The sequence below is a fragment of the Salvelinus alpinus genome, chromosome 1, assembly GCF_045679555.1.
Source record: "Salvelinus alpinus chromosome 1, SLU_Salpinus.1, whole genome shotgun sequence".
NCBI classification, from domain to species: Eukaryota; Metazoa; Chordata; class Actinopteri; order Salmoniformes; family Salmonidae; genus Salvelinus; species Salvelinus alpinus.
This window is the reverse complement of record NC_092086.1, coordinates 67,129,302-67,200,667: the sequence shown is the minus strand read 5'-3', so window position 1 is coordinate 67,200,667 and position 71,366 is coordinate 67,129,302. Positions and strand designations below refer to the sequence as shown.

Genomic DNA, 71,366 nt, shown 5'->3' with positions numbered 1-71,366 from the left:
TGTTATTTTTTATTAAATGTGTATGTATGTTTCGCATTTTATTTCGTTAATATTAAATAGCCTATATATTAACAAAATAAAATGGCAAATAGCCTATGTTGCAAATTATTTGTTTTCTTTTATTTTCAGTGAATAGTTATGTGTCTTTATCATCACGGTGAAACTGCTTTGGGTGCGACAATGCGCTGTTTAGTGAACACACTGTATTTATTTTTTGGGGGACTTAAAGCTCAAAGTTTGTGGACCAGAAATGGATAGAAGAAGAATATTAATATAACTCTGTTGCACTCGACTATGTTCTTGCCTATTAGTTGAACTGTACTGTATTGTACTCTTCCCCTGCAATTCTCTGAAAAAAATGTCAATTTCAAGGTGACGCAACGCCTGGTTATACTGCGTTTCTGTCTAAATGTATAGTGTCTAGAGCCATGGCATCATAATGATGATAATAAGAGGTGGATTAATTCGGGTGGGACTGTGTAGGACCTCACTGAAGGCCCAGGCGCCAGGCCCACGGCACGCTACTGCATCCACAGGTACACCTCCAATTGACTTAAATGATGTCAATTAGCCAATCAGAATCTTCTAAAGTCATGACATAATTTTCTGGAATTTTCCAAGCTGTTTAAAGTCACAGTCAACTTAGTGTATGTAAACTTCTGGCCCACTGGAATTGTGATACAGTGAATTATAAATGAAATAATCTGTCTGTAAACAATTATTGGAAAAATTACTTATGTCATGCACAAAGTAGATGTCCTAACCGACTTGCCAAAACTATAGTTTGTTAACAAGACATTTGTGGAGTGGTTGAAAAACGAGTTTTAATGACTCCAACCTAAGTGTATGTAAACTTCCGACTTCAACTGTACCTTATCTCCTGTCCATGCAATATGTGGGCAAAACCAGTAGACAGATGAGAACACATATTATAGAACTATAAGGAGAAATGACCCTTAAAATCCATATTGCACATCATTTCTGAGAGGCCGGTCACCCAGTCTTATCCATGTTCTTCTGGGCTATACAGCAGATAAAACGTTCACATAGGGGTGGTAATCTTGAACTTAGTCTTCTCCAGACAGAATCCAGGTGGATGTTCTATTTCAAAACTCTTCACCCATCAGGCATTCCATCTAGTGGTATCTCAATCCTGTGTTATTTATTCTGAGGAAATGTTCACATGGTGTATGTAAAAGTAATAATTGATATTTCTCTATCCACTTTTGTATATTTTGTATATTATCTAGACCATGCATTCTATTCTACTAGGCACTGATTCCTAGATTTTCTGATGTGTTTTATTGCTTGATCATGGGACATGCAATTATCCTTGAAATAGAAGCAAGGAGTGTGTGTGCCGACATTCATACTGATAATGGCCTGAGGCCAAAACGTTTGTGTTTTGTTTTCACATTTAATTTATGTTTGGAGCACCATGATGTTTTAATAAACATTTATATTTTGCATTCAAGCCTTATTCTGGGATTTATTCATTTTTTTCGACAGTGTGTCGGTCTCCATCTCTTCCAGTGTTCTTATGTAGACTCCTACGCACCTGGAAAAGACACTATTCAGTAGTAACAACCTTAAAAGAGCGCTGAAGGCCTCTTCATTTTTGGACTCACTAAACACAAATGGGTTGTGCTCCTGGCTATCAATAAATTAAAAAACAAGAAAATCGTACCGTCTGGTTTGTTTAATATAAGGAATTTGAAATGATTTACTTTTAGTTTGTTTTAATAGTTAAGTATATTTTAGCAATTACATTTACTTTTGATACTTAAAAGGAAAAACCCACCCAAATCCCTAATTTCTTTAATTGACCTTGTTAAATAACACTAATATGTGAGAACAATATTTTTTGTGAACAAATGTTTTATTTTGGTGTTATAATAAAGTTGGTAGCAATATGGAAAATCATTGTAGATTTCTGTTGCAGATCGAGTCGACTACAAAATCCACAATGCAATGCTCTCTCTATGGGGTGGCTAGCTGGCTAGCAAACAAGCTACACATAATAATATCAAATACACTATCAACATGTAAAGTAGATAGTTAGCTGTAAAATCACCTAAACAAACTGCACTATCAATTTAGGAGTTTACAATCTTACCATGTTCAACCTGCAGATCGATGTGCCACAGAGTGGAGTCTTCTTCTTTGGTATAATGGCATTCGCAACTATTATAAGTACATTCCGCCACCTACTGTACAGGTGGATAATAAGGATCTAAAAAGGAACATTTTCGAGGTAAACAATAAATAAAATACAAATTCCATACAAACTAAATGTTAATTAAACTAAATCTGCCTACTTTTCTGTTTTAATCAGCTCAGAAGGATCCTGTGATGGTGGGACATTTCCTGGCGACAGTAGTCCTTGCAGTCCTCTGCCGTTAAGTCTTGGAGGCCCAAAAACTTCTCGGCTGCAGATATAATGATGCCCGACTTCTTGGACACTTGTGCAGTACAATTAATAACTGTGGCTATAAATAGTACAATATCCACCTTCACAATAAGTGTATCCAGATCACTTGATTGACGTATAACATTGGGAAAGTTGTACAACCTAGTCAGTTGTACACCTGAATGCATCTTCTGCATTTAACCCAACCCCTCTGAATCAGAGAGGTGCAGGGGGGCTGCCATAATCAACATCCACATCTTCACTGCCCAAAGAACAGTGGGTTAAACTGCCTTGCTCAGAACAACAGATTTTTACCTTGTCATCTCAGGGATTTGATCCAGCAACCTTTCGGTTACTGGCCCAATGCTCTAACCACTAGGCTACCTGCCACTGCACTGGCAACTGGTTGTGGTGCATCCACCACCATATCTTCTTCAGAACTGTGGCCTCTTGCCCCTTCAATGCTCTTCACCTCCTCCACATAGGAGATTTGCTGTACAGCCCTGATCCTTGACACTTCAACCTCTTTCACCCTAACAGGTGGAAATATGATCTCCACCACAGTTGCAACATTTTACATTCACAGACTCTTCAATAACATATTCCTTCTATCTGCAAACACTTGACACATGGCCAAACTTTTTACACTTCTTGCATTGCATCGGGGTTTGCCCTCCAGGACACCTCCAGCACCTGATGTCACAGGAAGGCCAAAAAGGTCATCAAGGACAACAACCACCCGAGCCACTGCCTGTTCACCCCGCTACCATCCAGAAGGTGAGGTCAGAACAGGTGCATCAAAGCTGGGACCTAGAGACTGAAAAAACACTTTTATGTCAAGGCCATCAGACTGTTAAACAAACATCACTAGCACAGAGAGGCTTCTGCCTATATACAGACTTGAAATCATTGGCCACTTTAATAAATGGAACACTAGTCACTTTAATAATACCATTTTAATAATGTTTACATATCTTGCATTACTCATCTCATATGTATATACTGTATTCTATACTATATTCTATACTATCTATTGCATCTTGCCTATGCCGCTCAGCCATCACTCACCCATATATTCATATGTACATATTCTTATTCCAACCCTTTATGAAATGTGTGTATCAGGTAGTTGGGGAATTGTTAGATTACTTGTTAGATTTTACTGCACTGTCGGAACTAGAAGCACAAGCATTTTGCTACACTCGAATTAACATCTGCTAACCATGTGTATGTGACCAATAAAATTTGATTTGCTGTCACAGACTCATCTTTATCCTGACCCTCGGTGCAAGCCTCGGGCTCCGAGAACTTCACCACACCTACCACCTCAAATACTTTGACCTCATTCACATCCATTTCTCTTCAGCTCACTCTGCTTATACTTTCTACCATTATTTTTTTAACAAACCATCTCCCTTTTTCCCGCCATTTTAAACTGACTCAAGCTCACCCTCTTCCCCCCTCTCTCTGTTAGACCTCCTCTGCCTCTCTTTTCCCCTCCATTCCTCCTCCATATACGACTCCTTATGATAATACTGCACTTCTCCTGACATACATCTTGTTATTGTTCTTGCCTTCTCAAAGGACGCCATTTAACCGGCTGTCACAATATCGTACAATCAGCACGAACCCTTCGGGATGTAGCGCTCAACAGTGCATCACACTTATAAAGCAGCTGCTTCGTCTTCATCATAAGCTTCTGCGACGCTTTTCCATTTCAAACAAGCGCGCTCTTCCAACCACAATCCACTGTCTCGCTTCACGCGGCTGTCGCCCTAGGGCACGTTTCTCGACATATACACTGGCTTTGAGAAGGGATTGAGTGACGATTTGCTTAGCAACCGCATCATAACTACGTGATCGCAATTGGTCGACAGTCTGCTGGGTGGGGTGTGTTATGTTCTTTCATTAATTTAATTCCTATCTCCTTTCTATACCTTTCTATAATATCTCTGGCAACGAAACCGTGCAATGCACCCTGGACCAGTGATACCAGTGATGCCAATTTATCAATTTTGTTACTAGATTTAGAAACTTTTCAGACTGCCCTGGCATTTTTTTTCAGACAGCACCTAGCAACAAATGTATCTACTTTTAGAAATGTATTTAGAACTTTTAGCAACTTTTGAAAGGTGACTTAAAAATGCACGCATTTTCCCTCTAAATGACACAAAAACGATTTTCTCTGTCACACACTCAGTTACAACACACGTGCCTGGCTGCAAAAGTGCATTGTGCGTGACGTCAGCAGCAGGCGCTCAGCTCGTGCACAGGCAGCAGCAGGCCAGCAGCAATTTCAGTAAATTGCAAATCATTGTTGGCTGACTGCAGAAGCAGTAGTGCGGGTTCGAAGAGCCAAACCCAATGAATATAGTTGGTCACGAATGTTTGATCTTGAACAGAACTTACAACATCAATCAACACGTCTCATTCAAAATTGTACAGCCAGAAGTACAGAAAAGAGTGCGAGTCTGTACCTGAACAAATGTCAAATCACATTTGTTGCGGAGATGGCCAGTCAATTTGAGCAACGTTATTGTGTATTCTACGTAATGACGCAGTTTTACGTTATCACGCAAAAACATCACAACGTCATTTAGCAACAAATCAACCTGCCACTAGCAGCTTACCCTGACAATTTGTTGGCAACACTGCCCTGGACCAAACAGGCAGACATATAGGAAAAATGTGCTAGACCCTACATAAAAAATATATACTCTCGATGTAGGAATACCGCAAAAATATGATCAATGTCTCATTCAAGAGAAGAAATCCTAGTGAGTTATGACATCGGCCTGTATTGAAATATGACATGTATGATAGACGTTTTCGCGATCTAAAAGTCGTATACCAATTAACTTCCAGTGTAGTGACAGCGACTTTATCGCAGGACCACCTCATACCAGCCGGATTTCTGCCCGCTTGAACGTCAATAACTCAGATACACTTGAAAAAATGAATGACCAAGGGAAACGATAAAACATCACTCAGAGATGCACAAAAACAAATAATATTCAAAATTGGTGAATCTTTTCTAACTATATTTAAAACAAATAATTTTTGACTTTTACTCAAGTACTATTTTACTGGGTGACGTTCACTTTTACTTGAGTCATTTTCTATTAAGGTATCTTTACTTTTACTCAAGTATGACAATTGAGTACTTTTTCCACCACTGGCCACAAGGCAGGGGATTCCTATGGGTACAGCGTAACGCAGTTCCCTGGTGGACTGAAGAGTGTAGAGAACCAGTAGGAACAGGGCTTCCAGAATGTTGAAAAGGTCCCATAATGACCAGTACCTGATTCAGTATAAACAAGCACAAGCAGTAGTAAGAACGATCATTAGAACAGCTAAGAGGGAGTATTGGCGCCGGTGCTGTGCAAACATAGGCAGGACCGCTTCTGTGGGAGAGGTATGGGGGAGGATTAAGAGGATGAGTGGTGTCTGCTGAAATTGGGATCTCCCTGTGCTGAAAAGTGGGGAGATTGTTGCAGTGAGAGATATGGAGAAGGCAGAGATGTTAGCCCAGGTATTTGTGAAGGTCCACAGCTCAAATATTTTGATAGAAAAGGGGCAGTGTGGGAGAGAGCGGGTCAGAGTAGAACATCCGGGAGTCCTGGATGAAAGAGCGATGGTGGGGGATGCATTGAATGCCCCTTTTACGTTGGCTGAGATGAAGAGCGCATTAGCTAAAGCTGAGGTAACATCTCCTGGGAAGGATGAGATGTGTTACATCATGATGGCTCATCTCAGTGACACTGCAATAGGGAAAGTATTGGGCCGTTACAATAATCTCATGTATGTAAATTTATGGAAAGGATGATAACAGAAGACTGAAGTACTTTCTGGAGAGTAGAGGAATAATGTCACCAGATCAAAGTGGGTTCAGGAAAGGCAAGGGAACGATGGATCCTATACTGTGCCTTGAGTCAGTCATACAGAAGACACAGGAGTTGGTAGCCGTGTTCTTTGATGTGGAAGAGGCTTATGATATGATGTGAAAAGAAGGCCTACTTATCAAGTTGGATAACATGGGGGTTGGAGGAAGGGGTTTTAACTGGATAAAGGATTACAATTTTGGGCAATCAATACAAGTGAGGGTGGGGAGCTATGATGTAGATAATGGTGCCCCCTGCAGGGAAGTGTCATTAGTCCTTTGTTGTTCTCCATTATAATTGATGATTTATTCTTCCAGGTGAGACCTGATATTGGGAGGTCATTGTTTGTGGATGATGGGGCACTGTGGAAGAGACAGATAAATATTACCCATAAAGCCAGAGTTCATGAAGCGATTAGTGAAGTTGAGCAGTGGTCCGTCAGGTGGGGCTTCAAGTTGTCAATTGAGAAAACATAGACTGTGTTTTTTTCTAGAAGGAAGGTTGGGGAGGAAGTCTTTTTGAAGTTGTATGGAAGGAATCTGGAGAGAGTGGGAGGGTTTAGGTTCCTGGGGGTCTGGTTTGACACTCGAATGACATGGGCGGAGCATATTAACAGAGTAGTTGTCAAAGGAAAGAAAATATTGAATGTGATGTGTTGCTTGCCGATAGAATGGTGTTGAAAATGATATGCGGTGCATTCAGAAAATATTCATTACTTTTTCCACATTTTGTTACGTTACGGCGTTATTTCTAAAAATGTATTAAATTGTATTCAGACCCTTTACTAAATACTTTGTTGAACCATCTTTGGCAGTGATTACAGCCTCGAGTCTTCTTGGGTATGACGCTATAAGCTTGGCACACCTGTATTTGGGGATTTTCTCCCATTCTTTTCTACAGATCCTTTCAAGCTCTGTCAGATTGGATGGGGAGCGTCGCTGCACAGCTATTTTCAGGTCTCTCCAATTGTCCCCAAGCTACTCCTGCGTTGTCTTGGCTGTGTGCTTAGGGTCATTGTCCTCTTGAAAGGTGAACCTTCGCCCCAGTCTGAGGTCCTGAGCTCTCTGGAGCAGGTTTTCATCAAGGATCTCTCTGTACTTTGCTCCGTTCATCTTTTCCCCGATCCTGACTAGTCTCCCAGTCCCTGACACGGAATAACACCCCCACAGCATGATGCTACCACCACCATGCTTCACCATAGGGATGGTGCCAGGTTTACTCCAGACGTGACACAATCTTGGTTTCATCAGACACAGAGAATCTTGTTTCTCATGGTCTGAGAGTTCTTTAGGTGCATTTTGGCAACCTGCAAGCAGGCTGCCGTGTGCCTTTTACTGAGGAGTGGCTTCCGTCTGGCCACTCTACCATAAAGGCCAGATTGGTGGAATGCTGCAGAGATGGTTGTCCTTCTGGAAGGTTTTCCCATCTCCACAGAGGAATTCTGGAGCTCTGTCAGAGTGACCATCGGGTTCTTGGTCACCTCCTTGACCAAGGCCCTTTTCCCCCAATTGCTCAGTCTAGGTGGTTCCAAGGTTCTTCCATTTAAGAATGATTGAGACCACTGTGTTCTTGGGGACCTTCAATACTGCAGAAATGTTTTGGTACCCTTCCCCAGATCTGTGCCTCGACCCAATCCTGTCTTGAAGCTCTACAAACAATTCCTTCGACCTCATGACTTGGTTTTTGCTCTGACATACACTGTCAACTGTGGGAACTTATATAGACAGGTGTGTGCCATTCCAAATCACGTCTAATATTTCGAATTTACCACACGTGGACTCCAATGAAGTTGTGGAAACATCTCAAGGATGATCAATGGAAACAGGATGCACCTGAGCTCATAGCAAAGGGTCTGAATACTTACATAAATAAGATATTTCTGTTTTTTATGTTTTATAAATTTGCTAAAATATCTAAGAACCTGTTTTCGCTTTGTCATTATGTGGATAGACTGAGGATTTTTTTTCACCCATTTTACAATACGGCTGTAACGTAACAAAATATGGAAAAAGTCAAAGGGTCTGAATACTTTCCGAATGCACGGTATATAGCGCTGTTAAGGTCATCACTAGATTATGGAAGTAATCAGCAGCTCAGACATCTTTAAAAAATATGTAATCCAGGCCCAATCCCTAAGAATATGTTGTGGAGCACTCAGGACCTTCCCGGTGGTAGTGATGCAGGTCGTTTTGGGAGAGATGCCGTTAAAGTTACGAACAGATGGCCGTGACATATTGAGTAATTCTACAAGGACATAAGGTTACACATCCTACAGAAAAGGTACTCCTAGAGTACAGGGAAGATGAACGAAATCTGAATACAAGCTTTGGGTGGATAGGCAGTGGCATGGCCAGAGAGATGGGGTTGTTTGGGAGGGAGTTTAGCCCCTCTGGGGTTCTTCCTGCTATCCCACCTTGGTTTCTTTCTCAGCCACTGACAGATCTAGGGTTGCTTGAGAGGGTAAGATATGTTGAGGAAGGAGTAGATTCAGTTGTAAGTGAATATTTACAAACACAATACTATGCTTTCTTGAATATATTCACATATGGATCTAAGGACCCTAAAACAGGGAGGACAGGTGCAGCTTTTAGTGTTCCTGAGTTTAAGGTGGCAGTGACCAAAAGAGAAACAGATCATGTATCTGTTTACTCAATGGAGTTGTTGGCAATACTATTGGCTGCACAATGGGTGGAGGAGGTGAGGCCAGACAGAGTAGTCATCTGCTCTGACTCCTGTGCAGCACTGATGAGCTTAAATGCATTTGTGTCTCAGAGCAGACAGGATGTATTGTATGAGTTTTTGCAGTGCTTGTAGCCGTGGCCAAAAGTTTTGAGAATGACACAAATATGAATTTCCACAAAGTTTGCTGCTTCAGTGTCTTTAAATATTTTTGTCAGATGTTACTATGGAATACTGAAGTATAATTACAAGCATTTCATAAGTGTCAAGGGCTTTTATTGACAATTGCATGAAGTTGATGCAAAGAGTCAATATTTGCAGTGTTGACACTTCTTTTTCAAGACCTCTGCAATCCGCCCTGACATGCTGTCAATTAACTTCTGGGCCACATCCTGACTGATGGCAGCCCATTCTTGCATAATCAATGCTTGGGTTTTGTCAGATTTGTAGGTTTTTGTTTGTCCACCCGCCTCTTGAGGATTGACCACAAGTTCTCAATGGGATTAAGGTCTGGGGAGTTTCCTGGCCATGGACCCAAAATATCAATGTTTTGTTCCCCTAGCCACTTAGTTAGCACTTTTGCCTTATGGCAAGGTGCTCCATCATGCTGGAAAAGGCATTGTTCATCACCAAACTGTTCCTGGATGGTTGGGAGAAGTTGCTCTCGGAGGATGTGTTGGTACCATTCTTTATTCATGGCTGTGTTCTTAGGCAAAATTGTGAGTGAGCCCACTCCCTTGCCTAAGAAGCAACCCCACACATGAATGGTCTCAGAATGCTTTACTGTTGGCATGACACAGGACTGATGGTAGCGCTCACCTTGTCTTCTCCGGACAAGCTTTTTTCCGGATGCCACAAACAATCGGAAAGGGGATTCATCAGAGAAAATGACTTTACCCCAGTCCTCAGCAGTCCAATCCCTGTACCTTAGAATATCAGTCTGTCCCTGATGTTTTTCCTGGAGAGAAGTGGCTTCTTTGCTGCCCTTCTTGACACCAGGCCATCCTCCAAAAGTCTTTGCCTAACTGTGCGTGCAGATGGATTCACACCTGCCTGCTGCCATTCCTGAGCAAGCTCTGTACTGGTGGTGCCCCGATCCCGCAGCTGAATCAAATTTAGGAGACAGTCCTAGCGCTTGCTGGACTTTCTCGGATGCCCTGAAGCCTTCCTCACAACAATTGTACCGCTCTCCTTGAAGTTCTTGATGATCCGATAAATGGTTGATTTAGGTGCAATCTTACTGGCAGCAATATCCTTGCCTGTGAAGACCTTTTTGTGCAAAGCAATGATGACGGCACATGTTTCCTTGCAGGTAACCATGTTTGACAGAGGAAGAACAATGATTCCAAGCACCACCCTCCTTTTGAAGCTTCCAGTCTGTTATTCGAACTCAATCAGCATGACAGAGTGATCTCCAGCCTTGTCCTCGTCAACATTCACACCTGTGTTTACAAGATAATCACTGACATGATATCAGCTGGTCCTTTTGTTGCAGGGCTGAAATGCAGTGGAAATGTTTTTTGAGGATTCAGTTCATTTGCATGGGAAAGAGGGACTTTGCAATTAATTGCAATTCATCTGATCACTCTTCATAACTTTCTGGAGTATATGCAAATTGCCATCATACAAACTGAGGCAGCAGACTTTGTGAAAATTAATATTTGTGTCATTCTCAAAACTTTTGGCCAAGACTGTAGGGTGAAACAGAAGGGGATATTTCTGATGTTCCTCTGGGTATCAGCTCATATGGGAGTAGAGGGGAATGAGGATGTGGATGTCATCGCCAAGCAGGCTCTTAGACATCCTAATGTTGAGATGGAATTGTCAATCAGTAAAGCAGAAGCGAAGGGGTTAATACGAAAAGTGGTTAAAAACAAATGGCAAGAGTTGTGGAACAGGGAGAGAAAGGGAAGACACCTGTATAAGATCCTGGAAAAGGTGGGGGCAGGGAGGTCCTCAGGCCAAGAGAAGGGAGGAAAGTGTAGTCGCAAGGCTGAGACTGGGACACACAAGGCTCAATAGTACATTGAAATTGGTGGGGAAACATCCGACTGGGAGGTGTGATCATTTTCAGGAGGAGATGGAGACAGTGGAACATGTTCTACCGGAGCACCAAGTCTAGGTCCAAAAGGCTTCTTAACAGCTTCTTCCCTCAAGCCATAAGACTCATGAACAGCTAATCAAAGGGCTACCCAGACCCCTCTTCTACACTGCTGCTACTCTCTGTTTATTATCTATGCATAGTCACTTTAACTCTACCTACGTGTACATATTACCTCAATTACCTCGACTAACCGGTGCCCCCGCACATTGACTCTGCACCAGTACCCCCTATATATAGCTATTATATCACTATTATATCGCTATTGTTATTTTACTGCTGCTGTTTAATTATTTTTTTATTTAATTTTCTATTTTTTACTTATCTATTTTTTACTTAACGATTATTTTTTCTTAAAACTGCATTGTAAGCTTGTAAGCATTTCACTGTAAGATCTACACCTGCTGTATTCGGCGCATGTGAGAAATACAATTTGATTTGTTTCAGTGCCAGAAATATGTGAGGGAAAGGGAGCGATTGCTATTAGATTTGAGGAGTAATGGGTTTGAAGAGCCAGGTATGATTTAAACTTTCTATGTCTCTGGTCCACACTCCAGTCCAGTTGGAGGCGGTAATGCACCTTAAAGTTGATTGCCAACCGCCATATAAAGTTGATAGAATAAGAAGGTCCTGGTTCAGAATGAAATCTTTCAAATAGAAAGGTCCAGAGCCAAATATCTCTTGACAGAAAGGTCTAGAGCCATCGAGAACTATTCAACTCTCGCGATATTGCATTAAGATTCCGCGTGAACTCGCAAAACCACCTTGCATCTACCGGTGTGCACCACTACCACCAGAGTACTCCGTATTGTGCTGTGGATTATGAATTCAATTTGAATTTACACTTTTGATTTAACATTATCCACTGACTTTTATACGTCTTTCAAAATAATTCAAACACGTTTCTGTTTAAAAAAAGAGTTATCTACGTCTCCATTTCATACAGTAGTAGAATACAGGCAAGGTAGCGTGGAAGATGTCAGTGGTGGGAATTGATGTGGGCTTTCAAAGCTGCTATGTTGCTGTAGCTCGAGCCGGAGGAATTGAAACCGTGGCTAACGAATATAGCGACCGAAGTACACCGTAAGTAGAACATTTTAAAACTCGTTTCACTAGTCTAGATTTGCCATCCACTTGAAACAAATACATTTGGTTTGTGAGTGGCCAGTTTCTGCGGCCTTGACAACTAACGTTAGCTAGCCAGTTGGCTAACAGTTGTGTGTGTGCAGGGTAACGTTACTAGCTACTGCACGTGAATTCCGCTGGATAGCGTTATTCGTCCCGTTTTGTCGACAATTGTAATTATCGTTATTATCAGATGGACTTATTTCACATGTGTATTTAACTAGATAATGGTTGCTTACTAGCAGTAACTTATCATAAGGAGGGTGCCTACTACCATAGCTAACTAGCCAGTTAGCTAGCTCACCGCTTACTGCGTTTAGTTAACACAGCCCATTTCTACAAATTCTCGAACGAAAATCTGATTTTTAAATGTAACCTTAATACTAACCGTAACCACACTGCTAACCTTATGCCTAACATTAAATTAAGACCAAAAACAAATGTTTGTTTTCAAGAATGTTTACGATATAGCCATTTTTACTTTGTAGCTGGGGTAACTAGATTTAAACTGCTTACTGTATGTAGTAGCTTGCTTGCTATGTATGATGACATCCGTCAATCGCCGGTAGGAATATTCTAGCAATTTTGCAGAGCGCAAAGCTATGTCGTAAAGTATAATGAGATGTAATGATCCCAAATGTAGTAAAAAATATATTCTTATCCTTTCCCTATTCGTTTATGGCACCACTGGCAACAGTTTTAATTTACAGCTAGTGTCAGATTTACAGTGTTTTAGCTACATTAAATCATATTAAAATCTGTTCATATATACCCCCCAGAAAGAATAACCTTTTTTATTTATTTTTTTATGACAAGTGAGCACTTAGATGTGTTAATTTTCATAAATTCATATAATGTTTGGGAATGATATATAGTAAGGCATTTGTGAAAATTCTATGGCAATGTAGCGAGAAAGCGGCCATGCGTTTTGGACAACTAATAAACACTGCACCAAATAAAACCACAAAAAAACATGTTTTGTCCAGGACCAGAATCTATGCAGACCAGTGTACCATAGCCTATTAGAGCTGCAGTAGGCCTATATGCAAATAATCCATTTGCCACACCAGCCTGCCATCATTCACTTTGGACTGGACTGTGTGTTTAGTAACAGTGCGACTATAGATCATTAGAACGCATTTGCCACAAAATACACCTGAATGGATTCCTGCAAATATGTAAATACCATGGGGGGGGGGTCCTACATTTGAGTACTTCAGTCCTATTGATCAAACAAACATGAAAAGGTAGGGTCAGTTGCCTATGCACGTAAACAAGATCAACAACTAATCCTAATCAAAGCGAGATTATCTCAAATATAATGAGGGAACATTCGATAAACACTCTCAAACTTTTTCCGCTAGTTGGACCTCAACATTGTCCTGATAAATAATGGGGAATAGTAGCCTGCTCGTCCTTCTGCAGCTTACCTGGCCATGCATGCTTGTCCCAACCCACATTTTGACTACTGAATGGGAACTTGCCTGTCTGCCCACCCATTTAATCGATGCCAAATACATTTGATTGTCAACTAAGAGATGCTAACTGTAGATAAGTTGTTCAGCATAGCTAGGCAAAGGAATTTACATATCTTGCTAGCTAACCAAATGACACCTGTATCCCTAGCTGTTGCAACCAAAAAAACGAAATGAGGGGGAAAAGTCCCTCCCTCACCCACTACTCCAATGACATGACATCCTCCCATCAGCTAGCTACCTAACATTACACTCTGTGTTTTTAGGTTGTTAAATAAATAGCTAGCTACATTTACATTTAAGTCATTTAGCAGACGCTCTTATCCAGAGCGACTTACAAATTGGTGCATTCACCTTATGATATCCAGTGGAACAACCACTTTACAACAGTGCATCTAACTCTTTTAAGGGGGGGGGGGGGGGTTAGAAGGATTACTTTATCCTATCCTAGGTATTCCTTAAAGAGGTGGGGTTTCAGGTGTCTCCGGAAGGTGGTGATTGACTCCGCCGACCTGGCGTCGTGAGGGAATCTGTTCCACCATTGGGGTGCCAGAGCAGCGAACAGCCTTGACTGGGCTGAGCGGAAACTGTACTTCCTCAGAGGTAGGGAGGCGAGCAGGCCAGAGGTGGATGAACGCAGTGCCCTTGTTTGGGTGTAGGGCCTGATCAGAGCCTGAAGGTACGGAGGTGCCGTTCCCCTCACAGCTCCGTAGGCAAGCACCATGGTCTTGTAGCGGATGCGAGCTTCAACTGGAAGCCAGTGGAGAGAGCGGAGGAGCGGGGTGACGTGAGAGAACTTGGGAAAGTTGAACACCAGACGGGCTGCGGCGTTCTGGATGAGTTGTAGGGGTTTAATGGCACAGACAGGGAGCCCAGCCAACAGCGAGTTGCAGTAATCCAGACGGGAGATGACAAGTGCCTGGATTAGGACCTGCGCCGCTTCCTGCGTGAGGCAGGGTCGTACTCGTACTCTCGTACTCTACATAAATAGATACGTTAACCCAGGGGTGTCAAACTCAATCAGTGCACAGGCTTTATTGGGGGGGGAAACAGCAAATTTGCAAACCAGACACATCCTATATTTGTTTATACAAAAAAAATTGCAACTGCGACCCAAACTGGCCATTGTTTTATTAGAAAAAATATGGCTCATCATAATGTTAATTTATGTACATAGGATGCTGTATATTGCATTTTAACATTTTAACTAGTGATGCACCAATATTACATGTTTGGCCGATACCGATATCCAATATTTTCTTTGCCCCCCAAAAAACGTCACCGATAACCTATTTATTAAAAAATGTTGCATTCTTTTAAGCATGCTAGCACAGTTAAATATTTAACACACACACGAACGCAGCGGTCTTAGGCACTGCATCTCAGTGCAAGAGGCGTTACTGCAGTCCCTGGTTCGAATCCAGGCTGTATCTTATCCGACCGTGAATGGGAGTCCCGTAGAGCGGCGCATAATTGGCTCAGCGTTGTCCGGGCCGTCATTGTAAATAAGAATTTGTTCTTAACTGACTTGCCTATTTAAAGGTTACTCACACACCACACTGACCAAAAAGTTATTTTGTTGGCAGTTAAGTATGTCCCCATTACCAGCAAAACATAATCAAAACCTATTTCTTTCACTTACTTGCTGTGCTGTTTTGTTGTTCATTTGTTCAGTCGTTTCATTCTCAACCAGGATTTCTATGGAATGCCGTTTGGGTCTTTACATGTTTATTTTTTATTTATTTCACCATAATTTAACCAGGTAGGCTAGTTGAGAATGAGTTCTCATTTGCAACTGCGACCTGGCCAAGATAAAGCAAAGCAGTTCAACACATACAACACAGAGTTACACATGGAATAAACAAACATACAGTCAATAATACAGTAGAAAAAGTCTATATACAGTATGTTCAACTGAGGTAGGATAAGGGAGGAAAGGCAATAAATAGGCCATGGTGGTGAAGTAATTACAATATAGCAATTAAACACTGGAATGGTAGATGTGCAGAAGATGAATGTGCAGGTAGAGATACTGGGGTGCAAAGGAGCAAGATAAATAAATAAATACAGTATGGGGATGAGGGAGTTGGATGGGCTATTTACAGATGGGCTATGTACAGGTGCAGTGATCTGTAAGCTGCTCTTTAAGCACAGGCTGTCAGCTAGTGAGGGAGATATGAGTCTCCAGCTTTAGAGATTTTTGCAGTTCGTTTCAGTCATTGGCAGCAGAGAACTGGAAGGAGAGGCGGCCAAAGGAAGAATTGGCTTTTAGGGTGACTAGTGAGATATACCTGCTGGAGCGCGTGCTACGGGTGGGTGCTGCTATGGTGACCAGTGAGCTGAGATAAGGCGGGGCTTTACCTAGCAGAGACTTGTAGATGACCTGGAGCCAGTGGGTTTGGCAACGAGTATGAAGCGAGGGCCAGCCAATGAGAGCATACAGGTCGCAGTGGTGGGTAGTATATGGGGCTTTGGTGACTAAACGGACGGCACTGTGGTAGACTGTCTCCAATTTGTTGAGTAGAATGTTGGAGGCTATTTTGTAAGTGACATCGCTGAAGTTGAGGATTGGTAGGATGGTCAGTTTTACGAGGGTATGTTTGGCAGCATGAGGGAAGGATGCTTTGTTGCGAAATAGGAAGCCGATTCTAGATTTCAATTTGGATTGGAGATGCTTAATGTGAGTCTGGAAGGAGAGTTTACAGTCTAACCAGACACCTAGGTATTTGTAGTTGTCCACATATTCTAGATCAGAACCGTCCAGAGTACTGATGCTGGACGGGGGGGCAGGTGCGGGCAGCGATCGGTTGAAGAGCATGCATATATTTTTACTTGCATTTAAGAGCAGTTGGAGGCCAGGGAAAGAGAGTTGTATGGCATTGAAGCTCGTCTGGAGGTTAGTTAGCGCAGTGTCCAAAGAAGGGCCAGAAGTATACAGAATGGTGTCGTCTGCGTAGAGGTGGATCAGAGAATCACCAGCAGCAAGAGCTGCATTGATGTATACAGAGATGTATACAGAGAAGAGAGACTGCCAGAGGTCCGGACAACATGCCCTCCAATTTGACACACTGAACTTTATCAGAGAAGTAGTTGGTGATCTAGGCGAGGCAGTCATTTGAGAAACCAAGGTTGTTGAGTCTGCCGATAAGAATGTGGTGATTGACAGAGTCGAAAGCCTTGGCCAGGTCGATGAATACGGCTGCACAGTATTGTCTCTTATCGATGGCGGTTATGGTATCGTTTAAGACCTTGAGCATGGCTAAGGTGCACCCATGACCAGCTCTGAAACCAGATTGCATAGCGGAGAAGGTACGGTGGGATTCGAAGTGGTCGGTAATCTGTTTGTTAACTTGGCTTTCAAAGACCTTAGAAAGGCAGGGTAGGATAGATTTAGGTCTGTAGCAGTTTGGGTCTAGAGTGTCTCCCCCTTTGAAGAGGGGGATGACCGCGGCAGCTTTCCAATCTATGGAAATCTCAGACGATACGAGAGGTTGAACAGGCTAGTAATAGGAGTTGCAACAATTTCGGCAGATCATTTTAGAAATCGATTGTCCAGATTGTCTAGCCCGGCTGATTTGTATGGGTCCAGATTTTGTAGCTCTTACAGAACATCAGCTATCTGGATTTGGGTGAGTGAGAAGTGGGGGAGGCTTGGGCGAGTTGTTTTGGAGGATGGAGGGCTGTTGCTCAAGGTAGGGGTAGCCAGGTGGAAAGCATGGCCAGCCGTAGAAAAATGCTTATTGAAATTCTCAATTATTGTGGATTTATCGGTGGTGACAGTGTTTCCTAGCCTCAGTGCAGTGGGCAGCTGGGAGGAGGTGTTCTTATTCTCCATGGACTTTACAATTTCCCAGAAATGTTTTGAGTTTGTGCTACAGGATGCAAATTTCTGCTTGAAAAAGCTAGCCTTAGCTTTCCTAACTGCCTGTGTATATTGGTTCTTAATTTCCCTGTAAAGTTGCATATCACGGGGGCTGTTCGATGCTTATGCAGAATGCCACAGGAAGTTTTTTTGTTGGTCAAGGTCAGTTAGGTCTGGAGAGAACCAAGGGCTATATCTGTTCCTGGTTCAATTTTTTTTGAATGGGGCATGCTAATTTAAGATGGTGAGGAAAGCACTTTTTAAAGAATAACCAGGCATCCTCTACTGAAAGGATGAGGTCAATATCCTTACAGGATACCCGGGCCATGTCAATTAGAAAGGCCTGCTCGCTGAAGTGTTTTAGGGAGCGTTTGATAGTGATGAGGGGTGGTCGTTTGCCCGCAGACCCATTACGGGTGCAGGCAATGAGACAGTGCTTGCTGAGATCTTTGTTGACAACAGCAAAGGTGTATTTGGAGGGCAGGTTGTTTAGGATGATATCTATGAAGGTGCCCATGTTTACGTATTTGGGGTTGTACCTGGTAGGTTCATTGATAATTTGTGTGAGATTGAGAGCATCAAGCTAAGATTGTAGGATGGCCGGGGTGTTCAGCATGTCCCGGTTTAGGTCACCTAGCAGCACGAGCTCTGAAGATAGATGGGGGGGAAATCAATTAGGAGGCTTCAGGGAGGAGGCTTCTAATGTTAACATGCATGAAACAAAGGCTTTTACGGTTAGAGATGTCAACAAATGAGAGCACCTGGGGAGTAGGAGTGGCGCTAGGCACTGCAGGGCCTGGATTCACCTCTACATCACCAGAGGAGGAGTAGAATAAGGGTACGGCTAAAGGCTACCAGAACTGGTCGTCTAGTACGTTCGGGACAGAGAGTAAAAGGAGCAGGTTTCTGGGTGCCAAAGAATAGATTCAAGGCATAATGTACAGACAAAGGTAATGGTAGTTTGTGAGTACATTGGAGGTGAACCAAGGCATTGAGTAATGATGAGAGAGATTGTCTCTAGAGATGTTTAAACCAGGTGGTGTCACCGTATATGTGGGAGGTGGAACTAAATGGTTGGTTAAGAAATATTGAGCAGGGCTAGAGGCTCTACAGCAGGGGTGTCAAACTCATTTCGCATCGTGGGCCACATACGGACTAGGGAGATGTCAAGTGGGCCGGACCATTAAAATTATACCATACTCTGCTATAAATAACCAAAATATCATGTCTTTCCTTTGTTTTGGTGTAAAGAAGCACAAGAACATTAGGAAAATATTGAAATTTAATGAACTATCCTTTTACAAAACATTTCATGAAACACCTCATATTTCCTTAGACAAATGTGCAATTTACTTTTATCATTCACAAATATGCATTGCAACTGATCCCACTGATTGTACAAAGGCACAAAACTTTAATTGGTACTGAAAAATATAGTAATGCACTTTAAGATTAAATGAGACTTTTAAAGAAAGGAATTTTTAAACCACTTACACATACGCATATAAAATCTAAATGTAATCCCTGCGTACACCTTACAAACTAAGGAGAGTGATTTTAAATGTGTAATGAAGAAAGTGTTCGCCTGTCCTGTAGATCTGTAAACTTCATACATGAAACATACATACACATACAATACATACTGAAAATTTATGGAGTTGTATGAACAGTAGAATTCCATCACACAACTTTTGTTTTGAAGCTGCTGACTAACATTAAAGTGCACATTTTTTAAATCACCACAGTAAGGATTCATCTTCACAGAGCTGTATTCTTTCAATGCAAACAGTATCTAAGGCAGCATTTTAAAGGTGTTAGTCTAGTCTGGACTTGTATTTTTCTTTGAAAATTCTACACTCCTTATCTACTTTTCTCCGTTTGGATAACGACATTTTGGCTAATGAGGGTGTAGCGGAGAGGTAGAGACCAAGGTATTAACAACGTCGTAACAAGCAGCAGATGGCGCATTGATACCGTCTGCTGTTTTCAGTCTGTCTCAGTGATGCGGCTTGTCTTCTACTCTGATGGAAAGAGTGCGCCCCTTAGCGGATAATCCATGAATTGCAGCGAATTAAAAATATTAATTCCATGTCTTTTATGCATTTTTTCCACTTTCAAATTATCCTGCGGGCCTGATCGAACCTCCTTGGGGGCCGGTTCCGGCCCGCGGGCCGTATGTTTGACACCCCTGCTCTACAGTGAAATAGAACAATCACTAACCAGGACAAGGCATATTGATATTATGGAGAGGCATGCGTAGCCGTGTGATCATATGTGTCCAGTGAGTGGTTGGGCTGGCTGGAGACACAGCAATTCAGACAGCTAGCAGAAGGGTCTTAGAGGGACGTCTCGACGGAGGAAAGTCTGTTTTAGCCTCCGCGTGCGGTGATGTTGATAGACCAGTCATGATGGAATTAGTAGGGTTCCGAGTAGCAGAGGGGTCCAAGTCCAATTGGCAAAATAGGTATAGTGGCCCAAGAAATTGGCCGCTGGATCTATTCAGCTAGCGGGCCACAGCTAGCGGCTAGCAGATGGGCATTCAGGGGACGTCGCGATGTAGGGGCCGGTTGAGTACCCCCTCGAGCAGATTACGTCGTGGTCCAGTCATGTAGGATCGGCGTGGTTCGGTTTCCCGTACCGGCAGTAGAAGGGGTCCGGGTATTGTAGCCCAGGAGTGGCTGATGGGCGTCTTCAGCTAGCTGGGAGAATGGGCCTAGCATGGGCTAGCTCCAGGCTAATTGGTGCTTGCTTCAGGACAGACGTTAGCCAGGAGTAGTCACTCGGATAGCAGCTAGCTAGCTGCGATGATCCAGGTGAAAAGGTTCAAAGCTTGCGGTAGGAACCTGGGGATGTAGAGAGAAATAGGTCCGGTATGCTCTGGTTTGAGTCGCGTTGTACAAACTGGCGAGAGCTTTCCGAGCTAAAGGTTAGCTGATGACCGCTAGCAGGGGTTAGTTGACTACTAGCTAGTAGCTAGTGAGCTGGCTAGCTTCTGTTGGGCGATTCCGGTTCCGAGGTAAATAAAAATACTTTAGAAAAAACAGATCCACACTACATTGGGTGAGGCGGGTTGCAGGAGAGTATTTTGAAGTTGAGGTTTAGAAAAATATAAAAAAGTAATGCGAAGAAAAATATATAAAAAGATATATACATGGGGCAGACGAAGGACAAAGACATCTGATTGCTACGCCATCTTGGATAAGACATGTGAAAAAAGATACACGTCAAATAACACAACATAATCTGTTTCAGTAGCTATAGTTAGCTAGCTAACCTATATAGCTAGGTGTCATCATCTAAAATAACCCTAATTTATAAGACAGTTCTTATTTGATGAATGGTGGTCAGACCCATCTATGTGAAGCTAGCCACAATTAGAATTAGCCACAATAGGGGACTTTGCGGTTAGCCTTCAAAATAAAAGTATGGCATAATTGTACTATTTGTATTCATTTGCATCACTGTCAATTACATATTTTTATTTAAAAGGCAACCCGCAAATTCCACTATTGTGCTTAGTCTTTATTGTGGCTAGCTTCACAACACATAACCCGGTCTGGTCGAGCCTTACTAGCCAGAAGCTACCTGGCTGCTTATAACGTTAACCCTGTTGCCCAAAGCTAAGTAGCTGGCTAGCTATTTATTTTCATGAACTGAAGTTCAACTTCAATAGGTGACCAACAAGTGGCAAGCTAGCTAATACTTACAAGGATTCCTAAATCATTGCTAAGAATTATGAAAATGACTGCAGTTTCTACTGCTCATTGTTTTCAGGCTGGTTGTTTTGGTGCAAGCTAGGTACCAAGCTAAAGCTAGCTACCCCAGAAGTTGAACAACTGATGCTTTATTACGAACGCGGTATTGTAAACACATTGTTCGTGGCCTGTGTTTGCGGACTTTTTTGTTCAGCTTTGACAGTGCTACTGTATCTTTTTTGACTCGCGAAGACCCAAACGGCGTTCCATAGTAAGTATGTTGTGAAGCTAATAGCAGTGACGCTATTAGTGTGTAACTCCGGTAGGGCAACATCTGAAAAATAGCGCACTTGGTAGTGTGTACCGGTGCTCAACCAGTAGGCGAAAGCCAACATCACCGACGACAGAGAACGGTTGATTGTCAAGGGCGATGAATTCCATTATCTTGGCTTTAATGGATTTCGCCTTTGCGTTGGATCGCTGAAATTTTGTTACTCTTTCAAATGACTGCCCGACTTGTTGACTGCTCGATTCCCACAGCAGACATTGTGGGCCAGGTTAGGAATGCTGTGGTGCGCAAAATATTACGGGGCGTTATTGCATCATGTACCTACGTTATATAGGTATGCACGGTATCTTTGACATTGATTTTTAACATCGGCGTTAAACTAGACCGGGCCGATACCGATGTTGGCATTTTTGGCTAATATCGTCCGATTCCGATATGTGCATCCCTAATTTTAACAAAAGATACATTTGTCCAGCCTTTGCTGCTATGCTTTCTGATGTGCATAATATACTGCGACCCTAATCAAAAAGTATTTAACTCCAAGAAACAAAAACGTAGCTATAGGTTGTTGTAACATTTAAACTTAACATGTTTTTTATTTTTTTACACCAGGGTGGTTGAATTCAGCATTTCTGTATGGTGCACTCAATGTCTTGTAGTTGAGTAGGCAGCATAGGCTACTGCTCAAATGTTGTTGTAATAGGCCTACATGTTTCTTCTTTGCATGGTGTTTTATTGCAGGATTTGTTTTTTGGTTATTCATTGTCAAGCTTTAAAAACTGACGCCAGACTCCAATATTTTAGTAGCCTCACTAGGACTGTGGCATGTCTGTACACTTTCCCTCTGCGCGCTGTAAACAGGACACACGAAAGCAGCACAATTGAAGTTGAATTCAGATGCAAGCGCAATAGGCTGTAATTTCATAAAGTATACTGAACCAAAATATAAACACACAATTTTTTGTTGCTGAGTTAATTCATAACAGGAAATCAGTCAATTTAAATATATTCATTAGGCCATAATTTATGAATTTTAACATACCTTTTTTTTAATTAAATGTAGGACCGTGGATAAGAACCAGTCAGTATCTGGTGTGACCACCAGTTATTTACCTCATACAGCGTGACACATCTCATTCACATAGAGTGGATCAGGCTGTTGATTGTGGCCTGTGGAATGTCGTCCCACTCGTCTTCAATGGCTGTCCAAAGTTGCAGGATATTCAAATAAAAGAAAATATTTGTCACATGCGCTGAATACAACAGGTGTAGTAGACCTTACAGTGAAATGCTTACTTTGAGATATTGATGGGAACTGGAACACGCTGTTGTACACATTGATCCAGAGCATCCCAAAAAGTATCAATGGGTGACATGTCTGAGTATGCAGGCCATGGAAAAACGGGGACATTTTCAGCTTCCAGGAATTGTACAGATCCTTGCGACATGGAGCCGTGTATTACCATGCTGAAACGTGATAGCGGTGGATGAATGACACGACAATGGGCCTCAGGATCTCATGGTATCTCTGTGCATTCAGGTTGCCATTGATAAAATGCTATTGTGTTCATTGTCTGTAGCTTATGCCTGCCCATACCATAGCCCCACCACCATTATGGGGCACTCGGTTCAGCAAACTGCTCGCCCACACGACACCATATGTGTGGTCTGCGGTTGTGAGGCCAGTTGGACGTACTGCCAAATTCTCTAAAATGACTTTGGGTGTGGTTTATGGTAGAAAAATTAACATTAAATTCTCTGGCAACAGCTCTGGTTGACATTTCTGGGTGTAGTGACATTGGCATGCAATTGGGTTGTCTACATTTTGGTGCATTAACCTCTCACTGACATCACCAACAACTGCACATGTTTGTTGACAGTAATTTTAGTGTGAGCTTTTGCCATTGACATCTGTGTTTAGCAGTGATGACAGAAGAGTTTGGACCAAAGGGCCCTTTGGAATGTAGCCTTCATTTTGGCATTGCACGTTTTACTGTTTGTTGTGGCAGTTAAGCATGTAGGGTAAACAATTTGAGCCCCATGCACACAGGGAAGGATCTGTTATCAATAACATCTTCACTTTTTTTCAGAGCATGTGTGTCCTTCGGACCACGTAATCGTTCAGTAGGCGCGGCAGCCAAAGGCCAGGTAAGCTTAAACCTTATAGCTAATACAATTAATTTGTTAAAATAAAGTAGAATGTTATTTGATCTTTTTTTTATTTTTTTTTGAAAGGTTGTAACAAATTGTAAGAACACTGTTCAAGGGTTCAAGCGATTCCATGGTAGGGCATTCTCAGACCCCTACGTACAGTCATCAAAATCTAGCCTGGTTTACGACCTGGCCCAGTTGCCTTCTGGGTCGACCGGGATCAAGGTAAATGATCAAAAGTGAAGTATACTTTCTGATTTAGCACTTGATCCATCATGGTGGTAGAGGCTGAACGGTTGAGATATTCAATATTCAAGACGTTTATACTTCATTACTATACTTTTTACTAGGTGATGTACATGGAGGAGGAGAAAGTCTTCAGCATTGAACAAGTCACTGCCATGCTGCTGACCAAACTGAAGGAGACTGCTGAGACCGCAATGAAGAAACCTGTGGCTGATTGTGTCATCTCTGTAAGCAGTTTTACATCTACTTAGACAAGGCCCAGAGATGTAAAGATACAGAGCAGTATTTTTTGGTTAACAAAATGTAATTCCTACAGCGACGCCTATGCCCTATTGTAACTCCATATCTTTTCTAAAGAGTAAATGTTTTATTTTACAGTATAAACAGTCAAGGATGATGTTTTTGAGAAGGGTCATAATTCGTCCTAAATGTGCTCCAGGTCCCCAGCTTCTACACTGACGCAGAGAGGAGGTCCGTTATAGATGCTGCTCAGATTGCAGGACTCAACTGCCTACGACTTATGAATGAGACCACTGCAGGTAATGCCATTACCATGCCAACACTGAGCAATGTTAACTCATGTAATCTTGGTCTGAACACATTTTTCTGTCTCTTTGATTCTTCCAGTTACACTGGCATATGGGATCTATAAACAAGATCTCCCTGCCCCTGAGGAAAAGCCAAGAAATGTGGTGTTTGTAGATTTGGGCCATTCTGGTTATCAGGTCTCTATCTGTGCCTTCAACAAAGGAAAGCTCAAAGTATGTTGTTTATATGTACAAAGATGTGTAAAACTTTTTTTTCGTAGAATAAGGCAAGGAATTAATGTTCTTTCTCTTTCAGATGCTAGCTTCTGCGTCTGACGCAGCATTGGGTGGCAAAGACTTTGACGAGGTGTTGGTGAACCATTTCTGTGAGGAGTTTGGCAAGAAGTACAAGCTGGATGTGAAAACCAAGCCCAGAGCCCTGGTTCGTCTCTACCAGGAGTGTGAGAAGCTCAAGAAGCTGATGAGCGCCAATTCCTCTGATCTGCCACTCAACATCGAGTGCTTCATGAATGACATTGACGTAACTGGAAAACTTAACAGGTTGGTGAAGCAAAAAACAAGTCCTCTCACCCATCACAGTACCTCCTATATTACATTTAGGTCCATCCGCAGTGGAAAAGCCATGTGTCAGGAAGTGTTTTCATTCGGTGCCTGTGTATCATCATGATGCAAGCAGCTGCATGTGTGTACGGTATCTATTAATATCCCATGACCACTGTTGTTCCAGAGGCCACTTTGAGGAGATGTGTGCAGGGCTTCTGGCCAAAGTGGAGGCTCCCCTGCGCAGCGTCATGGAACAAGCCAGTGAGTAACAGTAGTAGTACTAATAGTAGCAGGAGTATTCCTCAGCACAGCCTGTTCATGTTCTTGCTAACACCTGGGTGGGCTGTTTAATTTGACTGGTGGTGTGTTCCATGCATTGTTCAGAGCTGAAGAAGGAAGACCTCTACGCTGTGGAAATCGTGGGCGGTGCCTCCAGGATCCCAGCCGTCAAAGAAAGAGTTTGCAAATTCTTTGGAAAAGAACTGAGCATGACTTTAAATGCAGACGAGGCTGTTGCAAGAGGATGTGCACTGCAGGTATCATGTCATGACTCACTGTCCCCAATGACCTTTTCAGCAAATGGGCATGCTGTTTTTAGCCTCTCATGGAACTGGTTGCTATCACTGTAGTTGTCAACCTGATTAGCACAAACTATTTGCAGTAAATAACCTTACTGTTGACATGCCATGAACTACTGTATACAGTTGTTAACCAGTTAGTAATGTAACCCCCCTGAAATGTGTTATAATGCATGTGATTGATCTCCCCAGTGTGCTATCCTGTCCCCTGCCTTCAAAGTCAGAGAGTTTTCCATCACTGATGTTGTGCCCTATCCCATCTCCTTGAAGTGGAACTCTGCTGCAGAGGAGGGGTTAAGGTGTGAACTCTCTTCTTTACATTTGACATAGGCTTATTTGACACTGATTGCACTGAACTCAGACCAGCAGTGACTCACATAATCTTCTTGTCTCCTCCAATGTCAGTGATTGCGAGGTATTCCCAAAGAACCATGCAGCACCCTTCTCCAAAGTGTTGACGTTCTACCGGAGAGAGCCCTTCTCCTTGGAGGCCTACTACAACAACCCTAAAGAGCTGCCGTACCCAGACCCCACAATAGGTACCCAAACAAACAGGCCTGAAACTCTAGACCCGTCTAATAAGCAATAGGCTTGCACATATTCAGTTAATTATTTACTTTGAATGGTTGTCTCTAAGGCCATGTTAATCAGTGTCTAATAATCCACTTGTGAACTCCTTAGGTCAGTTCATGGTCCAGAAAGTGGTTCCCCAGGCGAATGGTGAAAGCTCAAAGGTTAAGGTGAAAGTTAGGGTGAATGTCCACGGTGTCTTCAGCGTGTCCAGTGCTTCTCTAGTGGAGGTCCTGAAACCTACTGAGGGAGAGGAGCCCATGGAGACAGACCTTGCGGGGAAGGAAGACGAGGTTTGTGTGCTTTGTTTTGGCGCCGCTTTCACAAGCCTATAATCTACCCACAACCAGTTCATTGGAAAATTATCAGCCTAGACATATTTCGTAAAATGGCAGGTAATTCCGCTGTCATGTCTGAACAAGTTAGATCTGTTCCAGGACAGATGTGTCCATTTTCTATTCCCTGTTTTTTTTCTTTCACAATGATGACTTTCTCCAATGTGTGATCTGGCCATCTGTGCACTGGGATGCCAAGCTAACTCTTGGTGGTGTTAACTCCACATGAATGGCTATTTGAATGTTTCTCATCTCATCAGAGTAAGATGCAGACTGACCAAGATGACCAGAAAGCCCAAGGTGATGGACAGAAAGACAATGCTGACAAGAAGTCTGAGACTGAGGAAATGGAGGTAGCTAACGGACTGCGTATTTTCTTTGCTATACAGTGCGAAAACATGTTTTTCTACCACTGACATTCTGAGGGGATGCTTTTTGTCTAGATGTATTAATAATTTTAATTTTAAATGTAACCTTTATTTAACTAGGAAAGACAGTTAAGAACAAATTGTTATTTACAATGACTGCCTACACAGCCAAACCTGGACGACGCTGGGCCAATTGTGCGCTGCCCTATGGGACTCCTAATCACGGCCGGTTGTGATAGTCTGGATTCGAACCAGGGTGTCTGTAGTGACACCTCTAGCACTGCGATGCAGTGCCTTAGACCGCTGCGTCACTCGGGAGCCCATGATATAGCCTTATTTATGGGACCAGTGCACATTTATCTAAAAGGTGTATTTTTTAAATTTATTTTTTAATCTTAGACATCAGAGGATGGAAAAGAGAAGAATCAAGCTTCATCAGCAAAGAAACCGAAAGTGAAAACGAAGACTGTCGAGCTCCCAATAGAAAACAGCCTGCGCTGGCAACTAACCAATGACACGGTCAATCTGTTTGTGGAGAATGAGGTAATATTGTAGGATATCATGGCAACTTGTCCCATCATGAATTAATTTTAATTAGCTGAAAACCTGTATTGACATGAAAGGTATGTAGTTGTCTCAGCAATTGTTTTACAAGCATAACCTTGACACTTTATTGTAAATCGTAAGGTTAGTGTACAGTATTTTTGTGTGACTCAAACTGAAGGTTAATGACTTGCTTGAGCATGTTAATCTTTATCTACAGCAAGGCTGTGATGGAAAGTAAAAATATATATATAAAACATTTATTTGATGTGTCCATCTCAGGGTAAGATGATTATGCAGGACAAGCTGGAGAAGGAGCGGAACGATGCCAAGAACAACGTAGAAGAGTACGTCTATGATATGAGAGACAAACTGCATGGATTGTTGGAGAAGTTTGTCAGTGAATCTGTGAGTATATTGCCTCTATATAACCTTACACGCATTGAACACAAATGGAGTTATTCAAGTAAATTTATTCCAAATGCAGGACAGAGACACCTTTTCGTTAAGACTTGAGGACACCGAGAACTGGTTGTATGAAGACGGCGAGGACCAACAGAAACAAGTGTACATCGACAAACTGGCTGAATTAAAGGTAACATTGTCGGTCAATTCATGTCTCTGGTTCTAGCACAGGATAGATTGTGTCAGGTGACTGAACTGAATGTCCCTTCTTCAGAAACTTGGGCAGCCCATCCGGGAAAGATACAATGAGGCTGAGGAAAGGCCAAAAGCATTCGATGAACTTGGAAAGCATATCCAACAGTTCATGAAGATTGTAGAAGCTTACAAAACAAAGGTAATTTATAAGATTATTATTGCATAGTTGTGCACATAGTTTTATCAACCTTGAGCTACTGGACATCTAATATCTCAATGTCTCCCAGCACTGAAATGTTCCTTATGCCTGTCTTGACACCCAGGAGGAGCAGTATGAGCATTTGGATGAGTTGGAGATGTTGAAGGTGGATAAGCAGGTGAACGACGCCATGATCTGGATGAACAGCAAAATGAACGCGCAGAGCAAACACAATCTTTCCCAGGAGCCTGCCGTCAAAGTCAGAGAGATTCAGGCAAAAACAAAGGTAAGTGCTAATAATCGGTTTGCATAGTCTCTCCAATAACTATGTTTTGCCTGGTCAGGTCACATGGTCAAGGAAAACTCCTGGTCCTAATATGACATATGTTCATCCAAATGTGAAAATGTCACAGATGTCTAACTATGATATCCTCTCTCCATCTTTTGTAGGAGCTTGACTCGGCTTGCAACCCAATCGTGTCAAAACCCAAACCTAAAGTGGAGGTCCCCAAGGATGAGAAGGCAGAGCAGAATGGGCCAGTAAATGGACAGGAGGGCACAGAGGCCCAACCAGGCAGCCCAGAGAAGGGTGCAGCAGGGGGCACGGCGGCTCCTGAATCTGCAGATGGCAACAAACTGCCTGAGATGGACATTGACTAACTGCTGCAGCTGCCTCTCTAACCCCTCTGACATCTTGCTGATGATGGCCTCTCTTTTGATTACACAATTGGACTATTCTTTTAAATACTCTCAAGCTGCCTTCTTGGCATGTAACACTTTACCTGTTGATATACAATGATAGCGTATTGATCAGGCTGTTTGACATAAAATACTGTAAGGCTGCAGGATGGAAACTTGTTTTCTGTGTTTCGCTTCAATGGCCATTTTGTAAGGAATGTTCAGCCCACTTCCACTGAGAATGTCATATTAAGAGGTGGTACGCAGAGGAAAGTAGTAAAGACGTTTGGTGAAATTGTTAACTATTATTGATTGGGGGTAGAGGTTCAAGCTTAGCATCATCATTATTCCCCATTGGATATGACTTACTGTGCATTTGTTTCACTTAAATCTTGCAGCTGTTGGATAAATGTATAGGACACCCTGCTGGGGAGAGATTGGATGGAATAAAGGTTAATGTATTCAGAGATGGGTATTATAGAGGCACCAATTATCTGTCCACTATATTCAATTAGATTTGAGTTACTGTCATGCAGTATTTTAATGTAAGGCTGTCTCTTAAAAGCAATGGTCTGTGAGTTGTTCTCTGGTATAGACTTGTTTTTCTATTCTACAACAGTGTGAATGAATGGGGAAGACCAGTTTGGTGCAGTTACCACTAACCAAAAGCAAAATAAATACATGTTGGTGTCTGAGAATTATGTGAAAGATCGCTGAAAGGTTATTTGAAAATGCAATGCGGAACATGGTGATTTTGACCTTGAATTCCACAAGAGGAAAAAACTCATTACAATTTTCTGGTCTACTGTCATTCAAAGGTGGTATAACAACAAAACATGTTTAGATGTTCTACTTTCATAATCTCATATGAAACATTAAATCATTTTAAGGTCTGTGGAGGTTTTGAAGAACAATGGGGCCTATGCATTATTTTTCGACCCCCCTCCATACACAACCACCAGGGGTGTACTGCCCAAGGTGTGCAGAGAGAGTGAGACTTCACTGGAGGCTGGTTTGGCCTGAACCCCAAGCTTCTCAAAGGCACTTCCTCCCCGCTGGCTGGGTTTCTCTCTTTCTGTTCCAACCACCATGACCTACACAGCAACATCACCAGTGGTATTCTGATTTTGCTTTGGTTAAGGCTGCACTCTACAGCTCTCACAATATTCTGGGTTTCTGAGACTAGTCAAATCAACGTTTATTGGTTGGGTACAGATTTTCTGATCACAGGTGCAGTGAAATGCTTGTGTTTTAGCTCCAATAGTGCAGTATTTCACACAGCACGAATTCAGTCTGACTGCTTACTGTCTTGAAGTTTCCCTAATATATTGAATAACCATCCTAAAATGGCCAGTCAAAAAAAGCATCACTACATCAAGTCAAGATAATTCCACTCATTTCCCAAAACTCTTTCCCCACAGGAGGATCTGAAAATCTCCCCCAGCAGAGACTTGCAGAAAGATGATCCATTAATGAATGTTGTTGAAAGTGTTGCTGTAATGCACTGCCTCTTTCCGTAGGTCCACACTTTTCTGGTGAGCTTGCTTATAATTGCTCCGGCTCTGCGGGTGGGAGGAAGGCTGTTATCTATTATTGGTGCTTTCACGACAACTGTAGAACTTGGAAAAAAACAAGGTCAAATCATGTCAGTGATCTTCAGATCAGAAAGTCGGAGCTCTAGAAAGCTGCCCAAATTTCCAAGTTGGATGACCGTTCAAAACGATTTTTCCCCTTTTTCCAGTTGTCTAGAATGTACTGAATTCGGAAGTCGGAGATTTCCTAGTTCCCAGTTGTTTTGAATGCGGCATATAGCAAGATATATTTCATTAAAGGACATATGAATCCCCCTTGGAAATTAATGGAGAAAGTGTTTACGCCTCACACAGACTGTCGACCAATCGCGTTCACGTTGGCATGCAGCTGCTAAAGTAATCGTTACGCAATCTCTTAAAAGTCAGAAGTATGAGTCAAGAAACCTGTCTATTTTCCTCGAAAGTACCTAATGTCACGATTCCAAAACTAGACGTTATTACAGAGAAGGTATCTCGGAATATATTTGTAATATTGTACTTGTTGACGAAGTTGTTTTTTGAGCTAGCGCCCAATGTATGGAGTCAATTTCACGCCATATGTATTCAATTCAAAATAAAATAAATCGTGAACATGAAAAATAAAGTTGAGAATGTAAACATATTTTCGAGGACGGGTGAAATAATGGATGTTGAAATCAAAATAGAAATGTAAACTAACATAAGACAAAACTCTATTAAATGATTTAAAGTCGTTGCCAGCCTGTAGTTAGCCACTGCCAGCCGTAGGGTTGTCCATATGTTTTTATTAAACCAAGTCACGTCGAAATAAGCCATTATGAATTTAGACCCATCACTAATGTATCCAGTTAGCTAGCTATGTAACGTTACATGTATCCACGATGACGACACTCTTAAATCATGAGATTGAAATCACATTTCGCCCTTTACGGACAGCTACTTCGTTTACAGAAAGCATACGAGTAGCGTAACCAAAAGGTAGTACATGCAGGCGAGAGTGTAGGCATTATTGGAACGTTTTTATTGATAATATCTGTTGGGAAAAAGTTTGGATGTTGCCACACACATACCTACTTGTTAACAAAATTAAGGAAGTTTACTTTAAAATTATTCATAAATATTATCCTGCCAACCACTATATGAAGAAGTTTAAGGAAAACATCAACTACAATTCTTTGGGCCAAATTTCATATTCACAAATGTAAATTTACAAACAAAACACCACATTTTCTGACCTTACAAAAATAAATTGAACAGTTTTTTAAGACAATTAAATATTCTACTAACAAAAACGCTGTTAGAATTATAAGTATATGTATGTCCCTTAAGGTCCTTGTGTAATGTGATATTGTACCCCCTAGCCCAATTGTCCTTCGTATATTATTTATATATACTTGTGTTCCCACATGTACTTCCTGTATTGATTTGTTGTAAAAAAAAAAATTGTTAAAAAAAAAAAATATATATATATATACACTGCTCAAAAAAATAAAGGGAACACTTAAACAACACAATGTAACTCCAAGTCAATCACACTTCTGTGAAATCAAACTGTCCACTTAGGAAGCAACACTGATGGACAATACATTTCCCATGCTGTTGTGCAAATGGAATAGACAAAAGGTGGAAACTATAGGCAATTAGCAAGACACCCCCAATAAAGGAGTGATTCTGCAGGTGGTGACCACAGACCACTTCTCAGTTCCTATGCTTCCTGGCTGATGTTTTGGTCACTTTTGAATGCTGGCGGTGCTTTCACTCTAGTGGTAGCATGAGACGGAGTCTACAACCCACACAAGTGGCTCAGGTAGTGCAGCTCGTCCAGGATGGCACATCAATGCGAGCTGTGGCAAGAAGGTTTGCTGTGTCTGTCAGCGTAGTGTCCAGAGCATGGAGGCGCTACCAGGAGACAGGCCAGTACATCAGGAGACGTGGAGGAGGCCGTAGGAGGGCAACAACCCAGCAGCAGGACCGCTACCTCCGCCTTTGTGCAAGGAGGATCAGGAGGAGCACTGCCAGAGCCCTGCAAAATGACCTCCAGCAGGCCATAAATGTGCATGTGTCTGCTCAAACGGTCAGAAACAGACTCCATGAGGGTGGTATGAGGGCCCGACGTCCACAGGTGGGGGTTGTGCTTACAGCCCAACACCGTGCAGGACGTTTGGCATTTGCCAGAGAACACCAAGATTGGCAAATTCGCAACTGGCGCCCTGTGCTCTTCACAGATGAAAGCAGGTTCACACTGAGCACGTGACAGACGTGACAGAGTCTGGAGACGCCGTGGAGAATGTTCTGCTGCCTGCAACATCCTCCAGCATGACCGGTTTGACGGTGGGTCAGTCATGGTGTGGGGTGGCATTTCTTTGGGGGGCCTCCATGTGCTCGCCAGAGGTAGCCTGACTGCCATTAGGTACCGAGATGAGATCCTCAGACCCCTTGTGAGACCATATGCTGGTGCGGTTGGCCCTGGGTTCCTCCTAATGCAAGACAATGCTAGACCTCATGTGGCTGGAGTGTGTCAGCAGTTCCTGCAAGAGGAAGGCATTGATGCTATGGACTGGCCCGCCCGTTCCCCAGACCTGAATCCAATTGAGCACATCTGGGACATCATGTCTCGCTCCATCCACCAAAGCCACGTTGCACCCCAGACTGTCCAGGAGTTGGTGGATGCTTTAGTCAAGGTCTGGGAGGAGATCCCTCAGGAGACCATCTGCCACCTCATCAGGAGCATGCCCAGGCGTTGTAGGGAGGTCATACAGGCACGTGGAGGCCACACACACTACTGAGCCTCATTTTGACTTGTTTTAAGGACATTACATCAAAGTTGGATCAGCCTGTAGTGTGGTTTTCCACTTTAATTTTGAGTGTGACTCCAAATCCAGACCTCCATGGGTTGATAAATTTGATTTCCATTGATAATTTTTGTGTGATTTTGTTGTCAGCACATTCAACTATGTAAAGAAAAAAGTATTTAATAAGAATATTTCATTCATTCAGATCTAGGATGTGTTATTTTAGTGTTCCCTTTATTTTTTTTGAGCAGTGTATATACAATTTATAAAGAGGTAGGCAAAATGTATTCAATAGGATTGGTTGCTGGGTAAGTTGAATCGAAAACGATTTTTGCATTCGTTTTCAAATATTGTTTAAAATCAATTGTCATAGTGTTTTGCTCTCGCTTTAAAATTATTTGCTTACAAGTTTTTTGTTTTTGCTTTTGCTGTCTTATTTTTGTTTACAATTCTATACATTTTGCTTTCATTTATTTGGCTTTTGATTTCAACATCCATTATTTCACCCGTCCTCGAAAATATAATGTTTACATTCTCAGCTTTATTTTTCATGTTCACGATTTATTTTATTTTGAATTCAATACATATGGCGTGAAATTGACCCCATACCAATTGACTCCCATTCACTCCTTGACAGCGGTCCTTGTCCCAGTATCGCCCAGAATGCACCCCGCGGCCCAGGGACGACACGTCGACAACGTACGCAATGGGCGTTAAATTTCATATTCACAAATGTACATTTACAAACAAAACACCACATTTTCTTACCTTACAAAAATTAATTGAACTGTAAGACACTTTAAGACAATTAAATACTCTACCAACAAAAAAGCTATTAGAATTATAAGTGTATGTCCCTTAAGGTCCTTGTGTAATGTATATTATTTATATATACTTGTGTTCCCACATGTACTTCCTGTATTGATTTGTTGTTAATAAAAAATATACGTTTTCTTAGTTATACCTCAGTGGTCATCCAAAAACTGGGTTTCCTCTAGATAACACAGCCACAAAGACAAATATCGTAAACATTTATGAAAACAAAAATGTTAGCAGTGTGGTTAAGGTTTGGTTTAAAATCAGATTTTAAGAAGATAAATTGTAGAAATAGGCGGAGTTTATGACTTTGTGGCTGTGTTAACTAGTGAAAACCAAAACGTAATTTGTGGGGGCTGAAGTAAAAGGTAAATAATACAACATGATCTAAGAAAATGATAGCTAGTTGTAATAGTCATTCTATATATCTCCGCCAGTGACTGATTAGTCATGGTAGATAGCTTAGTATTAAAGAGGCACTTCGCCAGCTAAAGTTAGCTAACGTTACGTTAACGTCGTCAGCCCTTGAGATCAGGGCCTAGCTAGATTTGTTACATAGTCACTTTAGAACATGGTTCTCTAGTTGAAACTATATAACGTTAGCTAGGTAACTGTTAGCTAGCTAACATTAGACGTTTCTTCTAATCAGCCTGCTAGCTAACTTACCAAATACCCATGCATTATTATTATTATGATGATGATGCTGCTCTATCCTGAAACGTTGTAAGAGCTAGTTTTTTTTAACCTTGTTACCTCTCACTTTAGCTTTAATGCTGTGTTTATTTGCTGGTGTTATACTTCTCTGTATTATTAAAGCAATACTTAGCTAGCTACAGATTGTAATTGGCTTGGAAACTAATTACACGACAGGGCCAATATACTACCAATCAATATGAGATTGGCTATCACGCAGAGCCTCACGGGTTTTACTATTGTTGCCGCACAGGAATGTAAATGTCGGAGGACCAGGAAGCCCAGGAGGATGAGTTGCTTGCTCTAGCGAGTATTTACGATGAAGAGGAGTTTCACAGAGCCAAATCTGCACAGGGCGGTGAGATACAGCTATGCCTTGAACTTCCTCCTAGTTTCAAGTTGATAGTCAATGGTAAGGCTGTTTACCTTCCTTTCCATTAATACTGAATGTCCCTTTAAAATGAATCAACTGTCAATCAGCATTAAAACCTGAACAATCAAATGTGTTGTATGTTTCTGACAGGAAACAAGCAGACCGAATATGACATATCTTTCCTACCTCCTCTGGTGCTTAACTTTGAACTTCCTGCTGACTACCCTTCTTCCTCATCTCCGGTCTATACACTAAGTTCCAAATGGCTGTCAAGGGACCAGGTGAGGTAGACCCATCAACATGACAAGAAATCACATAACATGTTTCAACAATATTCCCCTTGTCCTCTAGCTTGGAAACCCAACTTTGAATTTCATTGAATTCTACGTTGGGCATAAATGAGCGTTTGGATATGGAAAGTTGTCCCTCACATGACCTCTACAAGCCAGAATGTTGAATACAATTATATTTTAACTTACTTTACCTGTTGTCCGAGCAGTTGGTCCTGTTGAAGGTAGGAACGTAAGACAATATATCCACAGGAAAGTATAATTACATAAACTTTTCAAAGCGCTGGTAGTGCATTCAGGTTTCTATCATGTGAAGCATGCGCACAAGATGAAAATACATGCACGAGATGCATGCATACTTGCCAAGCTCGTGTACGTGTTTACATGCTTCTATGCATGCTTCTGGTGATAAAAATCGGAAAGCACTACCAGTGCTTTGAAAAGTTTATATAATTATACTTTCCTGTGGATATATTCTCACATTCCTACCTGCAAATGGACCAACCGCACGGACAACAGGTAAAGTAAGTTAAAATATCATTTTATTCAACATTCTGGTTTGTAGATGCTGTGAGAGGAAACTTTCCTGATCCAAACGCTCACTTATGCCCGATGTAGAATTCAACGTCGGGTCTACAGGCTCCTCACCAGCCCTTCTCTTTCTCCCCCTCAGATGACTTCTCTATGCAAGCGCCTGGATGGGCTGTGGGAGGAGAACCAGGGCTGTGTTGTTCTCTTCACATGGATCCAGTTCCTTAAGGAGGAGGCCTTTGCCTTCCTCGACGTCAAGTCTCCCCTGGAAGTGGTCAAGGGGGGCAACGCTCCGGTGGAGTGGAAGAGGAGTGAGGCTGGTGTGAAGCGGGCGGGGAGTCTAACCGGGGAGAAGGACAAACTGGAGCCCCTGCTGGAGCTGGACCCCCGTGCTGTGCTGGTGGTTGACCCCCGTACTGATATCCTACCTCAGCTCCTGGACTTTGATGAAGCTCAGCGGCAGAAGGTGTTTGACGCCAAGGCGTTTTGCTGTGGTATCTGCTTCATGGAGAAGCTGGGCTCGGGCTGCCTGTGCTTTAAGGAATGCCAGCACGTGTACTGCAAGACCTGCATGACGGAATACTTCCAGATTCAGATCCGCGATGGCAACGTTCAGTGCCTTAACTGCCCCGAGCCCAAGTGCACCTCCTTGGCTACACCCTCACAGGTAACTTTGACTCTTGTGACATTAATGAGCTCTTGTGACAATCTTATGAGCACTGACTAATGCACTGCCCTTTTTACAGGTCAAGCTCCTTGTCGGGGAGGAGTTGTTTGCGCGTTATGACCGCCTTCTGCTTCAGTCCAGCCTGGATCTGATGGCCGATGTGGTGTACTGCCCTCGCCAGTCCTGCTGCCAGGCTGTGATGGTGGAGCCAGACACCACCATGGGCATTTGCCCTGCCTGCCAGTACGCCTTCTGCACCCTCTGCAAACGGGGATACCACGGCCTGTCCCACTGCAAGGTCACAGCAGGTAAAGGAAATAGTTTACATTGTATTACATAGTTTATATAGTATATTACCTGACAATTAATGAGTTATATGCTGTGCACAATCTATACACTAAAGATGGTCAATCTAAATGTAGGTTAGAGTAATGGTTATGGTATTGAGAGTGGTCTCTACCTCCTGCCTTGTAGATGAGCTGCGAGGCCTGCGGGATGAGTATATATCTGCCAGTGCCGAGGGGAAGAAGTTCATGGAGCAGCGCTTTGGGAAGCGGGTCATCCAGCGTGCTGTGGAGGAATCCTTCAGCAGGGATTGGCTTAATGAGAACTGTAAAGGCTGCCCTCGCTGTGGCACTAATATACAGGTATGTTGCTCTCCGCACTACACAGCTTTATAACTAGTTAGTATGCATATGTTTTGCTGCTCCTACATGATTTTGATCTATCATCTTCTCTGCTCTGTCTTTATGTGTAGAAGGTTGATGGCTGCAACAAGATGACTTGCACCTCGTGTAAGCAGTACTTCTGCTGGTTGTGTCTGGGCCAGCTCACACGTGTCAACCCCTACAGCCACTTCAACAACCCCTCCTCGCCTTGCTACAACCAGTGAGGGGCTTTGCTATTGTCCTCCTTTTTCAGCAGTTGTCAGTGACAATTGGCTCTGAAACCTTTTGAGATGTAGGATACATAAGGATTATGCACATAGGGGGAAATTCAGATGCGAGTTACACGTGCATCAATTTAAATTTCACTTTTCTCTCTATGCGTATTTTGAACTTGAATTTAAGCATGGGGAAATTACCAGTGCCAGCAAGGTAAGCGTTTAGGGTGGAGATCAAAGAAACAGGTGTGGCAGAGGTGTGTCTACAGATGCATCCTATTCTAACCTGGACTTAATTCCCTAATAATTCCACCACTTTTACGCACGAGGAAACGGTGAATACAGTTGAGCGAACCTGCCGGTTCCAAGTGGAAAAAGCATCTACTTAATTTTTTCCAATATAAAAAACGCTATTCTCCATGTACTGTAATTTATAAATTGTTAAAAGAGCTAGGTAAATTAATAATTCGTTTGGATAATGGGATTATTAATATAGATAAGGCGATAGGCTATATTATCTATGTTTACAATTTTACCTTATGATCGCTAGAGATTAATGTGAAAATAATCATACAGTATGGCAGGAAACTACTTGGCTCATCGCACTCTAGTGACTCCTAGGGAGTAAAATCGATATGTATATTTTTATTTAACTAGGCAAGTCAGTTAAGAACAAATTATTATTTACAATGACTGCCTTCCCCCGGCCAAACCCGGACGACGCTGGGGCAGGTAGCCTAGTGGTTAGAGCATTGGGCCAGTAACCGAAAGCTTGCTGGATCGAATCCCTGAGCTGACAAGGTAAAAATCTGTCGTTCTGCCCCTGAGCAAGGCAGTTAACCCACTGTTCCCCGGGCGCCGAAGACATGGATGTCGATTATGACAGCCCCCCCGCAACTCTCTGATTCAGAGGGGTTGGGTTAAGTGCGGAAGACACATTTCAGTTGAATGCATTCAGTTGTACAACTGACTAGGTATCCCCCTTTCCAATTGTGCGCCGGCCCTATGGGACTGCCTATCACGGCAGAATGTTATACAGCCTGGAATCGAACCAGGGACTGTAGTGACGCCTTAGACCGCTGCGCCACTCAGGAGCACTTAAGTAATATTTTTTTTGCTTTTAAATCTATCCATGGGTTCTGAAACGGAGACAAATATGCATATGTTTTCATGGCTATCTTTGTATATTCTGAACGCGTTCTCCATACATTCAAGTCTTGGGCCGATCAAATTAAATGAACACCGTATTTAAAGGGATTGCTTTAGATAAATGAACAGAAACTAATTGAACAAAAACTCACTGATCAAATTGTGTTTTCTGGGGTTGAATTAAATGTATTTAGTGCGCGCAAGGGAACCACGCCCGCAAACCTCATTATGCACCTCCATAAGGTAATTCTAAATACCAACTACTGAGAAGTGCGTTTGAAAGGCGTACATTTCCAAAGTCTGAATCGGCCCCATAGAATGTCTATCTAACCTTTTTTTTTTTATTGGCTTCTTAATTAATGAGTAAAAATTACTAATTTCTTGTGTTTCTTTGTTGTTATTTTATAGGCTGTTCCAGGGTGTGGATATTGATGAAGATGATGCCTTTTGGAGTGATGAAGAGGACTGATGTGCAATACCTCCCATGCGTGCTTCATTTGTATGCACTTTAACCGCCCATGGATTTAGCAATACAATTTCTCACCATCATTGATCAGGCATTTACTTACCCAAAATATATCAGTCATTTCTGATGGTTGAATGGCTAGCGGAGAGCAATTCCAGTTAGAAGTAGGCACATTACCTTACTCCATACAGCAGTCAAATACTCAGGGCCAGTATTTTTCTGAAGGAATACTTGTGAAGAGAGTGTGAGCGAGTGTACCAAAAACTAATGGGTTAGTTTGTTTAGATGATTTGAACAGATAACGTTGGTATGTTTTATCAATCTCAATATAAAAAGGAAATTCAGGGATACGGGGGTGAAATCTTACAATCAAGAACAGAGGACAACATTTTGGGATAATGTTTATACAGTTGAATGTCTGTCCTTTAGAACCACTTTAATCATGATGAGTTAACTCTCTGTATACCCGGATACCATCCAAACCATGAGCTCACAGCTTGATGTAAAAAAAAAAAAAAAAGGGTGAATAAAGCTTTGCCAAATGTGACATTCATCCAATGGCCATCAAGAAATATGATTTATGTTTCTGGAAAATGATTTTTAGACACACTGTCCTTTTCTGTATGTTTTTGTTCCTTTTTCACAAATAGGTACACTTTATTTATCATGTAACATGATTTGTTTGAATGGGACACACTCAGGAGGAGGCTGGTGGGAGGAGTTATAGGATTAAGGGCTCATTGTAATGGCTGGAATGGAATTAATACAACATGGGTTGATGCATGGTTTCCATATGTTTGATACAATTCCATTTACTCTATTCCAGCTATTACAATGTGCCCGTTCTCCTATTGCTCCTCCCACCAGCCTCCTCTGACGCACATTGTTGATTAGGTTAAATATGGCATTGTTTCAGTACAAAAGATATGTCCATAACCACCCTGACATTTGCTAGTTACTACCTACTCACATTATGATCTTCATCGAAACTTTTCAGAAAATGAGGCTGATTTGGAAATGGACATCAATGTAAATCACATTCAAAATACATGTCCTGCTCTTAAAATAGTTATATTGTGCTTTCACTTTTATCTGTTAATGTTATAGGGGGACAGTCTTTGATATTTGCAGTAGTCCTGAATTTAAAAAATGTTGTAATAACCATAAACATACATAAATAACCCTTTGGTTTTAGTGTTCATTCCCATGTTAGGGGTTTTAGGACCTTCTTCATGTGTTCCTTTTCTCAATACATGTTTTATGAAGTTACTCAAATGTACTCCCTTGTTTATTTTGTCACACTGTATTAAGAGTGAACATGTGATAACAGAATCACTTCCAGTCCATTCCTATAACTACTTGCAAAAGTGCTTGTACCTTGATACCGCTGCATGCAACTATAGTTCCTTATATCTTGTCCCATAGTCGCACCCATCTGCTGGTCGAAATTCTGCCTTTTGGCATTGTTTTAATCAAAGTACTTACTCTTTTTAGTTATATTGGCTCCCTTGTAAGTTAACTGTTGGCTTTGCTGAAAAGCTGACTGCTGAATTAGGGATGAGATGAGACCCATCCAAAGGACGCAACCTTTCCAACGAGAACATACAATGCCTTTTCCTTCCACGAGAGTGTGCAAGGGCTGTGCTGTCATTGTCTTTAACACAGAAGGCATTGCTGAGTCAAACAGGTGGCAGAGGAAACCAAGAATGATTGTTGGTCCAAAATTACTGAACTAACATGAAGAGGTTTTAGACATGTTGCTGATTATGGTTACATTCTGAAATTGAAGGTTCTGACTTCGATTATATCCTGATCACTTAATCAGCCTTTCTTTTATTGAAGTCAACCTTCAATTTTAGAATGCAAACATATTTTAATTTCCTGTCATGAATTTAACAGATGTGTATTAAAACATGTTTTGGATTTATGCCACTCATCTACAAAATGTTTGAGAATTGAGAGCATTGTTTTAACTGTCATGATATTACAGACACAGACTACAATGTAACTGTTGTCTTTGATTGAACTGGCCCCTATAATCTGTCCTTCAGCAGGAACACAGCTTCCCTGGTCTCCATGCCTATCAAGGGACCTTATTTATTACACATAATAATGTATCTTATTTATACACACTATTACCATGTGTTTCCACTTGGGAAGGGGACAGGGTGATGGAGGGACAGGACACAGAGACAGGAGAAGAACAAAACAGTACTAAAGAAACAAAGAGAGTCCATGTTGTAGCAAGTGATTCAAAAGCAGTCAGTACAACACAGTTTAATCCCTTTGGCTAAAGTTGCTGACAGTGGATAACCCTTTAAAATGGCCCCTGTCATGCCTCGTGGTATAGGAGCGCCTCCCAGCATGTTAGTAAAGATTTGTGCTTTCAAACAGGTCAGTTCCACACACACAAATTCGGCCACAGGACTGAATCCCCTTAGCTGCTCCAAACCCACAGACCACTTCTCTTTATACGCCAGTGAGCAGGCCAAAGCTGAACAAGGTCAGTAATATATGATGAGTAGCTTGCGTCGATGGTGGGATGCTGATTAGATGACAGTGTCAATCAAAACCTGAATGTTGAACTAAAATTGTTAATGTAATAATTCTTGCTTGTAAATGGCTCTTTTTTTGGTGTGTTGATTATCAGTTCACTGAATGATTCAGTGATAACATGTCTGGAAATTGTATTATGTAGTTAATTGTCATACACTTAAACTGTTTACCTTGATGAACACAGAATCATTTCCCTCCGTGATAACTTGATTGACCAATAAATGTGTTATATCAATTTTATGGATGGTATAAAAAAATATATTTTGATATTTACCACACTTAGTAGGCCTATGTGTAATTTATACATTGAGAAGATGTATAATGTACAGATGTTGGAATGCAGGATTGACAACACCATTTAGAGTTGTTGTATAGCAACGTAAGCATAGGAGTCACTGTACATGACGTGATATTTCTTCACACCAGAGGAACCTGACACAGTCAGCTGTAGCCTGCAGAGTACAGAGGGACCAACCAGTCACATCATGATTGAAGCTGACCGAGAGCTATCAGCCATGGTGCAGGATATATGGGATAAAGACGTCAACAGACTGAAACCAGGGACAGACTACCGGATCTCTCTGCAGGTAGCAAAACTGAAAACGATCCAAATTGCACTACTGTATGTGGATGTTTTTTTTATACACATCATTCCCGTGACAAATTGTACAGATGCATTTTACCCCAAATTAACTAATGGATGTTTTTGCACAACATCATGAGGCCACAAGCATTGTTTGATGAGGAAGGTCAGAGCACATTGAACAAATCTAGACCCCTAAAATGCTCTAGATTGTTGCTCTGTGGTGTCTTTCTAAAGGACACAATAGCATGTTAGACACTGTGCCACAGACAGAGAGCTGCCACAGACAGAGAGAGAGAGAGAGAGAGAGAGAGAGAGAGAGAGAGAGAGAGAGAGAGAGAGAGAGAGAGAGAGAGAGAGAATGCAAGTCAAGTGAAAACATGCTGCTGTTGTTAGAATTTCCTGGCTCTCATAAACAAAACACTGGAGTTGCAGCTTTATAGGGCACTGGGTCATGTTTTTTTTCCCATCAAGGGGTTACAATGTAAAAAAATATATATATATTCCTGGATCATTGGTGGGAATGCTTAGACATTTGTAATATTGTATGTAACTGGTTTGCTCTTCCTCCTCTGCTTTGCTTTGTGCAGGGGAAAGCTGGGCCTGTGAATGCTGACATGAATGATGACATGAATGATGACAATGATGGAGCCGGATATCCTCTGTTCTCATTTGTCGATGAACGCATTTTCAAAAAGGAGTCTTTCTTAGGTAAGGGCCTGACGTGTGAGGGTTAGAGCTTTGGGATCAACTTTTGCCTTCAACCGTGCAGTTTCCTGTGTGTTATCATTATTTTCCTTTGGAAATTCTGTCATATCTGCAATGTATTACATAAGCAGAGAGTAGCAGGAGTTCAAGTATAATTGAACAAAGTGGCGATTTTAGCATGAAAATCTTGGTGAAGCAAACTCAACCATTTTTTTTAATGCATGCCAGCAAAGCCACAACACTAAACAATACATTAATTGCACTATAACAGTGACAAACAGTGCCCACAAACTGTTAGGGCCTACATAAAGCTGTCCCAACAGCAGAGCTTTCTTTCCAACACCATGGAGTGAATCCTTACCACTGCTACACCTGGCAGTCAGCGGAGCCTTGTCTGACAGCAAAACAGTTAATTTAGCCTTGTTTACTGCCTTTTTTAAAAACATAGCTGATATGGCTGACTTGCTTAAACAAATGTGGGTTCTACTGACAATTAAGATGTACAAACTATTGCATAAGGGAACGATGAGCGTATAAGAGGCAATCCGTAATTTCGATTAAGAAATTAATGAGCGAGCTAAGACGGACGTAGTCAATATAAATATTTGTTCAGCACTTTTGAAATGTAAGCGACAGAATTCAGAACATGGGCTGTTCTCACAGTATTCTCCCTGTACACCAAGTCAGAACCATAGGATAAATAAAGGGGGCATATAAGCAAACAATGAAAGCTCTTACAATATTAAATTATGATATTTCTCTAAAACAGGCTATAGGCTACATGTGCACCACCAAGTCAGAACAGTAGGCTAAGTTATGAGGGGGAAAGGGACAAAATTATTAGGGTGAGGCACATGGGCCACTAACAGCTTACTACACAATATACACCTAGTATTACTTTCTTAGCTATAGTATATGTATCTCCCTGGCATATTACATAATTTATGCAGCAGCATATAATACATTTTTGGACTCACCTTGTTGTGCGGTGCTCACTTGAACAGGAAGGTGGGGTGGCAGTCCTTCTTGTGGGCAAATTTTGTCATCACACTTTGTCATCATAGTCTGGCATTCTCTGGATTCATGGTGCTTTCAAGACAACTGGGAACTCTGAAAAAAACAAGGTCGAAACATGACGTCAGTGATCTTCAGGTCAAAGCTCTACTGTAGAAGAAGGCCAAGTTCCTGACTTGGAATTCCGAGTTGGATGACTGTTCATCAGTCGGAGCTAGTTTTTTTCAGAGTTCCCAGTTGTCTTGAACTAACTGAAGTCCGAGATTTCTGAGTTTCCAGTTGTTTTGAACGCGGCAGAAGGCACCTGGATTAACAGCATGGCCACTGTATTCAACTTTTTCTGGCCCATGGTGTTGCATGTGAATGTTTATCCTTTTAAGCTTGGAAAAGAGACCCTTAAACCCAGACTTGGACCACAAACCCTCTCCACTGAATAGAAGGCTAGTGATTGCTTTGCAACGCTTGCAGTTAGCCACCGATTCCTTCCAAAACACTCAATGTTGGATTTGCGATTTCCGACTTGTTGTATAATGTTTATTTCCAATGGCCGATGAGCACCAATACGATATATCTATAATTTCTCTTCATATGACAAGGATTGAAAATAATTTGCCAGTAGATTGTCAACTTGATTCATGTTGATGACTGCTTGTCTAGCTTGCTAGCTAAGATTTTGAAGGTATGATGTTGACATGATCAGTCCAATCAAAGCTACCGGTAGATATAACGTGAGCTGGCATCATTTTATATGTGGCCAATGACCTTAAGCCTTCTTGGATGGGCACTTCTAATGTAAATCTATGCAGCACCCAAGGGGCTTGAATTTTCGAGCTCTCCCCTGTAGATTTTGCAGTGACGCCAATTATGGCGTAACTAGAGAACATTACCAACCCCTACGCTCTGTATTTTCCGCTGGCTGCCCCACAACCACAGAAAGCACTGAGCTAGGCTCAAACACCTGCATTTTGGAGCTGCCTAACTCAAGAAAGCAAAAAATAGACCATGCTTGTATGCAGCTTTATTAACTAAATTATGTATTTTTTTATATTGTTTGCGAACTGATATGTGACACGTACTAATGACAAAATAACATGCAAAACAGGCAATAAAACAAGTGGGGCTCAGCCCTACCTGAATGATGGGTCACCACTGATTGAACACGATACAAACAGGATGTGTACTGACGTCAGTGGGAGTGGATAGACAAAACAAACTAGTCCTGTCAGCAAACATGTCCACATTGGCACAATGTAGGCCCAATGCGGGCTAAAATATTGGCCTCATGTAGGCTGCCCACATTGGGCCGATGTGCCTTTTACCCATACACTCCACATTGGCCCCAGGGCAGGTGGGCGCAAGGGCAGCCCTCAAGTGACTTGAAATAAGTCCACCCTTTTGGATCGGCTGCCAGTTACATTGTATCAGAAAGATAACAAAGTTGTTACTGTCATACATATTTTTACCAGACAAAAATTGAAGTTTATCTTATGTCATATGCACTTATCTAAGGCTGCGTTTACACAGGTAGTCCAATCATTATCTTTTTTTCCACCAATTAGTCTTATGACTAATCACAACAGATCTTTTCACATCAGATCTTTTTCTGAGCTGATCTGATTAGTCAGATGACCAATTAGTGAAAGCAAGATCAGAATTGGTCTGCCTGTGTAAACACAGCCACTTCATCACTGGCAGTGTACAATATACATTTTTTGTTGATTTCACACAACAGAACACTTAAACTGGAGTGACACTCAGTAAAGGTTGCACAAAAATAACTTGTGAACTTATAACTATACGTTTATATCTGAAAAAAAATTGAATTAAAAGATAGTTGGCTGTAAAGTTCTGAACCCTCATTGGTTTGAATGGTGTTAGCCATTTTTATCTTGTATTCTTTTTTACTTAACAACATGAAATGGGGTTATTTGTACACCATGCCTGCAAATATTCTAATGAGCCCCCACCTCTACATTATGGTGTGGGCTTGCCTGTGCTGGGCTTGGTGTAGACTAGCCTGTGCTGGGCTTGGTGTAGGCTAGCCCATGTTGGTCTGGTGTGGGCTAGCCCATGTTGGTTATGGTGTGGGGTGGCCCATGTTGGGCTGGTGTCCACTAGTTTGCTGGGTTGGTGTAGGCTAGCCCGTGTCGGGCTGGTTTAGACTTGGTGTGGGCTAGGCCGTGTTGGGCTTGTTGTGGGCTAGCCCATGTTGGGCTGATTTGGGCTAGGTGTGGGCTAGCCCCTGCCCACCTTGCCCACCAAATACCCACATGTGGCCAATGGGGTCATATTTGCTGGGATCTTACTAGATCAGAACACACGCTACACTCTAAACTAAACTGGATGTCTTCTTCCAGCCTTTATCTCTCTACTGGATAACTATGAAAGTGATACGGGTGAGCCTGAGATTGTAACCCCAGAGGAGGAAGCAGAAAACCACAAGTTTCTGGACTGCATGCTTCGAACGCCCACCATGAAGGTACCAGTTAAAACATATGGTGGAGAGGTCGATAAAAAGAAAACTGTATTTATTTGATCAGATGAAAAGGAACATAAGTCAAATCACAGATAAATGTGATCAGAAAAAATGTGTGACATCAATTCACAGGGAGAACCATGGCCAAGTTGGAACGTCAACAGCGAAAGTGAGTCAATCAACATCCCATGATTGAAATTGTCTTCATATGTTTCTCTCATATTTAGATTGCACATAAGTACCTAGTAGAGAAACAGCTCTCCCCAGAGGGATTACCGGAATTCAAGAAGCAGCTCTACCGTATCTGGTTTGAGCTGTACGCCAGACGAGGAGCTAGCAAGTGGGTGGAACTCTCCTCTACGTAACTGTTACTTTTCAGATGTCAAAATAATTCATCATTAGGCTGCTAAATGTTTTCTCTTTCCTGGTTAGGGTTAGGCTCAGTCAATATAAAATCCATTCACAATTAGAGAAAGCTGTATCATCACCTCAGACTCTCTTTTCCTTTGTCTTTATGCCAGTCTATTCAAATGGCAAAGAGTGTGGAGTTGCAGCTCAAGAATGGACTCGAGTCTGACTCAAGGCACACATTTGATTATTTGAGACTTGACTTGGCAGGAAAGAACTTGAAACTTGACTTGGACTTGGAGCCTTAAGACTCGGGACTCGATTTTGACTTGAGACTGATGACTCCAAAGGATTGTTTAAAAATGCCTGTTTCTGTACCGCTTTGTCAGAATTTGATATCTTATTTTACTGTATGAGACAAATGAAAATGGCTGGCCGCTATTTCATTCAATGAGTAGACGAAAGACAGCTACTTGAACATTAGTCATTATATCTAGGGGGAAAAATTACCAAATTAAACTCAGGCTAGAGACTTGGGAAAAAAACACTTGTTACTCGACTTGACTTGATTTGAGATTACTATGCATGATTTGGAATTGATTTGAGATTACAATGCATGATTTGGACTTGATTTGAGATTACAATGCATGATTTGGACTTGATTTGAGATTACAATGCATGATTTGGACTTGATTTGAGATTACAATGCATGACTTGGACTTGATTTGAGATTACAATGCACGACTTGGACTTGATTTGCACTTAGCTTTGTGTATTCCTAGGAGGAGAAAGAGAGTAGTCTATTATTTTTAGTAGGTAACACTCATACTGTATGTTAACACGCAGATTGTGCTGTAATTTCATCATGTGCACCACCACGCAAGTGGTGGATGAGCTTCCATTAGACCTGCCCAATATCATCCCTTCAGAAAGAGGGTGTAAAATCAGTAGTCTATGTTCCAGCCTCATGATGTTCTCCCATGTTCCTCCAGGCCAGACTCCTCAGGGTTTGAGCATGTCTTTGTCGGAGAGACCAGAGGGGGCCGCACAGTCATCGGCTTTCATAACTGGATTCAGTTGTATTTGCAAGAGAAGCTGGGACACATTGATTACAAAGGCTACAGTGTGAACGCAAATTCCCCTCAGGTTAGATAAAAAAAATACTGAAATTATGAATGTATGTTTTGATTATCATGTTGAATCAGTTGTGTGACTGTGATGAGATGGTAGTTAACAATTCCAGGGCATTTCTTTGGAAATTATGTGAGAAATTTCAAACCTACTGAATGACAGTCCCATGGGTGTAGGCCTGTATGTCTTTATTGTTGTCTCTCTCTTCTCTCTTTTATTTAAAAACCAGCCTGACGAGAACAAGCATATCCTGGCGCTACAGTTCAGTTGGAAGAATGGAATAAAACCCAAAGGCAGCATCTTCGTTGGCGTCAGTCCTGAATTTGAGTTTGCCCTTTATACCCTGTGTTTCCTGGTCTCACCCAATGAGCGTGTCAAAGTGTTCTTCAGTATCTATGAGGTGGATATTGTCTGTCACCACTACAACCAGAAGCATATCGGCACAACTTACCCTGTTCTTGTGAAATATCAAAATGAACAAAAAAAACAAAAAAACTAATCAAACAGGACTCAAATACACTCTCACCCAAGTGTCATGAGTATTGTTTTAGTCTTTTTTTTATTTTAAATAAAGATACAATACATCTTACAAGACTACGTGTTATGTTGCTGTATTCATTATTGCTCAACTAGAAGACCTGGCAGCACAGCATGTAATCTTCAGAGGTAACCTCTATTATTTCACCTTTCTAGTTTTTGAATAGTGGAATACAGTGAGTAGGCTACACATAGTATTGCCACTCTAAGCCAAAATGTACAATAACTGGAATATGGATGGTTATTATTTTACTGTCAATGCCTGTGTTTTTGTGGGGGCAGTAGAGTAAAGAGCGGATGCGTGACCTAGTTTTGGAGTATTGACGTAACAAGCTCGCAGAGAAAGAGGGGAGGGACTTGAGCAGATAGCGTCCCAATAGTTTTTTGTTTCCGTTATTCTTTCTGTATTGAATACATTGACAATCGCTTGTTTAAATTCAAAGATTTGAGTCTGTACATATTAGTATGGCTGAGCCGTGTGCTCGATATCAGCAGGTGAGTTTGTTTCAGCTAGCAAGCATTACCTAACTGTGGTTTGTTTACTAAGAAACACTGGTAATGGGTTGGATCTAGGCCTCATTGTTTTGTGATGGCACCATGACTGCAACGTCAGTTTACAAGTTAATATCAACACGTCATGATGCTTTATAGCTAAATTAAAATGCTAGTCATTTTTGTTGGTTAGTAATACATTTTATTTAACTTGGTCAATATTTGTAGGTGATGTTTTGCCTTGCTAACTACTGTACACACTCGCTTCTCCAACCCTGTCCTTGGAAAGCTAACGTAAACTCACCCCATTCCGTACAAATGTGCGCAACCGCAACATTCAAACGAGGCTACAAAGAAAACTAATGGGACTGTGTTGACTTCAACATCGGGGTGTGAACTAGGTTTCTATTCAAGCGTTGATCGACATGGTAATGGATCTATAGTATTGGAGAAAAGTTGAAAAAACGGACCCTCCGTTACATCGTGACGTGTCATGTCATAAAGTACAGCACGCATAAAGCAACTATTTCTGTCTTACAATCTCTCTCCACCAGGTGTAGCACTTCTCTCATCGTTTAAAAACAAGAAATGGACAGTGACAGGGGTAAGGGGGGGATACCTAGTCATTTTTTGCGTCATCATTGCATGCGATCATCATTCTCAAAGCCGCTGTTTACTTCTAAGATCACTTTAGCACCGCCCTAAAAACCCGATTCAAATTCGACACAAACCTTCAAATAGGTATGTAATGACACATTATATAAACTCTTTATAGTGTTTTATTTACATTTTAGATGCAATAAGGTGATAAGTTGGACAGATCGAGTGAAAAAAAGCTATTTTCCCACACAACATCTCTCCTTCTCACGCATTAGCTTCGCTTCTCCAACCGCCATTTTTAAAAAGACCCGTCAGGGCTCATTGCCTGCTTGAATTATGCAGAAACTGCCAGCGTTTAGGTCATATAATTGATCATGTTGGAAAGGGGAGAAATTGTGCTTTACAATGGTATTGACATTACAGTTGATCCTGAAGTATTAGGTTTTTGGGGCACTAAAATAAGGGCAATTGTACAGACCAAGGCGATGTACGAGTTTACGTGAGTTTACGTTACCCTCCTGTAGGTTTTCGCTCCAACTCCAGTTGTAACTAACCTGGTTTATTTTGTCAACCAGTTCCTTATTAGAATCAGGTGTGCTAGATTATGGTTGGAGAGCCCTGCACTAGCTAGCTACTCAATAGGCGATTAACCTCAACTCCACGATTTACGATGGAGTTGAGCAGCGACTAGTGTGTGCTGACAGAACTGGAGCGCAGACATCGCATAACAATACGTTTTTATCAAAAACGACTCATTTCGGCACGTAAAAAGAACCCAATATTACACATGACGTTCTGTGTAATTGCTGGTTAGGGGTTACTCTTTAAGTGCAGAAATCCGTTGTTCGTTTATGAGAAAAACTTAATTATATGTGACCTCGGAGCTCAAATCCGCCGACACTAGTCGCCGCTCAACTCCATCCTAAATCGTGATGTTGAGATTTAGTCAGCTAGTGTAACAGATGTCCCACGAAGACAAGACTGGTCTCAGCACCAGTCTAACTATGTAATCGTATTTTGTAAGTCTCTTGTGTTGTGTTTTTAAAGAAATAACTACTCAGCCAGCGACCACAGTTAATTGGTGTTTCTTCTGACAGTGGCTGTAGATTCGTGATTCATGCTTGAATGTAAATATCAGACTGGGTATTTTGTAATCAAACATAATAATGACAAAAATAGTATAAAATACAATACATGTAAGTATCTGACGATTGACACAAGGAAGCACATTAGATGTGCAGGACAACATTACATTAAGTGTACAAAACATTAGAAACACCTTCCTAATATTGAGTTGCTCCCCTTTTTCCCTTAGAACTGCTTCAGTTCGTCGGGGCATGGACTCTACAAGGTGTCAAAAGCTTTCCACAGGGATGCTGTCCTATGTTGACTCCAATGCTTCCCACAGTTGGCTGGATGTCCTTTGGGTGGTGAACCATTCTTAATAAACACAGGGAACTTGAGCGTGAAAAACCCAGCAGCGTTTCAGTTCTTGACACACTCAAACCGGTGCACCTGGCACCTACTGCCATAACCCATTCAAAGGCACTTAAATCTTTTGTCTTACCGATTCACCCTCTGAATGGCACATATAGACAATCCATGTCTCAGTTGTCTCAAGGCTTACAAATCCTTCTTTAAACTTTCTTCTACCCTTCATCTAAACTGATTGAAGTGGATTTAACAAGTAAATCAATAAGGGATCATAGCTTTCACCTGGATTTACCTGGTCAGTCTGTCATGGAAAGACCAAGTGTACCTAATGTTTTGTACACTCAGTCTATGTTGATGGCTGTTGTCGTAACGTTGTATTGTTTAATGTGACGACTGCTGCTCATCGAATGATTAACGGTTTACAATTACGTGATTAAATGAATCAGGTAATTATTAACAAATTAACCTGGAGCACCATGCAAAAGTTTTGGCTTTATTGAGTTTCTATTTCCCAAATGAACTCAAAGAATATCAGAATATCGATTTTTTTTTTTTTTTACAACAGTCGCTAATTAATTAAGTTTCTCTACAGTCTCATTCTGAATGTCGCATAATCCGGGAATCTGCACAAACCCGAGTCCCACTAAATAAGTCCGTTCCACACCAATTGAGTTGATTATTTATTTACTAACAAGCTAAAATGATAATATAAGATACACAAACACATAGTCTAGGCTATTGATTAGAACTTACTATAATGAAACAGGTCCCTAGCGGGCCAACAGAATATGACACATGTTACACAAAATGGGGATTTCAAAAGCGGGAGTAAGAGAACGAGAGAAAAGCACACTTGGGTACGTTTGTCAACTATGCAATTTTGAACCCTAACCTTGCTCCGAACTGCCGCTCTTATGGGTCAGAATATAATGATCTAATTACATGTTGAAGGTCTCCGATGGGGTGTCTCTTCGTGGACCTGGTTCCGACTTCTCTGATGACGGCACGTCTTCGGTTCGGTTACCGGGTGTAGCTCTGTTTGTCCTCACGATGTCAGTGTCCTTAAGGGTTCTTTGGAGGACAGCTAATCAGCTGTGTAGATGTAGCTTGCACTTGCTAGCTAATTTGTCCTATTTAGCTAGCTTGCTGTTGCTAGCTAATTTGTCCTGGGATATAAACATTGAGTTGTTATTTTACCTGAAATGCACAAGGTCGTCTACTCCGACAATTAATCCACACATAAAACGGTCAACCGAATCTAGTCATCCTCCTTCCAGGCTTTTTCTTCTCTGTACTTTATATTGCGATTGGCAAGTTTCATAAATTAGGTGCATTACCGCCACTGACCTCGTTCGTCTTTTGTCACCCACGTGGGTATAACCAATGAGGAAATGGCACATGGGTACCTGCTTCTATAAACCAATGAGGAGATGAGAGAGGCAGGACTTCCAGCACGATCTGTGTCACAAATAGAACTGACTTCTATTTTAGCCTTTGGTAACGCAGACGCTAGTTGGCGCGCGCAATAATTGAATTATATAGATTTTTAAATTTATTTTGCAACGCACGCGACGCAAGCGGTGTAGTCAGGGTATTAGTCTGCTATGTTAATTCTTAACTCGCATGTTTTATACCCTTGGGTCAGAAATGGGCGTTTCCGGCTTTAGGGCAAGTTCTCTGGGCGTAACTAGTTACTCAGATCCAATTTAGACAACTATCTTCACATTTCGTCTTTACAAAAACATTCTCTTTGATCTGGAAATTTTCCACACAACGTACAGTATGCAAACATCAAGTACATAGTGTGAAAACTCTTCAAGTTACAATGTTTTCATTGTAATGTTGTCATTTAACTTTTAATAACATAACAAAAACGACATTCATTTTCATGTTCCATCTATCGTCACTACTACCATTTTGATTGACGAAACATATTGTCCTAAAGTCCATTTATTGTATGTTACTGTTCAGAGGTAGATTCTCCATAGGCCCATCATACATTCCATTCCATTCCATACTGAGAGGACAAAAGGGATTTTTTTCTGCTGCCTTAAGATTTACAATGGGCGGGAGTTGTCATAAACCCCCCCCCCCCCTGCCTCCATACCTCTCGATCTCTCCCCCGCTGGTGGGTGTGAGAGATATCTCTGTAGGATTATGGTCCACGGTAACCTGACCCGAACAGGCAAGTCATGACACTGTAGATCCGTGATTCGTCTGTTAGCATGGGAATAACTGAATTAGCAGGGGCTAATGCGATTGTTACAATTTAAAGCATGCTAGCTAACTCGCTCTTACAGCAATAACATACAAAATCACATCCCAGGAAGCCCCCAATATCTAACAGGTACCGTACACACACCATATATACTGAACAAAAATAATCTGTCAATTGAAATACATTTAAGTCTAATCTATGGACTGGGAATGCAGATATGCATCTGTTGGTCACAGATACCTTCAAAGAAATGGGCCTCACTATGGGCCTCAGGATCTCATCATGGTATTTCTGTGCATTCAAATTGCGGTTGATAACATGCAATTGGGTTGGTTGTCCATAGCCTATGCCTGCCCATACATATATACACACAAAAAAGTATGTGGACATGCCTTCAAATTAGTGGATTCGGGTATTTCAGCCACACCCATTACTGACAGGTGTATAAAAAGCACACAGCCATGAAATCTCCATAGACAAACATTGGTAGTAGAATTGGCCTTACTGAAGAGCTATGACTTTCAATGTGTCACCGTCATAGGATGCCACCTTTCCAACAAGTCAGTTTGTAAAATTTCTGCCCTGCTAGATCTGCCCGGTCAACTGTAAATGCTGTTTTTGTGAACTGGAAACGTCTAGGAGCAACAACAGCTCAGCCGCAAATTGGGAGGCTACAGAAGCTCACAGAACGGGACCGCCGACTGCTGAAGCGCGTAGAGCGTATTAATTGTCTGACCTTGGTTGCAACACGCACTACCGAGTTCCAAACTGCCTCCGGAAGCAATGTCAGCATAAGAACTGTTCGTCTGGAGCTTCATGAAATGGCTTTCCATGGCCGAGCCGCCGCACACAAGCCTAAGATCACCATGCACAATGCCAAGCGTCGGTTGGCTGGAGTGGTGTAAAGCTCGCCGCCATTGGACTCTGGAACATTGGAAACGCACTCTGTGGAGTGATGAATCCCGCTTCACCATCTGGCAGTCTGACAGACAAATCTGGGTTTGGTGGATGCCAGGAGAACGCTACCTGCCCCAATTCATAGTGCCAACTGTAAAGTTTGGTCTGGGGCTGTTTTTCATAGTTCGGGCTATGCCCCTTAGTTCCAGTGTAGGGAAATCTTAACGCTACAGCATACGTTGTGGCAACAGTTTGGGGCAGGCCCTTTCCTGTTTCAGCATGACAATGCCCCCGTGCACAAAGCGAGGTCCATGCAGAAATGGTTTGTCTAGATTGGTGTGGAAGAACTTGACTGGCCTGCACAGAGCCCTGACCTCAACCCCATCAAACACCTTTGGGATGAATTGGAACGCCGACTGCGAGCCAGGCCTAATCGCCCAACATCAGTGCCCAACCTCACTAATGCTCTTGTGGCTGAATGGAATGCAATGTTCCAACATCTAGTGGAAAGCCTTCCCAGAAGAGTGGAGGCTATTATAGCAGCAAAGGGGGGACCGACTCCATGATTTTGGAATGAGATGTTCTACGAGCAGATGTCCACATACTTTTGGTCATTCCTTATGTTTCCAAAACCGTACCGCAAGTGATGGGTGTTAATGTTTTAGAGCGAGCACCAGGGCGCAAAATAAAAAGATGCCTTCATCAATAAGCGGTAAAGGTAGTTGGTGTCTGTGAATGGACTAGGTAGCTAGGTGAAGTCTATTGAGGGCTAGTGCAATATTAGCCATGAATTTGATCCCTTTATCTCCCATTACAGCTAGGTTTAGTGTAAGTAGGAAACTGATGACTGCCCTTATCAACAATATTAGCTCATTATCACAAGTGACATTCTTTGGTGCGATTTCTACCATTTTATACAGTGTAGGTGACAGCTGGCCCCATCTATGGACTGTATTTCTCTGCCTGAACTCACCAATATTCTGGAGCCTAATCCTCTTGGAAGTTAGTAATGAGTTCACATGACAACTGATGGGCCTGCATACTGATACAATATAAACATTTATTGGGGGGTTGAAGAGGACAACAATCTCTGTTATACAACCAAAATGGAGAACAGTGGGTGTCTGCTTGCCATTTTGTTACATGAGTAGCTAGGTCATGTGAGGTCTGATCAAAGAGTAATGCTGAACCAGAGACGGAAGAGGAAGTAAAACATCCCACTTGCTCATGTTTTCTGGTTCAATGAAAGTCAATTAACTAAGCAGACCAGACCCAGCTGCTATTGCATTGGTGCTATGGGAGAACCACCCCGTTAAGCAGACCAGAACTTGAACATTTCTTCAATGATAAACAGCCTGAGTAAGACATTGTTATTTATCCACTATCTTTGGCTGAATCCTAGCGTGACCCTGTAAGAGGGAAAATGCCATCTCAACGTCGACCTTGTGCAGCGGGCAACCGTCCTATCTCATCTGACCACCGAACATTGGCCTTCATTTTCAGTTCATTTCCTGACGATTCTACATGCTGAATTGCCATCGTTCATTGACACCCAGCAGGTGATATATTGCACACGGCCGGTGTTCGTTATGGTGTGTCTTGTCCATAAGTCTGCTATAATATGGAGTCGCCTGACCCTGTAGCTTAGCTAGCTTGTTTTCCTTAGGCTACATCTCAATAGTGCTTGGACTGATTTCTTCTCTACGTCATGTTGACGTTTTCACGGTCATCTAGGCCTAACCAGTGTACTGACTCCTCCCCCATGCAGCTGCCCAATGAAGAGGAGCCAGAGGAGGCTCTCCAGGTGGCAGCCGATGCCCCACCCCCTTACAGCAGCATTGCAGAAGAAAATGCAGGTAAAAGCACAATACACACACACATCACAGTGCAGCACTATGGTTTGGCCTGGGAATCAATGTCCTTACCTTTACTCCAAGAGACATTGGACATTACACAGTCCAGAACTAGACTATGACCATCAAGTATCTTTGTTAGGACACAGAGGAGATATCCCTACTAGCGTTAGGTTTACCTATGCTGTTACAGCAATTAGCCCACCATTTGGGGATAGATATCACTGAAGTGTAACACAGCAGCTTATGCGCCGCAATTTCACTTATTTATCTCTCTTAGCTTATTTTGACAACAAAGAAAACGGGGGTTTCCCCAATCCACCATCATACAACGTGGCCACAACGCTCCCTTCCTATGACGAGGCGGAGAGAACCAAGGCGGAGGCTCATGTTCCCTTGGTGGCTGGAAGGGTGAGTGTCCCACCGTTACAAACTCCACGTAATCCTCCCTTGTGGTTTTGCCAGACTATATTATATATATATATATATATATATATATTTTTAAAGGTGTGTCCGATCTCCCCAACCAACCTCACTTCTGTTTTGTGTACTGTTTACATTTAGAGCTGGAGGTAGGCTAGTTTCTGAATATAACACCATGAACCCCATTGCATCTAATTGCATATAATATCAAAGCAAACCTGTTTAACTATGGTTGTGTGCGTAGATATACTGTACTCAGTATAGTGTATTGAAATGGTGAGTCATACATTGTCGGCAGACACCCTAATAATCACTGTCAGATATTGAGACTGCTCATCTATGCCCTCTAGTGGGAAATGTTTTGCCATACCTTGTCATCCCATTTAAATGACTGGTCTGTGTTTCTTTGCCACATACTGCTTGCCTTGCGTACAGCACAGGGAACAACTGGGGACTTTTGATGAACTTTCTGTGCACTGGAGGTACAGTAATGGGGTGGAAGTGTGTGGAATGGAATAGTACCGTTAGGCAAAGATGTGGCAGCCATTTGCAGAGACCTGTCTGTCGACCTGTAGCGTATTAGTGGCGCATTTCCTGATGGCACATCAAATGTTATGTTATTCTTTCAACTAAATTGAAGCAGTTTTCCAGCTAAATGCCTTCTCCGTCCACGACATTAGAGAAATGTAAAGCGAAGGGTCAATGAAGAGAAGGAGTTGTACTTTGTAGCGTGAATGTTTCCTTTCTTTGTTGATATAGCCTTTTTAATAGGATTTCCATCATAAAATGACTTGATAATGATCTCTACCGTATGTTTATCTCTATCTCTGCAGGATGAAGACTTTGTAGCCAGGGATGACTTTGAGGATGCACAACAGCTGCGGATAGGGAACGATGGCATTTTCATGTTGACCTTTTTTAGTAAGTCACATCTTGAAGTAAAATCTTCTCCTTGGTTGGGACTGGGGTTGGTACACAACAGCGAAATGAAGAACAGTCATGTAATGTATTTATTTCACAATAAAAGTATTTGATGGATATTTGATGTGATCGTAGAATGTTATATTGTGAGGAGAAAGCCCATCCTAGTAGACCATATACACAGCCTCTTTCCCCCTCTTCCTCCACTTTAGTGGCATTCCTTTTCAACTGGATCGGTTTCTTCCTGTCCTTCTGTCTGACCACCTCGGCAGCAGGCCGCTACGGGGCCATCTCTGGCTTCGGCCTGTCACTCATCAAGTGGATCCTCATTGTCCGGGTAAGATTTCCCTACCAACCCTCTCTGAGATGTAAAGGTGGTATACAAAGGTTTCCCTGATATTTATTTACAACAAATAAATGCTTTATTAAAATGATATGTAATGATATTTTGGTCAGAGTAGATTGTGGTTCCTTAACATAAGAAGCATCTAGTGGCAGGGATCTGATGGCAAAGCACTTCAGTTTGGTGTAGGTTTCCCTTTTCCAGAGCCCAGATCACATTCATGGTTACTATGACCAGTCCACTTATCTTTTATGTTTGTGTGATTATTATTTATTTATTTTTCTCCCCAGTTCTCCACCTATTTCCCTGGGTACTTTGATGGGCAGTACTGGCTGTGGTGGGTGTTCCTGGTACTGGGTAAGTACAACCAGTTCTGTCTTTCTCATTTGTAGTACTAGACATGTAAATACAGAAACATTGTAGCATTGGTGTAAAGGTATCTATTCAATGGATAGTGTGCATAAATCCAATACATTATGACAGTGACCCTTATAGAAGAGTTAAAGCTGCGATATGTAACTTTTTGGGAGACTCACATAGAAATGTGTGTTATAGATACGTCATTCTCATTGAAAGCAAGTCAAAGAAGCGGCATATGTGTTCTATGTGCACTATTTCTATGCTTCTCATTCTTAAGTTTTGTTTTTGCGTCTTTTACTTTTCAGTTTTGTACACCAGCTTCTAACAGCTAAATATACAATATTTTTGGTTCTGGAGAAGATATTTCACAGTGGTTTAGCTAGTACAATGGTTCTCTACACTGGCTGTGGTGGGTTTTGTCACAAACTGAAATTAGGCGAACTATTCGAATTTTATCAACCAGGAAATGGCAGAGCGATTTCGGCATAGTGCACCTTTAACACACACTATCTTGTTTGTGGTGCTGGGAGTTGGGAAGTGCTAACCCAAAAAACATTATTGAAAAAGAAAAAGAACTACTGTTAAATCCTGCTAAAATAACAGTGACCCTTATTGCCCCAATCTACTGTATTCTCTGTCCTCCAGGATTCTTGCTCTTCCTCAGAGGATTCATCAACTACGCCAAGATCCGTAAAATGGCAGACTCGTTTTCTAGTCTCTCGCGAACCAGAGTCCTTTTCATCTACTAAAAGGGGAAATATGAGCTCTTCTTTAGAAAAGTTCGCTATCTGGCCTCAACTCCATCACGAAAAACAGAGAGGAAACACCTCTTGTTTTGCTGCCGATAAATTGGACAAAATAATTTCTGTCTCTTGATGTAAACTAGTGGAAGCTGACAATTCTGTAACTATTCAATCATTAGTGGTTTATTTCAAGTGCTGATTGCAATCAAGTCTGTGACGTATAAATAATGCTTAGACTAACCTGTACCCCCGCACATTGACTCGGTACCGGTACCCCCTGTATATAGCCTCAGTATAGTTATTTTATTGTTTTATTTTTTTATTATTATTTTTTACTTTAGTTTATTTAGTAAATATTTTCTTAACTGCATTGTTAAGGGCTTGTAAGTAAGCATTTCACGGTACTTCTACACCTGTTGTATTTGGCGCATGTGACAAAATAAAATTTGATTTGATTTATATAATTTGTATTATCTGTTTAACAATGGCATGTACTGTTCCTGTTAAACAATAGGGGGCAGTCTTTATCTTTTTTCTGTCCTCTTTCAAAGTGTTTGATATGGAGACAGCTCGGCTCTATATTGATATGGAGACAGCTCGGCTCTATGCTGACCCTGTGGAACTACCCATGGAGTTATGTCTGAATAGGAGCATTGAGTGAAATCTATTGATGTTCTTGATGTGTATGATAATGATATTAAAGTTAGTCTTTTCAAGATGTAGCCTTCAATGTGGAGAAAACAGAATGATTTTGTATTCAAGCTTAATTTTTACTCTGGAAATCCTAGTCAATACAGTGGTAGAGGAATGCACTAGAACCTTGTAGCTAGGGTTTGTCAGTACATTTCAGACATTTCAAGGAGAATCCCAGGCAAATTGGCTAAGATAACTGTTCATTTACACTGAACAAAAATATCTAAAAGCATCATACAACAATTATTTTTGTGAGTTACAGTTTGTGTAAGTAAATCAGTCAATTGAAATATATTCGTTAGACCCTAATCTATGGAATTCACATGACTCGGAATACAGATATGCATCTGTTGGTCACAGATACAGTACCAGTCAAAAGTTTGGACACCTACTCATTCAAGGGTTTTTCTTTATTTTGACTATTTTCTACATTGTAGAATAATAGTGAAGACATCAAAACGATGAAATAAAACATGGAATCATGTGAAACAGAAGTGTCAAAGATGTTTTTTCGCAAACATCCTTTCTGAATGTAAATGTAATCCTCAAAGTAATCATGTGTTTCAAAAGTATTTAATCTGATTACAATATTTTTGCAAGTAATGTAACTGATTACAGTTATCGTTTTTTTTTGTAATCCCTTACATGTAATTGACTACATGTAATCCGTTACTCCCCAACCCTGTGCACTAAGCAGCAAAATAACTATAATGGTGAAACATGGAGAAATGGTTTGATTAAGTGGGTTGAAATCTTCCTAGAAGTGACACAGGTTAATGGAGGGACATGTCAAAATGCTGAATTTTTATGATTCATGCAATTCTCCATGTGGTCTATATTAAAGAGAACTTAAAAGGCTTTTAAAATGATATGTTGTTGCACAATGTCTACTTAAAATATCAAAGGGACGCAAAGGCACCCATTTTGTGGAACGACGCTGCTATTGATAGTCAACCCACATTGGGCTCCCAAGTGGCGCGGTGGTCTAAGGCATTGCATCTCAGTGCAAGAGGTGTTGAATTCTACATTGTAGAATAATAGTGAAGACATCAAAACTTTGAAATAACACATGGAATCATGTAGTAACCAAAAAGTGTTAAACAAATCAATATATTTTATATTTGAGATTCTTCAAATAGCCACCCTTTGCCTTGACAGCTTTGCACACTCTTGGCATTCTCCCAACCAGCTTCATGAGGTAGTCACCAGGAATGCATTTCAATTAACAGGTGTGCCTTGTTAAATGTTACTTTCTGGAATTTCTTAATGTGTTGAAGCCAATCAGTTGTGTTGTGACAAGGTAGGGGTAGTATACAGAAGATAGCCCTATTTGGTAAATGACCAAGTCCATATTATGGCAAGAACGGCTCAAATAAGCAAAGAGAAACGACAGTCCATCATTACTTTAATGACATGAAGGTCATTCAATCTGGAAAATGTCAAGAACTTTGAAAGTTTCTTCAAGTGCAGTCGCAAAACCATCAAGCGCTATGATGAAACTGGCTCGTGCAGCGCAACACATCTCCTTCTCATAGAGTTGATCAGGCTGTTGATTGTGGCCTGTGGAATGTTGTCCCACTCCTCTTCAATGGCTGTGAAAAGTTGCTGAATATTAGCGGGAACTGAAACACGCTGTCGTACACGTCGATCCAGAGCATCCCAAACATGCTCTATGGGTGACATCTGGTGAGTATGCAGGCCATGGAAGAACTGACACATTTTCAGCTTCCAGGAATTGATTACAGATCCTTGTGACATGGGGCCGTGTATTATCATACTGAAACATGAGGTGATGAGAATGGATGAATGGCACAACAATGGGCCTCAGGATCTCATCATGGTATCTCTGCATTCAAATTGCCATCGATAAAATGCAATTGTGTTCGTTGTCCGTAGCTTATGCCCACCCATACCCTAACCCCACCATGGGGCACTCCGTTCACAATGTTGACATCAGCAAACCGCTTGCCCACACGATGCCGTACACGTTGTCTGCCATCTGCCCGGTACAGTTGAAACCGGGATTCATCCGTGAAGAGCACACTTCTCCATCCAGGGTGCCAGTGGCTATCGAAGGTGAGCATTTGCCCACTGAAGTCGGTTATGACGAAGAACTGCAGTCTGGTCAAGATCCAGATGAGGACGACGAGCACGCAGATGAGGTTCCCTGAGATGGTTTCTGACAGTTCGTGCAGAACTTATTCGGTTGTGCAAACCCACAGTTCCATCAGCTGTCCGGGTGGCTGGTCTCAGATGAGGACGCAGGTGAAGAAGCCGGATGTGGAGATCCTGGGCTAGCGTGATTAAACGTGGTCTGCGGTTGTGAGGCCAGTTGAACGTACTGCCAAATTCTCTAAAACGACATTGGAGGTGGCTTCTGGTAGAAACATCAACATTATGTTCTCTGGCAACAGCTCTGGTGGACATTCCTGCAGTCAGCATACCAATTGCACACTCCCTCAACTTGAGACATTTGTGGCATTGTGTTGTGTGACAAAACTGCACATTTTAGAGTGGCCTTTTATTGTCCCCAGCACAAGGTACAACTGTGTAATGATCATGCTGTTTAATCAGCTCCTTGATATGACACACCTGTCAGGTGGATGGATTGTCTTGGCAAAGGAGAAATGCTCACTAACCGGGATGTAATCACATTTTTGCAAAACATTTGAGAGAAATACGTTTTTGTGCGTATGGAAAATTTCTGGACAGGATCTAGTTTTAGAAATCCTAACCCAATTGATCTCTTCTTCTTATTATTATTATTATTTGGTATCATGGCATTTGTTTGTGTTTGTGCATGCTGCCACCTACTGTGCGGTAGTGTGTGGTCGATCATGTTACATTCTGATACAAAAATAAAAAGGAAGCGGGAAAGGAAAAAATTGCACCGCCAACTAATCCTACACCTATATATCACTATTTCATCAAAAGTGACCCTTCTTCACCCAAGCAATTTTCTGCAGCTGCCACCACAACATCTATTTTCTGTGATTTACCATCCATTTCTACAGTACAGTTGATAACCATGGCAATGAATGCTAAGAAGCCAACCTTACTGAAGCACAAAATCGTATCACTCTGTGTTAGTCTAGGCCTAATACTCACCCCATCATCCTCTACTCTCTTTACTGCCTCAGCACACGACACCTTCTGTTCTACTCTGACCCTGGCAATCTCAGCCTGTATCCCTCTGACTCTGGCAACCTCAACCTGTCTATCTCACACCGGGCACTTCTGATCCCCACCAACATGGGCACCTTCACAATTGACACCATTTTTCCCACCGATGCTACACATTCCTTTGTCCCGTGCCCTCCTGCACACTTCTCACATCTCGGAATCTCCCGCCTACACACTGCTGCAATATGACCATAAGCTTGGCATCTAAAACACCTTAGTGGGTTTGGCACAAAAGCTCTCATGGGATAACTGACATATCCTAACATTACTTTGTCAGGTAAATACTCTGCTTCAAAACTCAAAAAATGACAGACAGTGGGTTCTCAGTTTCACCACGCTCGCCACTGGGTCTGCGTTGCACTAAACGGCGGGCGTCACAGACACAGGAAATCTTCCATTTCAGTTGTTCCGCAACACTTAACGCCACCCCAGTAATCACTCCTTCAAAGGCGAAAAAACACCGAAACACCGAAAATCATCACAAGACCACTTCGAACTACCTTCACCGATTTAACAGTACCCAACTTATTTTCTACCCAGCCTGATACTGCATATGGGCCAGCCAAAAGGCAGGGATCCACTTTCTCCAAAAATACCACTCCCACCGGGCCAAATTCATCCTTTGCATGACCATCAGGGTGAGGCTTGGAATCTTTTTTTACATTTTTTTATTTAACCTTCACCACACCTACAACCACAGGTAATTCATTCTCACTCTTGTCAGGTTAAATTTCAAAGCTATCAGAGACAGCAGAGTGTGGTTTGTACTTGGCGCCATTCTTCCTCAAAACACATCTAACATCTGCACTCAGCTCCTTAATTTCTTCCTTGCTGCCCATAACCACGTCTATCCGTTCACCACGCTCTTACCATGCCTTCATCCATTGTATTGCTTGCAGAGCATGCACTAACAGGGTTGGGTAGGTTACTTTCTGAATGTAATCCGTTACAAGTTACCTGTCCAATAAATGTAAAAAATCCGTAACGTAATCTGATTACATTCGGTTACTTTTAGATTACTTTCCCCTTAAGAGGCATTAGAAAAAGACAAAAATGTATGTTTCCAACTGAACGACGTCTATTGCAGGACAAATCAATGTTAAAGTTTACATAGCTGGACATATATGGGGATGTTAAATTTTACTTTATGGGTTATTTATTTAGGCTTCTTCTAACCCATCGCTTTCTACTACATATAATAATACGATTAAATTATATCTTTACATTAAAAACCAAAGTCTATCAGAATTCCAGTCATTCCAATAAATGTTATACCCCTTGATCTTCAAGAATAGGACTTGGAAATATGGAAGTATAGATTATCCTAATTGTTTTACTTGAGTATAACCCCAAAACTAAGGATTTATTAGCCAGCCCTACTTTGTTGTTTATTTTGTTGTCATGGAGGACTGATTGGGCTCATTGATTTGAGTTGAAAAATAAATGCTGCTCTCATGGAATGGCATGCTTTGAGCTCTACTGAAAAGTGCTATTTACATGTGAAAAATTAATGCCATATGCTGCATTTGCTATAGGCCCATTGTTGACCTTTTTGTTGGCACTTTGATATCTTGATAATATGCAGCTGTTTAAAAGGCAAGTCCACAGATGAAACAATAACAAAATGGTTGCCCCGCCTCTGTTTTGGTAAAAAGCTGAGGGATTGCCTGAAGAAATGTAACCACTCTCAGATTAATAGACAGAGCTATGCATGCAAGGACAGACCATCCATTATATCAAAATTATTGTTTTAACCATGTTATGAGGCTATACGGTGTTTGTTTACATTTACAATGTTAACAAACATTGGAGAAAAACAAGCTTATATTTAATGTTCTCATGGAGTGTGACAGTTGAACTAAGCTCATGAGCCATTCCTAAGTTATATTCTTCAAGAATCAATGAAAGCAATGGGGGGATGTAGCCTAGTGGTTAGAGCGTTGGGCCAGTAACCGAGCTGACAAGGTAAAAATCTGTCTTTCTGACCCTGAACAAGGCAGTTAACCCATTGTTCTCCGGTAGGCTGTCATTGTAAATAAGAATGTGTTCTTAACTGACTTGCCTAGTTAAATAAAGGTTAAATAATAAAATAAATACACATATATATATATACAGTGGGGCAAAAAAGTATTTAGTCAGCCACCAATTGTGCAAATTCTCCCACCTAGAAAGATGAGAGAGGCCTGTAATTTTCATCATAGGTACACTTCAACTATGACAGACAAAATTAGAAAAAAAAATCCAGAAAATCACATTGTAGGATTTTTTATGAATTTATTTGCAAATTATGGTGGAAAATAAGTATTTGGTCACCTACAAACAAGCAAGATTTCTGGCTCTCACAGACCTGTAACTTCTTCTTTAAGAGGCTCCTCTGTCCTCCACTCGTTACCTGTATTAATGGCACCTGTTTGAACTTGTTATCAGTATAAAAGACACCTGTCCACAACCTCAAACAGTCACACTCCAAACTCCACTATGGCCAAGACCAAAGAGCTGTCAAAGGACACCAGAAACAAAATTGTAGACCTGCACCAGGCTGGGAAGACTGAATCTGCAATAGGTAAGCAGCTTGGTTTGAAGAAATCAACTGTGGGAGCAATTATTAGGAAATGGAAGACATACAAGACCACTGATAATCTCCCTCGATCTGGGGCTCCACGCAAGATCTCACCCCGTGGGGTCAAAATGATGACAAGAACAGTGAGCAAAAATCCCAGAACCACACGGGGGGACCTAGTGAATGACCTGCAGAGAGCTGGGACCAAAGTAACAAAGCCTACCATCAGTAACACACTACGCCGCCAGGGACTCAAATCCTGCAGTGCCAGACGTGTCCCCCTGCTTAAGCCAGTACATGTCCAGGCCCGTCTGAAGTTTGCTAGAGAGCATTTGGATGATCCAGATGAAGATTGGGAGAATGTCATATGGTCAGATGAAACCAAAATAGAACTTTTTGGTAAAAACTCAACTCGTCGTGTTTGGAGGACAAAGAATGCTGAGTTGCATCCAAAGAACACCATACCTACTGTGAAGCATGGGGGTGGAAACATCATGCTTTGGGGCTGTTTTTCTGCAACGGGACCAGGACGACCGTGTAAAGGAAAGAATGAATGGGGCCATGTATCGTGAGATTTTGAGTGAAAACCTCCTTCCATCAGCAAGGGCATTGAAGATGAAACGTGGCTGGGTCTTTCAGCATGACAATGATCCCAAACACACCGCCCGGGCAACGAAGGCGTGGCTTCGTAAGAAGCATTTCAAGGTCCTGGAGTGGCCTAGCCAGTCTCCAGATCTCAACCCCATAGAAAATCTTTGGAGGGAGTTGAAAGTCCATATTGCCCAGCAACAGCCCCAAAACATCACTGCTCTAGAGGAGATCTGCATGGAGGAATGGGCCAAAATACCAGCAACAGTGTGTGAAAACCTTGTGAAGACTTACAGAAAACATTTGACCTCTGTCATTGCCAACAAAGGGTATATAACAAAGTATTGAGATAAACTTTTGTTATTGACCAAATACTTATTTTCCACCATAATTTGCAAATAAATTCATTAAAAATCCTACAATGTGATTTTCTGGATTTTTTTCTCATTTTGTCTGTCATAGTTGAAGTGTACCTATGATGAAAATTACAGGCCTCTCTCATCTTTTTAAGTGGGAGAACTTGCACAATTGGTGGCTGACTAAATACTTTTTTGCCCCACTGTATAATTTATAAGTCAAAAAATGGGTGTAGCAACAACAGATTGTGTGCAAGTTTGAGCATGTGTCCATTAGGACTATGGATAAAAAGAATATCACCATGAATTAGATTGAGCAATAAAAGCCTCACTTTTATTCCATAGACTGGGATCCGCACTATGCAGCTGTTGCAGGAATGCATTTTTCACTGGCTGTCCACTGGTTTAAAAAAAAAGATTGATAGGAAGCTTAAACTTCTCGAATTCAACCATTATTGGGTTCAAATACACATTTAGATTTGTGAACAGCCATCCACAACAACCACAATCCGTAAGACGCAAATAGCTAAATGAGAGAGCAGCAGTGTGATTTACATCAATGCGCTATGTAGATATCAATAATAAGTGATATATCTGTATCGCCATAGACTGCACCACTGCTGTCATCCTTACCTCCAAGCGTTTATTCCAGTTGGATCTTCTTTGGATGCCGACAGCAGTCACACCATTGGAAGACATAGCTTGGACTGTAGCCTACAAAAGCCTATTCCTGCTCTTTTTCCGCGATCCATCAAACACATTTGGTGTGTCATCAGAGTGGTCTCTGACTTGTGGTCGAACTCGCTCAGTTGGAACAAATTTACATTAGCACCTTTTTCAAGCCTGATTTGAATGTCATTGAGAAAACAGAGAAGTGTCAAAGATTTCTATATATATCCTTTCTGAATGTAAAAGTAAACCTCAAAGTAATCATGTAGTTTTTCAAAAGTATCTGTAATCCGATTACAATTTTTTTTACAGGTAATGTAACGGATTACAGTTACCGTTTTTTTTGTAATCCCTTACACGTAATTGACTACATGTAATCCGTTACTCCCCAACCCTGTGCAATAAGCAGCAAAATAACTATAATGGTGAAACATGGAGAAATGGTTTGATTAAGTGGGTTGAAATCTTCCTAGAAGTGACACAGGTTAATGGTTAATGGAGGGACATGCAGAATTTTTATTCTGCAAAATGCAGAATTTTTATGATTCATGTAATTCTCCATGTGGTCTATATTAAAGAGAATGTAAAAGTATTTTAAAATTATATGTTGTTGCACAATTTCTACTTAAAATATCAAAGGGACGCAAAGGCACCCATTTCGTGGAACGACCCTGCTATTGATCGTCAACACACATTGGGCTCCCGAGTGGCGCAGCGGTCTAAGGCATTGCATCTCAGTGCAAGAGGCGTCGAATCCAGGCTGTATCACATCCGGCCGTGATTTGGAGTCCCATAGGGTGGCGCACAATTGGCCCAGTGTCGTCCGGGATTGGCCAGGGTAGGCCGTCATTGTAAATAAGAATTAAGGTAATATAAAACATTTAATAAATTCAGCCTCAAGTAAATTGCAGGCCGATCACCTGATTGTAAAACTTAAACAGAGTATTCAGGGGGAGGGGTGTAGCGAGCAGGTTTGTGTGTGGAGGGGGTGTCGCCAGTCGCTACTGACATCATGCTGGCCCTCCCCATCGCTCCTCTCCTCCCCTCCCCTCCCTGCCCTTCATATGAGTAATTTGGTGTGTGTGTGTGTGTGCATGTGTGTGTGTGAGAGTTTGTTGGGGGATGGGAGGCAGGGGCTGTGTATGGGGCTGACTCTGTACTGATAAGGTCAGCCTGACAGTGGGCGGAGAAGAGAGGATAGGATGTTAGCTCACACTGGCTGGTGGCAGGAGGGAGGAGGGAAGGCTGGTTGCCGGGGGTGACGGATGAGCAGTGGTGACTCATCGTCGGGCTGCCGTTGCCATGGGGCAGACAGCAGGTAGTTCAGCCCAGAGCTTCCCTACCCCCCACATGCTCGCTCCGCTCAGCACACCCTCTCAGCCTCGCTTTCATCTTCATCCCCACCCGCTCCTCATCCTCACCACTCTGACTCACTCCTCCTCTCCAGTGGCATCACTTCAAAAAAAAAGGTTTACATTGTTATGGTGAATCATGCCTTTTTCTCATCTCTGGGCTAAACTTGGCAGGACATATCTGAATGTAGCTCATGAATGAAGTGCTTTGGATTGTCGCCTCCCTTGTCTTCTGCGTCTCATTTGTCATTTCACTTGTAAGGATAATGTATTTGTGAATGATACTTGCTCTGTGGTGTTAGTATGTGTGAGAGAGAGTGCTGAGTCGGTCCTCAGGTCTATGTAGGCACCGGACAGAGCCTGGGAGAGGAGAGTGGGGGGGCTGCATGGCTGGGGAGACGTCACACTAGGCTTCCGCAGTGCATCAAGGGAACTGGGCTGCCTCTGACTCATACCGTCAGGAGAGGAGGGGGAGGAGGAGCAGGGAGAGGGGAGGAGGGGGAGGAGTAGCAGGGAGAGGGGAGGAGGGGAAGGGGGTCTGCTCTTTCCTCCTATCCCTCTCCCTCCCCCACTGCTTCCATTGCTTGGTTGCTCTAGCAGTGATGTAATCCAGGTGACCTATTCGTCACAGCCCTCCCCCGCTTCCTCTCTCTCTCCCAGCTGACTGACTGGCTGGCTGACTGAATGCATGAATGGACCGCTCTCCTTTCACTGGGGGGAGGGGGAGAGGAGGAGAGGGGAGGGGAGGGGAAGACAAGGAGCCAAGCAGCAAAGCGTCACACATTCACAAATAAAAAAGAAGGCAAGCTAGAGCTCCCAAAGTAGCCGGGCTGAATAGCTCTGAAATGAGTTGTATCCTGATCTCATCCATTGCCGCCTACGTAGGTGTGTGTGTGTACAGTATTTGTGAATGAGAGTTGTCCTTATTCATTCATACTGAAATGCCTGTGGATATTGGTTGTCTTGCATGTATGTGAAGATCTGGTGACTTTTGTCCAGTACCTGCTGCAACCTGCATGCACGTGCGACATTGACCGAAAGGAAAATCGGTCTAGTTAAAGAGTCTAGAATTCTAGAATGCACATAACATTCATTCATAACAGTTTAGCGTGTAGCATTTTCGTCAATGAATTGCTGATACAATTACGTTAATGTATTTTGGAGCTTTCCCTGGATAACCAGCTGTGCTCCGTAGGCTGTGAGGCTGTGTGTGTGCGTGTGTGTGTGTCTGTGTGCGTGTGCGCACGCATTTGTGCCTGTGTGATGCTGATAGAGGAATGTATTTGCGTGTGCTCATTGTCAGTCAGCAGACCCTGGCCGTCTCTGCCTTGATCGTGTATGAGTCAGTGCTGCAGTCCTCTGTGGGAGGGGCTAGGAATGGATCTCCTGCTGTAAGCCTGGCCAAACGCACACGCACTGACACTAACGCTGCATGCTGTCACATCCGGCGCTCCGCTCCACAGCGTGGCCTATTATTAGCTGCCTGCATAGCTTATTGTCTTGCGATGATCTAACCAAATAATTTTGGATGCAGAAGTTCTCAAACCTCGCATCAGGGACCCCCAGCCGATCCATGCATTTGAACTATTCTGCAGCTAGCACACATGATTCAAATAGTCAACTAACCATCAAGCCCTTGACTAGGTGAATCGGGTGAGTTAGTTCAGGGCTACAACACAATTGTGAAACGTCTGGGGGTCCAAGAGGAGAGGTTTGAAAACCACTGCAATAGAGAGCTGGAGAAAGAAGAGAAAAGAGAGAGAGATGAAGGGGATGGGGAAGAGGAAGTGCATTTGTGTGAGGGGCAGGGTGGATATAGAGCTTGTAGGTGGGAGTCTCTTGAGAGCAAGCTCAGCTGCAGTTTGGAATGTCACAAGCAATGACTGTCCTATTATTTGGGCCTCAATTGTACTGTGTCAAAGATCTCTGATCTTTATATGTCCCTCCCTCTGACGATATATATAGCAACCATAATGTTGTAATTACTTCAGGAGGATTTCATAGACGCTAACACTGTTAGTCTACACCTCTTTACTTGTACACTACAGAACCACTAGTATGTATGTATGTATACTACCTTTCAAAGGTTTGGGGTCACTTAGAAATGTCCTTGTTTTGTCAATTAAAATAACATAAAATTGATCAGAAAAACAAGTGTAGACATTGTTAATGTTGTAAATTACTATTGTAGCTGGAAATGGCAGATTTTTTAATGGAATATCTACATAGGCTGCCATCGATAAGAGACAATACTGTGCAGCCGTATTCCACGCCCTGGCCAAGGCTTTCGACTCTGTCAATCACCATATTCTTATCGGCAGACTCAACAGCCTTGGTTTCTCAAATGACTGCCTCGCCTGGTTCACTAACTACTTCTCTGATAGAGTTCAGTGTGTCAAATCGGAGGGCCTGTTGTCCGGGCCTCTGGAAGTCTCTATGGGGTGCCACAGGGTTCAATTCTCGGGCCGACTCTCTTCTCTGTATACGTCAATGATGTCGCTCTTGCTGCTGGTGATTCTCTGATCCACCTCTACGCAGACGACACCATTCTGTATACTTCTGGCCCTTCTTTGGACACTGTGCTAACTAACCTCCAGACGAGCTTCAATGCCATACAACTCTCCTTCCGTGGCCTCGAACTGCTCTTAAATGCAAGTAAAAATATATGCATGCTCTTCAACCGATCGCTGCCCGCACCTGCACCTGTTCTGACCTAGAATATGTGGACAACTACAAATACCTAGTTGTCTGGTTAGACTGTAAACTCTCCTTCCAGACCCACATTAAGCATCTCCAATCCAAAATTAAATCTAGAATCGGCTTCCTATTTCGCAACAAAGCATCCTTTATTCATGCTGCCAAACATACCCTCGTAAAACTGACAATCCTACCGATCCTCGACTTCGGCGATATCCTTTACAAAATAGCCTCCAACACTCTACTCAACAAATTGGATGCAGTCTATCACAGTGCCATCCGTTTTGTCACCAAAGCCCCATATACAGTACTACCCACCACTGCGACCTGTACGTTCTCGTTGGCTGGCCCTCGCTTCATATTCGTCGCCAAACCCACTGGCTCCAGGTCATCTACAAGTCTTTGCTAGGTAAAGTCCCGCCATATCTCAGTTCACTGGTCACCATAGCAGCACCCACCCGCAGCACGCGCCAAAGCAGGTGTATGTCACTGGTCAATCCCAAAGCCAATTCCTCCTTTGGATGCCTTTCCTGACAGTTCTCTGC

General features: G+C 42.1%; 4 protein-coding genes across 5 annotated transcripts; all 4 read left to right on the top strand.

Moving 5' to 3' along the window:
* Positions 1-11,703: 11,703 nt before the first annotated feature.
* LOC139583619 (heat shock 70 kDa protein 4-like) lies at positions 11,704-29,574 on the top strand. Its single transcript, XM_071414895.1, has 19 exons — positions 11,704-12,154; positions 23,608-23,665; positions 23,753-23,893; positions 24,019-24,141; positions 24,354-24,453; positions 24,542-24,675; positions 24,758-25,002; positions 25,190-25,266; positions 25,390-25,541; positions 25,776-25,882; positions 25,989-26,122; positions 26,265-26,446; positions 26,749-26,841; positions 27,256-27,399; positions 27,682-27,807; positions 27,887-27,994; positions 28,079-28,198; positions 28,323-28,484; positions 28,649-29,574. Exons 1-19 carry the CDS (start codon positions 12,048-12,050, stop codon positions 28,856-28,858), a joined length of 2,523 nt encoding a protein of 840 aa, XP_071270996.1. The 5' UTR covers positions 11,704-12,047; the 3' UTR covers positions 28,859-29,574.
* Positions 29,575-34,246: 4,672 nt separating this feature from the next.
* Positions 34,247-40,267, top strand: rnf14 (ring finger protein 14). Of its 2 annotated transcripts, none has more exons than XM_071414863.1 (8): positions 34,247-34,402; positions 34,981-35,139; positions 35,251-35,381; positions 36,064-36,588; positions 36,668-36,896; positions 37,063-37,235; positions 37,346-37,476; positions 39,029-40,267. In XM_071414863.1, exons 2-8 carry the CDS (start codon positions 34,989-34,991, stop codon positions 39,087-39,089), a joined length of 1,401 nt encoding a protein of 466 aa, XP_071270964.1. In that variant the 5' UTR covers positions 34,247-34,402; positions 34,981-34,988; the 3' UTR covers positions 39,090-40,267. The 2 variants fall into 2 exon arrangements, with proteins under 2 accessions (XP_071270964.1, XP_071270971.1); XM_071414870.1 differs by lacking the exon at positions 34,247-34,402 and adding an exon at positions 34,448-34,757.
* Positions 40,268-40,417: 150 nt separating this feature from the next.
* endou2 (endonuclease, polyU-specific 2) lies at positions 40,418-48,496 on the top strand. Its single transcript, XM_071414882.1, has 7 exons — positions 40,418-41,589; positions 42,069-42,229; positions 42,816-42,936; positions 46,305-46,426; positions 46,651-46,763; positions 47,764-47,917; positions 48,132-48,496. Exons 1-7 carry the CDS (start codon positions 41,409-41,411, stop codon positions 48,399-48,401), a joined length of 1,122 nt encoding a protein of 373 aa, XP_071270983.1. The 5' UTR covers positions 40,418-41,408; the 3' UTR covers positions 48,402-48,496.
* Positions 48,497-48,773: 277 nt separating this feature from the next.
* On the top strand, positions 48,774-59,469 carry LOC139583593 (NEDD4 family-interacting protein 1-like). Its single transcript, XM_071414849.1, has 7 exons — positions 48,774-48,934; positions 55,849-55,936; positions 56,214-56,344; positions 57,190-57,277; positions 57,490-57,614; positions 57,911-57,977; positions 58,626-59,469. Exons 1-7 carry the CDS (start codon positions 48,905-48,907, stop codon positions 58,727-58,729), a joined length of 633 nt encoding a protein of 210 aa, XP_071270950.1. The 5' UTR covers positions 48,774-48,904; the 3' UTR covers positions 58,730-59,469.
* Positions 59,470-71,366: the final 11,897 nt, after the last annotated feature.

Excerpts from the sequence above, each read along its gene's own strand:
- endou2 (XM_071414882.1), top strand. The coding sequence starts at position 41,409 with ATGGCCCCTGTCATGCCTCGTGGTATAGGAGCGCCTCCCAGCATGTTA. Across the intron at positions 46,427-46,650 it reads TTCGAACGCCCACCATGAAG|ATTGCACATAAGTACCTAGT; the intron begins GTACCAGTTAAA and ends TCTCATATTTAG. Across the intron at positions 47,918-48,131 it reads TGAACGCAAATTCCCCTCAG|CCTGACGAGAACAAGCATAT; the intron begins GTTAGATAAAAA and ends TTTAAAAACCAG.
- LOC139583593 (XM_071414849.1), top strand. The coding sequence starts at position 48,905 with ATGGCTGAGCCGTGTGCTCGATATCAGCAG. Across the intron at positions 48,935-55,848 it reads CGTGTGCTCGATATCAGCAG|CTGCCCAATGAAGAGGAGCC; the intron begins GTGAGTTTGTTT and ends TCCCCCATGCAG. Across the intron at positions 57,615-57,910 it reads AGTGGATCCTCATTGTCCGG|TTCTCCACCTATTTCCCTGG; the intron begins GTAAGATTTCCC and ends TTTTCTCCCCAG.
- rnf14 (XM_071414863.1), top strand. The coding sequence starts at position 34,989 with ATGTCGGAGGACCAGGAAGCCCAGGAGGATGAGTTGCTTGCTCTAGCG. Across the intron at positions 35,382-36,063 it reads AATGGCTGTCAAGGGACCAG|ATGACTTCTCTATGCAAGCG; the intron begins GTGAGGTAGACC and ends TCTCCCCCTCAG. Across the intron at positions 37,477-39,028 it reads TCCTCGCCTTGCTACAACCA|GCTGTTCCAGGGTGTGGATA; the intron begins GTGAGGGGCTTT and ends GTTATTTTATAG.
- LOC139583619 (XM_071414895.1), top strand. The coding sequence starts at position 12,048 with ATGTCAGTGGTGGGAATTGATGTGGGCTTTCAAAGCTGCTATGTTGCT. Across the intron at positions 23,894-24,018 it reads CTGGGTCGACCGGGATCAAG|GTGATGTACATGGAGGAGGA; the intron begins GTAAATGATCAA and ends ACTTTTTACTAG. Across the intron at positions 28,199-28,322 it reads TAGAAGCTTACAAAACAAAG|GAGGAGCAGTATGAGCATTT; the intron begins GTAATTTATAAG and ends CTTGACACCCAG.